Source organism: Triticum aestivum, chromosome 5A (assembly GCF_018294505.1).
Source record: "Triticum aestivum cultivar Chinese Spring chromosome 5A, IWGSC CS RefSeq v2.1, whole genome shotgun sequence".
In the NCBI taxonomy this organism is placed as follows: domain Eukaryota; kingdom Viridiplantae; phylum Streptophyta; class Magnoliopsida; order Poales; family Poaceae; genus Triticum; species Triticum aestivum.
This window is the reverse complement of record NC_057806.1, coordinates 80754238-80826326: the sequence shown is the minus strand read 5'-3', so window position 1 is coordinate 80826326 and position 72089 is coordinate 80754238. Positions and strand designations below refer to the sequence as shown.

Sequence of the window (72089 nt, the reverse complement as noted above, 5' to 3'; positions counted from 1 at the left end):
ATGCCCTTCAATGATATGACCGTTAGGTGGGTAGATATTTTGGGACAGCTGGCGCATAGCACAACAACAGTCGGAATTTTGAGTAGCAAAATCCTCAGGGCTATCATGTTCCTCACTGTGTAGGCAATCCGCACTGGCGAATTCCTAACTCCCTAGTCAGAACAAATTCCTCAGAGACAAGAAGAACTTCATCTCTGTCACTGAAGAATATGACTGAACTGTATGAGATTTCCAATGGCTTCACTCGAAGGGATTGGTAGGTGTAGGATTTTGAGTTGAGCATCACATGGAAATTTTTCCTTAGTATTTCCTCGACCCCCTTTAACAGTATGGTGTTTCCTATGACTCAAGAAAGAGAAAAAGAAACTACGAAAACAAAAAGTCTTCACGCTACATGTTCCTCGAATGAATGCCAAGTCTTCAAGGTCACACCAATTTCTTCACATTCAAAGTCTTCAGAAAGTCTTCAGAAATTCAAAGTCTTCAGTCGAAGAACTTCATTTTTAGGGGTCGACTTTCTCTGTAAATATCAAACTCCTCATAGACTTATAGACCTGTGTACACTCACAAACGCATTAGTCCCTTAACCTATAAGTCTTCAATACACCAAAGTCACTAAGGGGCACTAGATGCACTTACAATCTCCCCCTTTTTGGTGATTGATGACAATATATATAGGTTAAGTTTTCAACGGGGATAAACATATGAAGTGTAAATACTGATATTGAGGAATTTGATTGCAAGATATAGAAGAACCCCCCCTGAAGATGTGCATAGTGAGGAATTTGCATTTGAAGCAATGCACACTTGAAGAGTTGAATCATGGAGATCTCCCCCTATATCTTGTAATTCATACACGCATTTGACATATCATAATGAAGAATTTGGAATGCATGATGAAAGATGGTGACTGATGTAATTCAGCATGCGTGCATTAACATATATGAGAAATAAGCATGCAGAAAAACACATCAAAAGTATCAGAGCACCATCGAGTTTAAGTTTACAACTCGATCCAATAAAGTTTTAGAAGAATGAGAGTTGTAACTTAGCAAAAAAACGCCCATATAGACAGACCCGCTTGAAGACTAACTCAAAATTCCCCCCCTTTGTCATCGAATGACCAAAAGGATCGAAAATGAGGACTAACGCCCCTGAAGAATATCAAGTTGATGAAGGAGCGCCAGCGTTGTTGGGGTTTTTTGTCGTGGAAGGGCCTGTTGCAGTGTCGTCCAAGTCTTCATGCTCGTCGGTGTCGCGCGATGAAGAATAGGAGCTGGACACCAAAGGAGGAACCTTGACCTTCTTGTATTTCTTCGGTGGAGGTGCAGACCAGTCAAAATCTTCCTTGAGACCCATATCTTCTTCACCATACAGATGTGACAGAATGGCCAGGTGCGATAGAAAACTTCATGTAGGTAGTAATGGTTTTTCTTCACTTCATTGTGTGTAGCAGTCATGTTGTGAAGAAATGAACCAAACTGATGCTTAACCCATTTATGGTTTCGATCCACCTTCTGGTGAAGACTTAGCAGAAGCTCACGGTCAGTCATCACACGAGGAGCAGTGGCTTGGGGAGTAGACTTGGGTGCATTGGCAACAGAGTCATGTGTGGCAGAGTCATTGGTGGAATAAGATGCAGCTTTGCCAAATTGACCATCCACTGGACGAATGCCTTCATTAATGACAGCAGGAGCCTTGCCCATTTCATCAGTTGAAGCAAAAGCCTGCTTGAGGACTTCAATCGGGGGTAGATAGCTAAGGTGATTCTGAAAATCAGCTTTGTAGTTGAGTGAAGACTTTGTCCTAAGGAATATCATAATCCAAGGTGCATAAGGTTTCAGCTCAAACGGAGAAAGTGCAGTGATAACCCACAAGTATAGGGGATCGCAACAGTTTTCGATAAGTAAGAGTGTCGAACCCAACAAGGAGCTAAAGGTAGAACAAATATTCCCTCAAGTTCTATCGACCACCGATACAACTCTACGCACGCTTGACGTTCGCTTTACCTAAAACAAGTATGGAACTAGAAGTACTTTGTAGGTGTTGTTGGATAGGTTTGCAAGATAATAAAGAGCAAGTAAATAAAAGGTAGGGGCTGTTCAGATTAAGAAACAATAAAGTAAATATAGCGAGTGTGGAAAAGTGGTGGTAGGAGTTGCGAAGTTGCCCCTAAGCAATTGACTACTTTACTAGACCGATAGCAAGTATTATGTGGGAGAGGCCACTGCTAGCATGTCATCCCTGACTTGGAATTCTATGCACTTATGAATGGAACTATTAGCAAGCATCCACAACTACTAATGTTCATTAAGGTAAAACCCAACCATAGCATTAAGATATATTGGCCCCCCTTCAATCCCGTATGCATCAATTTCTATGCTTGGTTGAAGCTTCTTTCACTCTTGCCCTCCGATACATAGTCCTATCAACATACAACTAACCCTAGGGTGTGATCCACGCGCGCAATCATATAATGGGCACCCAATGACAGCAACATAACCACAAGAAAATTAAATCAATCATAGCAATTCATCAACCACCGATAGGACAACGAAAATCTACTCAAACATCATAGGATGGCAACACATCATTGGATAATAATATGAAGCATAAAGCACCATGTTCAAGTAGAGGGTACAACGGGTTGTGGGAGAGTGGACCGCTGTAGATAGAGGGGGGAGGTGATGGAGATGTTGGTGAAGATGGCAGAGGTGTTGGTGTAGATCGCGGTGATGATGATGATGGCCACGGCAGCGTTCCGGCGCCACCGGAAGAGAAAGGGAGAGGGGGGCCCTTCGTCTTCTTCTTCCTTGACCTCCTCCCTAGATGGGAGAAGGGTTTCCCCTCTGGTCCTTGGCCTCCATGGCATGGGAGGGGCGAGAGCCCCTCCGAGATTGGATATGTCTCTCTGTCTCTCTCTGTTTTTGCGTTCTCCAATTCTTCCCTTCCACCGTTTCTTATATTCCCGGAGATCCATAACTCCGATTGGGATGACATTTTAACACGATCTCTATCTGGATATTAGGTTTCTTGCGGCGAAAGAAGGGCATCAACCGCCTTGCGGGTGGCCCACGAGGGTCAGGGGCGCGCCCAGGGGGCAGGCGCGCCCCCTGCGTCGTGGCCACCTCGGGCACCGCCTCGCGTGGATTTTTCTTCCCAAAAATCATATATATTCCAAAAAAATCTCCGTCAGTTTTTATCCCGTTTGGACTCCATTTGATATGGATATTCTGCGAAACAAAAAACATGCAACAAACACGAACCGGCACTGGGCACTGGATCAATATGTTAGTCCCAAAATAGTATAAAAAGTTGCCAAAAGTGTATGAAAGTTGTAGAATATTGGCATGGAACAATCAAAAATTATAGATACGACGGAGACGTATCAGCATCCCCAAGCTTAATACCTGCTCGTCCTTGAGTAGGTAAATGATAAAAAAGATAATTTTTGATGTGGAATGCTACTTAGCATAATCTTGATCATGTAATATAATCATGGCATGAATATTAAGATACGAGTGATTCAATGCAATAGTCTATCATTTGACATAAAAACAATAATACTTCAAGCCTACTAATAAAGCAATCATGTCTTTTCAAAATAACATGGCCAAAGAAAGTTATTCCTACAAAATCATATAGTCTGGCTATGCTCCATCTTCACCACACAAAATATTCACATCATGCACAACCCCGATGACAAGCCAAGCAATTGGTTCATACTTTTTAACGTGCTTCAGCATTTTCAACCCTCACGCAATACATGAGCGTGAGCCATGGATATAGCACTATAGGTGGAATAGAATGGTGGTTATGGAGAAGACAAAAAGGAGAAGATAGTCTCACATCAACTAGGCGTATCAACGGGCTATGGAGATGCCCATCAATAGATATCAATGTGAGTGAGTAGGGATTGACATGCAACGGATGCACTAGAGCTATAAGTATATGAAAGCTCAAACTGAAACTAAGTGTGTGTGCATCCAACTTGCTTGCTCATGAAGACCTCGGGCATTTGAGGAAGCCCATCATCGGAATATACAAGCCAAGTTCTATAATGAAAATTCCCACTAGTATATGAAAGTGATAACTCAAGAGACTCTCTATATGAAGAACATGGTGCTACTTTGAAGCACAAGTGTGCAAAAAGGATAGTAGCACTGCCCCTTCTCTCTTTTTCTCTCATTTTTTTGTTTTTATTTTTTTATTTTTTGGTGGGCTTCTTTGGCCTCTTTTTTTGGGCTTCTTTGGCCTCTTTTATTTTTTTGTAAAGTCTGGAGTCTCATCCCGACTTATGGGGGAATCATAGTCTCCATCATCCTTTCCTCATTGGGGCAATGCTCTAATAATGATGATCATCACACTTTTATTTACTTACAACTCAATATTACAACTCAATGTCTAGAACAAAGTATGACTCTATATGGATGCCTTCGGCGGTGTACCGGGATGTGCAATGATCTAGTGTAGCAATGACATCAAAAAACGGACAAGCCATGAAAACAGCATGCTAGCTATCTTACGATCATGCAAAGCAATATGACAATGAATGCTCAAGTCATGTATATGATGATGATGGAAGTTGCATGGCAATATATCTCGGAATGGCTATGGAAATGCCATGATAGGTAGGTATGGTGGATGTTTTGAGGAAGGTATATGGTGGGCTTATGGTACCGGCGAAAGTTGCGCGGTATTAGAGAGGCTAGCAATGGTGGAAGGGTGAGAGTGCGTATAATCCATGGACTCAACATTAGTCATAAAGAACTCACATACTTATTGCAAAAGTTTATTAGCCCTCGAAGCAAAGTACTACTATGCATGCCCCTAGGGGGATAGATTGGTAGGAAAAGACCATCGCTCGTCCCCGACCGCCACTCATAAGGAAGACAATCAATAAATACCTCATGCTCCGACTTCGTTACATAACGGTTCACCATACGTCCATGCTACGGGAATCACAAACCTCAACACAAGTATTTCTACTAATCCACAACTACCCACTAGCATGAATCTAATATCACCATCTTTATATCGCAAAACTATTGCAAGGAATCAAACATATCATATTCAGTGATCTACAAGTTTTATGTAGGATTTTATGACTAACCATGTGAATGACCAGTTCCCGTCATCTCTCTAAATATATATAAGTGAAGCAAGAGAGTTCAATTCTTTCTTCAAAATATATGCCCACGCTCTAACAAATATAAGTGAAGCAAAAGAGCATTCTACAAATGGTGGTTTTCTATGTAAAGAGAAACAGGCAATCCAAACTTCAAATGATATAAGTGAAGCACATGAAGCATTCTATAAAGCCATACTCAAAAGATATAAGTGAAGTGCATAGAGCATTCTATAAATCAACCAAGGACTATCTCATACCAGCATGGTGCATAAAAGAAAAGTTAAAACTAAATGCAAAAGACGCTCCAAGATTGCACATATCGCATGAACGAAACGAATCCGAAAACATACCGATATTTGTTGAAGAAAGAGCGGATGCCTTCCGGGGCATCCCCAAGCTTAGATGCTTGAGTCTCCTTGAATATTTACTTGGGATGCCTAGGGCGTCCCCAAGCTTGAGCTCTTGCCTCTCTTCCTTCTTCTCACATCAAGACCTTCTCGATCATCAAACACTTCATCCACACAAAACTTCAACAGAAAACTCGGTAAGATCCGTTAGTATAATAAAGTAAATCACTACTCTAAGTACTGTTACAAACCAATTCATATTTTGTTTTTGCATTGTTTCTACTGTAATATAACTTCTTCATGGCTTAATCCATAGATATGAATTGATAGTTTCATCAAAACAAGCAAACTATGCATCAAAAACAGAACAGTCTGTAATAATCTGAACATTCACCATACTTATGATACTTGAAAACGTCTGCCAAAATTAGGAAAAATAAACAATTTGTATAGGAAGACATTGCAAAAAGAATCAGAACCATTTGACGTTCCAGCTAAAAATGTAAAATCGCGCACTACAGCCAAAGTTTCTGTCCTGCACCGTACAGACCATCAAGCAAATGTAAACATCCTAAAGGCAAACCTTGGCACATTATTTTTATAATACAATGGAATTGTACAAGGGGATAATTATTTTTGTTGAAAAGTTTCTGTAATCAAGATTCACAAAAGTTGCCGTGAGCATGAACAAAGTTCAAGGAGCTCTCCCACTTCAACAATGCTTGTCTTTCTCACTTTTGCTTTTCTTTTTGAAAAAGTTTTGGGTTCCCCTCTTTATTTTTGTTGTTTTAAAACTATATAAAAGCACTCAACAGAAATAAATGACTCTCTAAAACTTCCGGGTTGTCTCCCTGGCAGCGCTTTCTTTAAAGCCATTAAGCTAGGCATATAGTGCTCAAATAATGGATCCATCCAGATCCCAAGGTATATCAAAGCCGATTTTAATTAGCAATGATTTAGCATTTAGTAGTGAGCACAAAGCAACATATATCAAGCAATGATGAAGTCTAACTCTCTTCCTATGCATCGGCATGTCATAAAAGAACAATTCATGCACACATAGTAAAGGCCAATGCATAGTATAAACAATTTCTTGCAATTTTGTTGTATTGGAAACATAGAGAGGTGGAGATATAGTTCCTCTCTCATAATAATTGCAAGTAGGAGCAGCAAGAACATGCATATTATATATATCAAAATCATCATGTGTAGTAGTAAAATGCAACCCATCAATGTAATCCTTAATAAGGGCAAACTTCTCCGATATAGTGTAGTCGGGAGAATTCAAAAAGATAATAGGACTATCATGAGTGGGTGCAATAGAAATAATTTCATGTTTAACATAAGGAACTATAGCAAGTTCATCTCCATAAGCATAATTCATATTGGCATCTTGGCGATAAGCATAGCAAGCATCATCAAAAAGGGATATTTCAAGAGAATCAACGGGGTCATAACAATCATCATAGCAATCATCCTTCGGTAAGCACGAAGGGGAATCAAACAATGTATGAATTGAAGTCCCAGATGCACCAAAATCACTAAGGGGCACTAGATGCACTTACAACCGCCGGAGGCATTCACATAGAGCCATATTTTGTTCTAAGTATCGAGTTGTAATTCTTGAGTTGCAAGTAAATAAAAGTGTGATGATCAACATTATTAGAGCATTGTCCCATTTGAGGAAAGGATGATGGAGATTATGATTCCCCCATAAGTCGGGATGAGACTCCGGACGAAAAAAAGATGCCAAAAAAAGGAGAAGGCCCAAATAAAAAACAGAGAGAAAAAGAGAGAAGGGACAATGTCACTATCACACACTTATGCTTCAAAGTAGCACCATGATCTTCATGATAGAGAGTCTCTTATGTTGTCACTTTCATATACTAGCGGGAATTTTTCATTATAGAACTTGGATTGTATATTCCAATGATGGGCTTCCTCAAAATGCCCTAGGTCTTCATGAGCAAGCAAGTTGGATGCACACCCACTTAGTTTCTTTTGATGAGCTTTCATATATCTATAGCTCTAGTGCATCTGTTGCATGGCAATCCCTACTCCTCGCATTGACATCAATTGATGGGCATCTCCATAGCCCATTGATTAGCCGCGTCAATGTGAGACTTTCTTCCTTTTTGTATTCTCACATAACCCCTATCATCATACTCTATTCCACCCATAGTGCTATGTCCATGGCTTGCGCTCATGTATTGCGTGAGGGTTTTAAAGGCTGAAGCGCGTTAAAAAGTATGAACCAATTGCTCGGCTTGTCATCAGGGTTGTGCATGATGGGAGCATTTTGTGTGACGAAAATGAAGCATGGCCAAACTATATGATTTTGTAGGGATAAGCTTTCTTTGGCTATGTTATTTTGATAAGACATAATTGCTTTGTTAGCACACTTGAAGTATTATTGTTTTTATGTCAATATTAAAATTTTGTCTTTAATCTTATGGATCTGAATATTCTTGCCACAATAAAGAAAATTATATTGATAAATATGTTAGGTAGCATTCCACATCAAAAATTCTGTTTTATCACTTACCTACTCGAGGACGAGCAGGAATTAAGCTTGGGGATGCTTGATACGTCTCCAACGTATCTATAATTTTTGATTGTTCCATGCTATTATATTATCAACCTTGGATGTTTTATATGCATTTATATGATTTTTGGGACTAACCTATTAACCTAGAGCCCAGTGCCAGGTTCTGTTTTTTCCTTGTTTTTGAGTTTTACAGAAAAGGAATACCGAACGGAGTCCAATTGACGTGCCAATTTTTGACGATTTTTTATGGACCAAAAGAAGACCCTGGAGTAAAATAGTTGGGCTAGAAGAGTCTCGGGCCGTCCACGAGGGTGGGGGGCGCCCCCTGGACGCGTGGGCCTGCCTCGTGGATGACTCGGGAACCTTCTTGACGTGAGACCTACGCCAAAAATTCCTATAAATACAGAAACCTCCAGAAAATAACCTAGATCGGGAGTTCCGCCGCCCCAAGCCTCTCTAGCCACGAAAAACCAATCTAGACCCGTTATCGGCACCCTGCTGGAGGGGGAAATCCCTCTCTGATGGCGATCTTCATCATCCTGGCGCTCTCCATGACTAGGAGGGAGTAGTTCACCCTCGGGGCTGAGGGTATGTACTAGTAGCTATATGTTTGATCTCTCTCTCTCTCTCGTGTTCTTGACCCGGAACAATCTTGATGTATCGCGAGCTTTGCTATTATAGTTGGATCTTATGATGTTTCTCCCCCACTACTGTCTTGTAATGAATTGAGTTTTCCCTTTGAAGTTATCTTATCGGATTGAGTCTTTAAGGATTTGAGAACACTTGATGTATGTAGTGCATGTGCTTATCTGTGGTGACAATGGGATATCACATGATCCATTTGATGTATGTTTTGGTGATCAACTTGCGAGTTCCGTGACCTCGCGAACTTATGCATAGGGGTTGGCACACTTTTCGTCTTGACTCTCTGATAGAAACTTTGGGGCACTCTTTGAATTTCTTTGTGTTGGTTGAATAGATGAATCTGAGATTGTGTGATGAATATCGTATAATCATCCCCACGGATACTTGAGGTGACATTGGAGTATCTAGGTGACATTAGGGTTTTGGTTGATTTGTGTATCAAGGTGTTATTCTAGTACGAACTCTAGGATAGATTGAACGGAAAGAATAGCTTCGTGTTATTTTACTACGGACTCTTGAATAGATCGATCAGAATGAATAACCTTGAGGTGGTTTCGTACCCTACAATAATCTCTTCGTTTGTTCTCCGCTATTAGTGACTTTGGAGTGACTCTTTGTTGCATGTTGAGGGATAGTTATATGATCCAATTATGTTATTATTGTTGGGAGAACTTGCACTAGTGAAAGTATGAACCCTAGGCCTTGTTTCCTAGCATTGCAATACCGTTTATGCTCACTTTTATCATTGCTTACCTTGCTGTTTTTATATTTTCAGATTACAAAAACCTATATCTACCATCCATATTGCACTTGTATCACCATCTCTTCGCCGAACTAGTGCACCTATACAATTTACCATTGTATTGGGTGTGTTGGGGACACAAGAGACTCTTTGTTATTTGGTTGCAGGGTTGCTTGAGAGAGACCATCTTTATCCTACGCCTCCCACGGATTGATAAACCTTAGGTCATCCACTTGAGGGAAATTTGCTGCTGTCCTACAAACCTCTGCACTTGGAGGCCCAACAATGTCTACAATAAGAAGGTTGTGTGGTACACATCAATCGGGCCCAATGAAAATCTTTTGTGACAATACTGGTGCAATTGCCTTGGCAAAGGAATCCAGATTTCACAAGAGAACCAAGGACATCAAGAGACGCTTCAATTCCATCCGCGATCAAGTCAAGGAGGGAGACAGAGATTTGCAAGATACATACAGATCTGGATGTTGCAGGCCCGTTGACTAAGCCTCTGTCACGAGCAAAACATGATCGGCACCAAGACTCCATGGGTGTTAGAATCATTACAATGTAATCTAGATTATTGACTCTAGTGCAAGTGGGAGACTGAAGGAAATATGCCCTAGAGGCAATAATAAAGTTGTTATTTATATTTCCTTATATCATGATAAATGTTTATTATTCATGCTAGAATTGTATTAACTGGAAACTTAGTACATGTGTGAATACATAGACAAACAGAGTGTCACTAGTATGCCTCTACTTGAATAGCTCGTTAATCAAAGATGGTTAAGTTTCCTAGACATAGACATGAGTTGTCATTTGATGAACGGGATCACATCATTAGAGAATGATGTGATTGACATGACCCATCCTTTAGCTTAGCACTTTGATCGTTTAGTTTATTGCTATTGCTTTCTTCATAACTTATACATGTTCCTATGACTATGAGATTATGTAACTCCCAAATACCGGAGGAACACTTTGTGTGCTATCAAACGTCACAAGTAACTGGGTGATTATAAAGATTCTCTAGAGGTGTCTCCGATGGTGTTTGTTGCATTGACATAGATCGAGATTAGGATTTGTCACTTTGATTGTCGGAGAGGTATCTCTGGGCCCTCTCGGTAATGCACATCACTATAAGCCTTGCAAGCAATGTGACTAATGAGTTAGTTGCGGGATGTTGCATTACGGAACGAGTAAAGAGACTTGCCGGTAACGAGATTGAACTAGGTATAATGATACCGATGATCGAATCTCGGGCAAGTAACATACTGATGACAAAGGGAACAAGGTATGTTGTCATGCGGTTTGACCGATAAAGATCTTTGTCGGTGTCAAAACCGGCGGATCTCGGGTAGGGGGTCCCGAACTGTGTGTCTAAGGCAGATGGTAACAGGACGCAGGGGACACAATGTTTACCCAGGTTCAGGCCCTCTTGATGGAGGTAATACCCTACGTCCTACTTGATTGTTCTTGATGATATGAGTATTACAAGAGTTGATCTACCACGGGATCGTAGAGGTTAAACCCTAGAAGCTTGCATATGGTATGATTGTATCTTGTCCTACGGACTAAACCCTCTGGTTTATATAGACACCAGAGGGGGCTAGGGTTACACAAAGTCGGTTACAAGGGAGGAGATCTACATATCCGTATTGCCAAGCTTGCCTTCCACGCCAAGCAAAGTCCCGTCCGGACACGGGACGAAGTCTTCAATCTTGTATCTTCATAGTCCAACAGTCCGGCCAAAGGATATAGTCCGGCTGTCCGGAGACCCCCTAATCCAGGACTCCCTCAGTAGCCCCTGAACCAGGCTTCAATGATGATGAGTCCGGCGTGCAGTTTTGTCTTCGGCATTGCAAGGCGGGTTCCTCCTCCGAATACTCCATAGAAGATTTTGGACCCAAGGATAGTGTCCTGCCCTGCAAAATAATTTCCACATACCACCGTAGATAGAATAATATCTCCACAAATCTAATCTGCTGACGCGTTTTGACAGTACAACGTCACGTCATGGCCCGGTCATTATCCGAACCGTTTTTCCCAACCAGCACTGCACATATTGCGAGGTGGTTTTTTCGACACGTCTTGTTGAAGCAGAGATCGTGTCCCCCTTATTACAGGATTCTCATCAATACGGACGTGGGTAACCCACTTGTGCCCGTTGGTATGACTCCTCGATTTTAGGCAAGTCCAAAACGGCTGCGAGGAGGACGCTTGATATTCACCCCTTTATAAAGAGGCCAAGGCATGTCCCTTTTTTCCTCTCGTGCTCAATCGAATCCTTCCCAGGCCTCGAGTTCCAACACCCAAGGCTCAGGTCAGGTGCTTCGGACCTTCAACCATGTCCGGATCCAACCTCCAAGGTCGGTGGATGCCTTCCTCTGTCACAGAGGAGGACATCAAGAAGCTAAGAGAGGCCAGGTATCTGACCACCAAAATATCGCACAGGCTGCCCGCCCAAGGGCAGGTCATCCCCACTTCCGAATCCAACGAGAGTGTTATGTTCATCTCTCACTTCCTCCGAGGGCTAGGCCTCGCTCTGGACCCCTTTGTTAGGGGGCTCATGTTCTATTATGGGCTGGATTTCCATGATCTGGCCCCGGATTCCCTCCTTCATATCACGTTGTTCATCGTCGTGTGTGAGGCCTTCCTCCGCATTACCCCACACTTAGGCCTATGGCTCAAGACCTTCAATGTACAGCCGAAGATGATCGAGGGGCGACACGCAGAGTGCGGAGGTGCTATAATAAGCAAAAGCGCTAATGCCCCATGGCCAGAGGGTTCCTTTCTAGAGGTGTCCAGTTTGTGGCAGCGGGAGTGGTTCTATATCACCGCTCCCCGAAGTACCAAGTGGGTATCCGCCCCTGCCTTTCGCGCGGGCCCCCCACCACAACTGACATCATGGGTCACCAAGGGGCTGAACTGGGGGCCAGCAAATGATGTGCTGATATTGCAGAGTCGCATCAGAGATCTCCTTGAGAGAGACGTCAACCTGGTCACGATGATGCAGGTCATGCTAGTTCGCCAGGTCCCGCCTTGCAAACGTAGACCTCTCCGTATGTGGGAGTTCAACCCGGAGGGACCGCGAATCATTCAGCACTTCCTCGGCATGACGCTCGAGGAGATGTACAAGTTGTTCTTCGGACCACAAATAAAGTGTCCGGGCACCACCGAGGATGCGGGTCTGAGCTGTAATCGCCCGGATACCCAAGTAAGTAATCCCGCGGCCGAACACACTATTCCTCTTATTTATCATAATCATCATTCTAAAAAGTCGCTCTTCGACCAGGATTGGGTAACAAAGGCGAAGATGATCAGGTGTCCGGCCCCCCTTCCTGAGGGCGCAGCAAACCCAGTACTGGCTAGGATGCTTGAGTCGGCGCCTTATCCGGCGCCCTCAGGGGAAGATGAAGGGGGGAATAAAGAGGCTGAAAGCAGACCTCACTCATTATCCATCCAAACCGGGGGAATCGGCGCCTCCGCGAAGGAGGGTACCCAGGGAGAAGGATCTGAAATTCCCTCTCCCCAAGGAAGGAAGAGGACTACCTCTGAAGACCCGGAAACAATGGTTTCCAAACGGGGGAAGAGATCTTCGCCAGAGGGTCCTGCCTCGGAGGGCACTCTTGCCACACAACACCCGCAAGGGGATCATCCCTTTACCGAGCTGTAAGTAATCAAAAAGTACTTAATAGTGAAAATATCCTACCTTACTTCTGAAGACACTAACCGGAGCTTATATCTTGTAGTTCGGATCGTAGCCCTTCTCGACAGAGTTCATCTTCGGGGGATCTTCTTCCGGAGATGATGGAGAGTGAAACACCTCCGCCTGCCACCCCGCCTCATGAGGCGGGCGACCCTGAAGTGTCGTCGCAGAGGGTTTCTCCTGATCCACCAAGGCCAGAGGGTAATCCTTTGGCCACCCGGAGTCCTCAGTATTCGGCTCTTAAAGAGAGCAACAGAAAGAGTCTGGAACCGTACAATATGCGACCGGACGCACTGAAGGATCTTCTGGAGAAAGCGACCATCTCAGAAGCGCATCATACGCTAATGGGTACGGTAATTGAAAGGATTTCATCCGCTGAAAGCGGATTGCATGAAGCTTTTATGAGTCTGCTGAAAGGCTTTGAGGTACGTGAAACAGTGTATGTTTTTGACAGTACCGCACACGTTAGGTGTGCCCTATGCTGATAGTAGCCCCTGAGACTCTAGTTGCCGTCGAAAATGGCGGCGAACAGAGGATCATAGTCCCAGGTAATAACCAGACCGCTTTTATGTGCAGGTGGCTGAAGCTCCAATGGCTAGCCGGACTGATGGGTTTGTTGAGCTAAAGCGGCAACTTGATGCGGCAGATGCCGACATCGTGCTTGTCAACAAGCGGCTTGACGAGGCACAGGGTAAGTGATTTCTCCGGTGATCAACACATAGTAAGAGGAGCATGATGCCAGTATCTTTAATATGTTGTGACTGCAGATCGAGCTGCCACCATGGAGTCCCTTCGAGCGGAGCTTGCCCGAGCCAAGGAACAAGCAAGGAATAGCGATGCGGTCGCCCTAAAGGCGGTCGGAGAGCTGAGGGCCGAACATGCAGCGCATCTCCAGAGCAAGGAAAGAATAGCCAAGATGGACGTTGCGTTGAAGGATGCCGCTGACCGTTACCAGCTTCTTGAAATAGAAAGCCGAGCAAAGGCAACGGACCTGGAGAAGGCCATGGTAGCAGCCAAAGAAGCCCGCTCCAAAATCAGAGCGGCGAAGGAGGTGCTGCGTCAAGCTGCGGATATCGTGGCTAGGAAGCCCTTCTTGTTGCGGACTAAGTTCGGAGATCCTAAGTATGCTCCTCTTGATCAACTATGGAGTTCTGCGGACGCCTACGTGGATTTGGCAGTAAGTGCTGCTGATGTGGTCGAGTACTTCAAGGATCAAAAAGATCGTGAAGTGGAAAAGCTATTCTGGTCACAATTCCATGCTCCAGTGCGTTTGCTGCTGTTGAATGAGCGAATGGCCGAGTGGTCCGAGCTCCATAGGTTGTCCGGACTTGCCATGAGGTCTGTTGTGGATCATCTTTGGCCGGGAGGGCCAAGGCCGAATAACTACTTTAGTTTAGTGCAACAATTCCTTGGTGTTGTGCCGCACATCAACGCTATGAAGAGGTCGGCATGTATAGAGGGTGCGCGGATGGCATTTGCCCATGTCAAAACATACTGGACAGAGATGGAGGCCATCACTATTGCAACACAGGGTTCGGCCGTGGGCCGAGTGGCTGCCGATCACTACTTTGAAGAGGTCCTTGAAGGCGCTCGTTCGATAGAGGCTCAGTGCTCGAAGAATATTATGTTCTAGTGACATGTATTCCCATTGTAAAAGCAATGTTTTATTGAATTATAAAGGTTGTGTTTATACTTTTGTTTGAAAGTATTATGATGCCTCCTGTGCGGCCATTTATGTATATATGTATATAACCTGAAAGTTTGCAGTCGTCGGCTTCCGCCCCCACGCATATAATGTGGGGGTGTTTGCAAAAAACGCTTGTTCACACTTTATCCAACGTCTTGGTCCATGAAGGAGGTGGTAGCGCAGCGAACGAGGCAATCAGACTATATTGCTTTAACACTTTCACTTAGCCATAGGAGTTTGACGGTGGGACTACTATATAGCCCCTGGTACTTCTGCGCTCGTCCGAATACGGGGCGCGTACGTACATGACTGGGAAACGACCCTTCGTTAATGCGGAGGAATCCCGAAGATTCCGCTAAGTCATCGAGTGGTTGACCACTCTCGCGCTTTATCATGACAATCAGTTTTCGGCTTTCTCTACTGAGGTGCTCATCCGGATGAACCAGGGCGCAATCATAGTAGTTCTCCCAGTGCTACCTTAGCCGATATAGCAGAACGTAAGGTACCAAAACATGGGAGCCGGGCAAACCCAACATTTGGACAAAGACATGATTCGGAGCTGATGCATATAGGGCCAAACTCGCGACGCCGAACACTCCCTAAGGTATTCGGTCTTTATAACATATGCTGGGCTGAACAATGCCCTTAGTAATAAACCCCAAGTGTCTAGGTATGTGCAGTATCCTGACGTGGCCACATGCCAATAAGGTTAGCATCCTTCTTGGTTGTATTGAGTATCCGGAGGATGTGAGCAACAAGAGACAGTAAAAAAGGTTTACGCAGGGTCTTAATCTGAAAAGAAACCTTTGAGTGGGTCCCTGCTGCACGTCTGCGCCTGTGTCTCCGTTGTGCCGTGTCCTGGACGGGTGTAGCACGATTGTCATCTGTAAAAGAGAAGAACTTAGGTGAAAGTTGTCGTGCCAGAAAATTGGTTATTATCAATAAACCATGAAAATTCAAGATAAGTCAAGTTTGAGCCGGACTAGCCCTGATTACACGCGGGAAGCCCCTGGTACCGTCTATGAGGGTTTGACCATCAAACCAATCTCATGTGTATGTGGTGATGCGCCGGACTCGTCTAACCGTGTCCGTGGTCTTGACGACCTGTCGTTTTTTTAGTTGGTGAGGTCGTCTTGTGTTCGGCTATTAAAGCCGCCGCACATTCTTCTGCGCGTAGAGAACGCTCCGTGTTTCCACTAACTGTGATGGTGCCCCGTGGACCGGGCATCTTAAGCTTGAGAGAAGCGTAATGCGGTATTGTATTAAAACGAGCGAAAGCTGCTCTTCCGAGTAGTGCTTGATAGCCACTTCGTAATGGAGCGAGGTAGAAAGTTAACCTTTCGCTTCAGAAGTTGTCGGGAGAGCCGAATACAACCTCTAATACTAGAGAGCCCATACAGCGGGCCTCTGGGCCTGGTATTACTCCCTTGAAGGCAATATTACTGTGGCTTATTTGTGTCGGGTCTATCCCCATTTTCCGGACTGTGTCCTGATATATCGGATTTAGACTACTGCCGCCGTCCATGAGGACTCGTGTGAGATGGTATCCATGTATTATTTGGTCTAACACCAAGGCAGCCAATCCTCCGTGCCGGATGCTTGTCGTGTGGTCCCCGCAATCGAAAGTGATCGAGTAGGCCAACCAGGGATTGGACATAGGGGTGGCGGGCTCTATGGCCCGTGTGTCTCGGAGTGCATGTTTGCTTCTCCTCTTCGTCACATGGATCATGTTTACTGTTTTAACCTCTGGTGGGAATTTTTTCTGTCCTCCAGTGCTTTGCTGGCAAGGTTCACACTCGTCTTCCCTTGGTGTCTCCCCCCCTTGTGTTCAGCGTTTAGCTTACCGGCCTGCTTGAAGACCCAATATTCTCTGTGGGTGTGATTTGCAGGTTTATCAGGGGTGCCATGAATCTGACATAGTTTGTCAAGAATCATGTTTAGTCCAGACGGTCCCTCTCTGCTGCCTTTGAAAGGCTTTTTCCGTTGACCAGGTCGAGAGCCCCTGAATCCGGCGTTTACCGCCATATTATCTGGGCTATCTTCTTTATTTTGACGCTTGTTTTTATTGCGTCGTGGTTTTCCATTGCCATCCCTGACTTCGGATGTGCTTGGGTCGCTGGTGCTACTACGGGCTAACCAGCTATATTCGCCCACGCAAAAGCGGGTCATGAGGCTTGTCAGGGCTGCCATTGTTCTTGGTTTTTCTTGGCCGAGGTGTCTGGCGAGCCATTCGTCTCGGACGCTGTGTTTGAAAGCTGCTAAGGCTTCGGCGTCCGGACAGTCGACGATTTGGTTCTTCATAGTGAGAAACTTGTTCCAAAGCTTTCGGGCTGACTCTCCGGGCTGTTGAATTGTATGACTTAAATCGTCTGCATCTGGAGGTCAGACATAGGTCCCTTGAAAATTAGCCCGAAAAGCGTCCTTGAGCTCCTCCCAACTTCCAATTGAGTTTTCGGGAAGGCTTTTTAGCCAGTGTCGAGCTGGTCCTTTAAGCTTGAGGGGCAAGTATTTAATGGCATGGAGATCGTCTCCGCGAGCCATATGGATATGGAGGATAAAGTCCTCAATCCAGACACCAGGGTCTGTGGTCCCGTCGTACGCCTCTATGTTCACTGGTTTGAATCCTTCTAGGAATTCGTGGTCCAGCACCTCATCGGTGAAACATAAGGTGTGTGCGGCACCCCTGTATTTGGATGTACCATGGCGTTCGGACAGTTGTAGTATTCGGTTTTGATTTTATGCCGAAGCGCGTTTCCTGGATCCATAGATGGATCTGGTCGTACCAGATTTTTGGCACAAGTCCTCATGTAGATTGTGTGTTGACTTATGTGCGACCTTGTTAGTCGCTCTACTGCGGTCACGAGGTGGTTGATCCGGTTGGTTGGCCGTTTCATTCTTCGGCTGTGTGGGCTCTAAGGCCTCGTCGTCGAATTCAGATAGTAGCTTGCGCTTTGGATATCTCTTTGTGTGGTAACTTCCACCATACTGTTCTTCGTTGTCGAGCACTTTGTTCCACCTGTTGTTGAGTGTATTTTGTGCGGCCTTAAGCCTTTGCTTCTGCTTCTTCAGACTCCTCGCTGTGGCAATAAGCCTTCTGCGTAGTCTCTCTTGCTCCAAGTGCGTTTCCGGGATGATGTGTGCATCTTCGTCCGGACTGTTTTCCTCCCTAGAGGGGGTTTGATGAGGTTTATCCTCGGTGTCGCCGTGTTCGGACGTCGGATATGTATTATGTTCGCCGCTTGCAGCTTCATCATGCTCTGCCACTGGGGCGATGTGGTCGTCGTTTCCTCTAGAGTCAACTGGAGTGTTATTTTCTCTTGCGCAGTTATCGCTGTTTTTGCTATGGCGGGACTTAGAGCGGCGCCGCTGACATCGGCGCTTGGGTTGCTTCTTGGAGGGGTTGTCCTCCGCTGTCTCTTCGCTATTGCCTTCTTTGGGTGTATCCACCATGTATATTTCATGTGATGAGGTGGCGGTCCAGCGCCCTGTGGGCGGTGGTTCCTGTTCGTCTCCTGCATCATCGTCCATACCGTAGATGTCTTCGGAGTCGAAGTCGAGCATGTCGGTTAAATCGTCGACAGTGGCTACCAAGTGGGTGGTGGGTGGGCAGCGAATTTCTTCGTCGCCCGCATCCCATTCTAGCCGGACATAGTTCAGCCAAGGTTGTCCTAACAAGGAGAGAGACCTTAATGAATTTAGCACATCGCCGAAAGGCGAGTGTTGGAAGATATCCGTGGAGGTGAACTCCATGATCGGCGCCCAGTCGGATTCGATGGGCACGGATGCAAGCGGCTCGGAGTCCGTGGCCGGAGATGAATCCAGTGGTTCGGCGACACAGCTCTCGTAAGGGGTGAAGTCAGTATCCGGCTCTATCGCCACTGAGAGTGCGGCCTCCATGGCGAGGTCTATCCCTCCGCTCTCAGATGGCGCGATTTGCTCCGGATTGACGGCCGAAGTAGTTGCAGATGCGATCTCCCGAATATTGTCTGACGGCAGAGTTATGTCATGCTCGTCGTGATTGTTCGGCGCACCTGACAAGGGCTCGAATCCGTCGAAGATCAAGTCTCCGCAGATGTCAGCAGTGTAGTTTAAGTTTTCGAACCTGACCTGATGGCCAGGGGCGTAGCTCTCGATTTGCTCCAGATGGCCAAGCGTATTGGCCCACAGTGCGAAGCCGCCGAATACGAAGATCTGTACGGGGAGGAAAACCTCACCCTGGACCGCATCATTACCGATGATCGAAGGGGGCATCGAGCCTTATGGTGACGGCACAATGGAACTCTCAATGAAAGCACCAATGTCGGTGTCAAAACCGGTGGATCTTGGGTAGGGGGTCCCGAACTATGCGTCTAAGGCGGATGGTAACAGGAGGCAGGGGACACAATGTTTACCCAGGTTCGGGCCCTCTTGATGGAGGTAATACCCTACGTCCCACTTGATTGTTTTTGATGATATGAGTATTACAAGAGTTGATCTACCACGAGATCATAGAGGTTAAACCCTAGAAGCTAGCCTATGGTATGATTGTATCTTGTCCTATGGACTAAATCCTCCGGTTTATATAGACACCGGAGGGGCTAGGGTTACACATAGTCGTTTACAAGGGAGGAGATCTACATATCCGTATTGCCAAGCTTGCCTTCCACGCCAAGGAAAGTCCCATCCGGACACAGGACGAAGTATTCAATCTTGTATCTTCATAGTCCAATAGTCCGGCCAAAGGATATAGTCCAGCTATCCAGAGACCCCCTAATCCAAGACTCCCTCAATCTTCGTAGAAAATGTAGGAACCAATATGAGCATCTAGGTTCCGCTATTGGTTATTGACTAGAGATGAGTCTCGGTCATGTCTACATAGTTCTTGAACCCATAGGGTCCGCACGCTTAACGTTCGATGATGATATGTATTGTGAGTTATGTGATTTGATGTACCAAAGATTGTTCGGAGTCCCAGATGTGATCACGGACATGACGAGGAGTCTCGAAATGGTCGAGACATGAACATTAATATATTGAAAGGTTATGTTTAGACACCGAAAAGGTTTCAAATAAGTTCAGGCATTTTCCGGAGTACCGGGGGGTTACCGGAACCCCCCGGGGGTTAATGGGCCTTCATGGGCTTTAGTGGAAGAGGGAGGAGGCAGCCAAGAGGAGAGGTGCACCCCCCCAAGCCCAATCCGAATTGGGGAGGGGGCCGGCCCCCCTTTCCTTCTTCCCCTCTTCCCTTTCCTCCCCCCTCCTAGTTGGACTAGGAAAGGGGGGAACCTACTCCTAGTAGGAGTAGGATTCCCCCCTTGGGGCGCGCCCTATGAGGCCGGCCGGCCTCCTCCTCCACTCCTTTATATACGGGGGAGGGGGCACCCCATAGACACACAAGTTGATCTCTTAGCCGTGTGCGGTGTCCACAGATTTCCACCTCGGTCATATTGTCGTAGTGCTTAGGCGAAGCCCTGCGTCGGTAACTTCATCATCACCGTCAACACGCCATCGTGCTGACGAAACTCTCCCTCAGCCTCAGCTGGATCTAGAGTTCGGGGGACGTCACCGAGCTGAACGTGTGCAGATCATGGAGGTGCCGTGCGTTCGGTACTTGATCGGTTGGATCACGAAGACATTCGATTACATCAACCGTGTTACTTAACGCTTCCGCTTTCGGTCTACGAGGGTACATGGACACACTCTCCCCACATGTTTCTATGCTTCTCCTAGATAGATCTTGCGTGATCGTAGGTAAATTTTTTGAAATACTATGTTCCCCAACAGACCCACACCTTTATAAAGAAGGATTAGATGGTGTTATTAGACGTTGTGTACCTGAGCATGAACGGGGACAGATCCTACGCAAGTGCCACTCCGATTCTTACGGAGGACACCACGTTGGAGATAGAACTGCACATAAGGTATTACAATCTTGTTTTTATTAGCCTACTCTCTTCAAGGATGCTCGTAAGTTTGTCTTGTCTTGTGATGAATGTCAAAGAATTGGTAATATTAGTAGACGTCAGGAAATGCCTATGAATTATTCACTTGTTATTGAACCATTTGATGTTTGGGGCTTTGATTATATGGGACATTTTCCTTCCTCTAATGGGTATACACATATTTTAGTTGTTGTTGATTATGTTACTAAGTGGGGTAGAAGCTATTCCAACTAGTAGTGCTGATCATAACACTTCTATTAAGATGCTTAAAGAAGTTATTTTTCTGAGGTCTGGAGTCCCTAGATATTTAATGACTCGTGGTGGTTCACATTTTATTCATGGTGATTTCCGTAAAATGCTTGCTAAATATGATCTCAACCATAGAATTGCATCTCCATATCATCCTCGGTCTAGTGGTCAAGTAGAATTGAGCAATAGAGAGATTATATTAATTTTGCAAAAGACTGTTAATAGATCTAGAAAGAATTGGTATAAGAAACTTGATGATGCATTATGGGCATATAGAACTGCTTATAAGAATCCTATGGGTATGTCTCCGTATAAAATGGTTTATGGAAAAGCATGCCACTTACCTCTTGAATTAGAACATAAGGCATATTGGGCTATTAAAGAGCTTAATTATGATTTCAAACTTGCCGGTGAGAAGAGGTTATTTGACATTAGCTCACTTGATGAATGGAGAACCCAAGCCTGTGAGAATGCCAAGTTGTTTAAAGAAAAAGTTAAAAGATGGCATGACAAAAGGATACAAAAGCTTGAGTTTAATATAGGTGATCATGTTTTGCTATACAACTCTCGTTTAAGATTTTTTGCAGGAAAACTTCTCTCTGAATGGGAAGGTCCTTACATTATCAAGGAGGTCTATCGTTCCGGTGCCATAAAAATCAACAACACCGAAGGCACAAATCCGAAGGTGGTAAACAGTCAAAGAATTAAACATTATATCCCAGGTACTCCCATAAATGTTGAGACCAATATAATTAATACCATAACACCGGAGGAGTACATAAGGGATACTTTCCAGAATGTTTCAGACTATGGAAAGTAATAGGTATGTGGCATGGTAAGTAAATCGACTCCAAAACGTTTCCAATGATAATTTCTCTTCGTTTTGGAATATTTAAAAAATTAGGGAAATTAAAAGCAGTCCTAAGGAGACACGAGGCCACCACAAGGGTGGAGGGCATGCCCCCCGTCCTTGTGGCCACCTCGTGTGCCCTCCAGACTCCATTTTCTTGCACAATACTTCTTTTGGTCGGTAAAATTCATTATATAATCTCCCTAATGTTTTGACCATCATACCACGACAATATCTCCTGTTTTTGTTTTGAGATGTTTTTTTGCCAGATCTAGATCACCATGATGTCTCCAAGTGCCCCAAGGACAAGTTTTTTGAAAAGGTCATCAACCCCTACCTTGCGGAGGTGCTACGACACCCTCAAGCCATTGAGATGCGTGAGGGGGTGCTGCACATCCGCGATGTTGAGGGGCTGAAGAGGACCGGGAGCATGGAGACAAGACTCTAAGCAATGGAGCAGCAAGTTTTCAAGTGCCAAGGGATGGTGGAACGTGGACTCAACGCCAATCACATGATGATCGCGGAATTCACCAACAATCACAAGCTGGATGCCAAGAACATTGAGGAGGCCATCTTCAAGCTTCATGAGAAAATCAAGCATCTCCAAGCCCAGATCTATGGCCTGCAAAACCAAAAATGTGAGTATGAATACAAATTTAAGAGGATGAGTTTGGCTGCAGATTTGAGGATCCCAGAGACTCGTTCATCTTTCTATGACTAGTAAATGCCCACGTGCAACACACATTAATGTTTAGGCAATATATTAATTGCATGTGGATATTAGGTATGCTATTATTTGTGTTAATTTTATGATTAGTACAATATTTGGTATGATATTAATTGCATGTTAAACATGTTGAACGCTCACCATTGGAGCAATCTAGGTCATTGGATTGACTTAGTTCGATGGTCGAGATCAGTTGAATCTTCCCCTTTGGGTCTTTTTATATTGGTATAGATCGTGAGCCTGTGCCTTGGAAGATGGATGACAAGCCTACTACATCACCACCTTCAAAGAAAGAGACATAAATACATGAGTAGGCACTGCCCTTGGCAACTGCCAAGCTTGGGGGAGGTGCCCCGGTATCGTATCACCATCATACCTTTACCTTTATCGTTTTTCTTAGTTCAATCCTTTTGGTTATATCTTGATCTAGAAGAATAAATTTTTTAATATGATCTATCTTTGAGTTTTGTTTTGATCTCTATCTATGTAATCGAGTCCTTGAGTTATATATAATAAAGAGTAGTTTTGATTTGAGAGCTTTGCTATCTTGCTATGATCTTGAGGGAATTAAAGAAAGAATAAAAAGATAGTATAATGATCTTATGGAGAGTAATGACTTCACATATAAAGAGTATGATGAATAAAAGTTGTTGAAAGTTGACAAACATAGTTTTGGTCATTGTTGCAATTAATAGGAATTAATAAAGAAAGAGAGGCTTCACATATAAATATACTATCTTGGACGTCTTTTGTAATCGTGAGCACTCATTAAAATATGACATGCTAAAAAGTTGATGTTGGACAAGGAAGACAACATAATGGGTTATGTTTTCTTACATCCGAATTGAAGTTATATTATCTTGGATCATCCAACATGTTGAGCTTGCCTTTCCCTCTCATGCTAGCCAAATTCTTTGCAACAAGTAGAGATACTACTTGTGCTTCCAAACATCCCTTAAACCAGTTTTGCCATGAGAGTCCACCATACCTACCTATGGATTGAGTAAGATCCTTCAAGTAAGTTGTCATCGGTACAAGCAATAAAAATTGCTCTCTAAATATGCATGATCTATCAGTGTGAAGAAAATAAGATTTATACGAACTTGTGATATGGAAGAAATAAAAGTGATGGACTGCATAATAAATGTCCTTATCACAAGCGGCAATATAAAGTGACGTTCTTTTGCATTAAGATTTTGTGCATCCAACCATAAAAGCGCATGACAACCTCTACTTCCCTCTGTGAATAGCCTATCTTTTACTTTTATCTTCTACCCTTATACAAGAGCAAGGTTGGAAAAAGCGGTAGGCGTAAGCGAGGCGGTCGGCCATCGCCTAGTGCCTAGGCGGTGCCTAAGCGCCCTAGGTGTGGCCTAGGCGGTAATATATTTTTTACTCGTAGTGTATTTGTGATTATTATATGGGTTTTGATATTAGTTTAGGGCAGATAAATAAGTTAATTACCATCTACTACCATTAAAATATAACCCGTTTGGCATATCAGTGCACTATGTGGCATGATTTCTTGCTTGGGTAGGAAATTCCTTGCTTGCCCTGCCTAGACCTCCATTTATGCCCTAGGCGAGGCGTTTGGCCATTGCCTAGCGCCTAGGAGTGCCTAAGCACCTCCTAGGCACTGCCTTTTCCAACAAAGTACAAGAGTCATGGTGATCATCACCTTTCCTTTTTACACTTTTTCCTTTGGCAGCACTATGTGTTGGAGAGATCTGGATATATATATATATATAGGGTCGCGCTATTCGTCACCCTGGGTGATGAATAGTTATTCTTCACCCCCCTCTATTTTACCATCAATGCACCGTAATTTTACTTTCTCTAAGTTTTGTCATATTTCCGATGCAAAAAGGGACCGTAAGAAAATATATAATCGCCGTAAAAATATTTTATGTTATATAAAATTACAAACGTAAAAATATAGTCTAAAATACACATAAACTACAAATTTCTTGTCTTATGACCTATATTTTTATTTTCTTATGTCAAATTTTACGTAGTGAATCAATAGAAATGAAACTATTTAAATTCGAAACGTAATTTAATTATGAAATGATCGTAAGATTACCTCAGGTGAAGAATAACTTATTCTGCACCCTGGGTAATGAAAAGTAACACTATATATATATATATATATATATATATATATATATATATATATATATATATATATATCCACTCGGATGTAGGTTTTCATAAAGTACTATTGTTGAGATTATCCTCGGGGTAAAAGGTTGGGAGGCAAAACTATAAGCCCCTATCTTTCTCTGTGTCTGATTGAAACTTTGTACCCATAAGTATCGTGTGAGTGTTAGAAATTGTGAAAGATTAAATGATAGTTGAGTATCTGTACTTGCTGAAAAGCTCTTCAATTGACTCTTTCCGATGTTCTGATAAATTGCAATTGCCTTAATGACCGAGATCATAGTTTGTTGGTTTTCATTGAAGTTTTTGATTCATACTTTACCTTGTGAGTGAATTTTTACTTTAGAATGAGAAATTATATGGCATTATATGTTGTTGTTCTAAAGATGATCATGATGCCCTCATGTCTGTATTTCATTTTATCGACACCTCTATCTCTAAACAGGTGGACATATTTTTCGATTTCGGCTTTCGCTTGAGGACAAGCGAGGTCTAAGCTTGGGGGAGTTTATACGTCCATTTTGCATCATGCTTTTATATCAATATTTATTGCATTATGGGCTGTTATTACACATTATATCATAATCCTTATGCCTTTTCTCTCATATTTTATAAGGTTTACATGAAGAAGGAAAATGACGACAGCTGGAATTCTGGACTAGAAAAGGAGCAAACACTAGAGACCTATTCTGCACAACCCCAAAAGTCCTGAAACTTCACGGAGAATATTTTTGGAATATATAAAAATATTGGGTGAAGAAAGCACCACAGGGGGGACACCAGCCAGCCACATGGGTGGAGGGCGCGCCCCCCGTCCTTATGGGCCCTCTGGCAGAACTCCAACGCCCATCTTCTGCTATATGGTTGAAGGAAATATGCCCTAGAGGCAATAATAAAGTTGTCATTTATTTTTCCTTATATCATGATAAATGTTTATTATTCATGCTAGAATTGTATTAACCGGAAACTTAGTACATGTGTGAATACATAGACAAACAGAGTGTCCCTAGTATGCCTCTACTTTACTAGCTCATTAATCAAAGATGGTTAAGTTTCCTGACCATAGACATGTGTTGTCATTTGATGAACAGGATCACATCATTAGAGAATGATGTGATGGACAAGACCCATCCGTTAGCTTAGCATTATGATCGTCTAGTTTTATTGCTATTGCTTTCTTCATCACTTATACATATTCCTCTGACTATGAGATTATGCAACTCCCGAATACCGGAGGAACACCTTGTGTGCTATCAAACGTAACTAGGTTATTATAAAGATGCTCTACAGGTGTCTCCGAAGGTGTTTCTTGAGTTGGCATAGATCGAGATTAGGATTTGTCACTCCGTGTATCGAACAGGTATCTTTGCGCCTTCTCGGTAATGCACATCACTATAAGCCTTGCAAGCAATGTGACTAATGAGTTAGTTGCGGGATGATGCATTACGGAATGAGTAAAGAGACTTGCCGGTAACGAGATTGAACTAGGTATGATTATACCGACGATCGAATCTCGGGCAAGTAACATGCCGATGACAAAGGGAATAACGTATGTTGTTATGCGGTTTGACCGATAAAGATCTTCGTAGAATATGTAGGAGCCAATATGAGCATCTAGGTTCCGCTATTGGTTATTGATTAGAGATGTGTCTCAGTCATGTCTACATAGTTCTCGAACCCGTAGGGTCCGCACGCTTAAACGTTCGATGACGATTTGTATTATGAGTTATGTGTTTTTGATGACCAGAGTTTGTTCGGAGTCTTGGATGAGATCACGGACATTACGAGGACTCTCGAAATGGTTGAGAGGTAAAGATTGATATATTGGAAGGTTATATACGGACACCAGAATGGTTCCAAAGAAGATCGGGGATTTTTCGGAGTACTGGGAGGTTACAGGAACCCCCGGGAAAGTTATTGGGCCTAATGGGCCATAGTGGAAGAGAGGAGGCAGGCCACAGGAGGTGGGGCGCGCCTCCTTGCCCCAATCTGAATTGGACAAGGGAGGGGGCATGGCCCCCCTCTTTCCTTCTCCCTCTCCCTCCTTTCCCCTTTCCCCCTTTCCGTTGGAAGGAAAGGGGGCCGAATCCTACTAGGTTTGGAGTCCTAGTAGGACTCCCCCCCTTGGCGCGTCTCCCCCTTGGCCGGCCTGCTCCTTCCCCCTCCTTTATATACATGGGTAGAGGGCACACCAAAGGCACAACATCAATTGTCTTAGCCGTGTGCGGTGCCCCCCTCCACAGTTTACCACCTCGGTTATATTGTCGTAGTGCTTAGGCGAAGCCCTGCGCGGATCACATCATCAACACCGTCACCACAATGTTGTGCTGACAAAACTCTCCCTCGACCCTCTACTGGATCAAGAGCTTGTGGGACGTCATCATGCTGAATGTGTACTGAACACAGAGGTGTCGTACGTTCGGTACTTGGATCGCTTGGATCGTGAAGACATTCGACTATATCAACCGCATTACTAAACGCTTCCGCTTTCAGTCTACGAGGGTATGTGGACACACTCTCCCCTCTCGTTGCTATGCATCTCCTAGTTAGATCTTGCGTGATCATAGGATACTTTTTGAATTACTACGTCCCCCAACAATGGTGTGTTTTGACCTGAAAAAAATCAGAAGGAAGCTTTCGGGATGAAGCGTCGCCGTCTCGAGGCCGAACATGGGCAGAACCAATCTAGGGCTCCGATGGAGCTGTTCTACCAGGGAAACTTCCCTCCGGGAGGGGGAAATTGAAGCCATCGTCATCACCAACGATCCTCTCATCGAGAGGGGGTCAGTCTCCATCAACATCTTCACCAGCACCATCTCCTCTCAAATCCTAGTTCATCTCTTGTATCCGATCTTTGTCTCAAAACCTCAGATTGGTACCTGTGGGTTGCTAGTAGTGTTGATTACTCCTTGTAGTTGATGCTAGTTGGTTTATCCAATGGAAGATTCTATTTTCAGATCCTTGATGATTAATACTCCTCTGATCTTGATCATGAATATGCTTTGTGGGTAGTTACGTTTGTTCCTGAGTACATGGGAGAAGTCTTGTTATAAGTAATCATGTGAATTTGGTATTCGTTCGATGTTTTGATGAGATGTATGTTGTCTCTCCTCTAGTGGTGTTATGTGAACATCGACCACATGACATTTCACCATGATTTGGGCCTAGGGGAAGACATTGGGAAGTAATAAGTAGATGGGTTGCTAGAGTGATAGAAGCTTAAACCCTAGTTTATGCGTTGCTTCGTAAGGGGCTGGTTTGGATCCATATGTTTCATGCTATAGTTAGATTTATCTTAATTCTTATTTCATAGTTGTGGATGCTTGCAAGAGGGGTTAATCATAAGTGTGAGGCTTGTCCAAGGAAGGGCAACACCCAAGTACCGATCCACCCACATATCAAATTATCAAATTAACGAACGTGGATCATATGAGCATGATGAAAACTAACTTGACAATAATTCCCATGTGTCCTCGGGAGCGCTTTGCTTTATATAATAGTTCGTCCAGGCTTGTCCTTTGCTATAAAAAGGATTGGACCACCTTGTTGCACCTTAGTTACTTTTGTTACTTGTTACCCTTTACGAATTATCTTATCACACAACTATCTGTTACTGATAATTTCAGTGCTTGGAGAGAATACCTTGCTGAAAACTGCTTGTCATTTCCTTGTGCTCCTCGTTGGGTTCGACACTCTTACTTATTGAAAGGACTACAATATATCCCCTATACTTGTGGGTCATCATGCCCGGGCATGCCCGCCACGTCAGCCTGACGGCATGGCCCCACACGGACTCGCTAGGGAACCCGACAGTCCGACGGGTGCCTCGACCGTCGCCACAGTGTGAACATTGTGTGGCGCCGCTTCGGCTCCCTGCCCGAGGTCGTAGCCGGCTGGTGGCCCCAGCCCTAGCACATACGCCTCTCCCTTCCCTCCGCCGCCACTCGAGACCGTTAGCCATGCCCCCACGCCGCCGCTACTACACGGTCCAGCACCGTCTCTTCCTCCTTGAGCAGGTCCGGATCCATAGGGAAGTGGGGCTACCTCTGGAGCCGGAGGAGGATTTTGAGGAGGTGGAGCAGGAGGAGACGGCGAAGGAGGAAGAGGAGGAAGAGTAGTAGTCGGCGGGCGAGGAGGAGGAGGAGCCGATGGAGGAGGCACCGCTGCTGGATGTGGGGGAGGAGGAGGCGCCGGCGATGGAGGAGGACGTGGGCGTGTGGCCGGAGCAGCATGCCATCCTAAACTCCATCCCGCACGGAGTCGGCTGCGGAGGCCAGACGTCGCCGTCGGCCCAGGCTCCGGCTCAGGCGACTGAGGCCATCTCTGACAACGACGAAATTTGAGTAGTATAGAACGTAGTATGTAGCTATACATCCTGCATGCTTTTCTATGAATTTAGGGGATGAATATGAGAGATTTATATGTGGAGAACGAAATATGGGGCATGCCTGGTCAGTGTCCACGGACGCGCTCGGTCGTGTCTGCGGGCGTTTGAGGGGCCGGAGTTGCTGAGTCCGGCTGTAGATGCTCTAAGATGACCAACCTCCCTTCATCGGTATGCCAATGATTAACTGAATTTGTATGCATCAAATAAATAATGTAAATACTATCAAATATTGGAGAAAAGAATTCATAACAGACAATAAATTACCATTCTGGTAGAACTAACATGACACTTTAGATCAGTCCCAATTAATATATTCTGAATTGACTTCGCCTTCGTTACATCAATTTTTGCAGAAGCAAATGTCTTCATATCATTTTAGGTATCTTAACAACCATTAACATGTTATTGTTGGGGAACATGGCAGAAAACAAAAAAAATTCTACGGTTTCACCAAGATCCATATAGGAGTTCATCTAGCAACGAGTGATTGGATTGCATCTACATACCTTTGTAGATCACGCGCGGAAGCGTTCAAAGAACGGGGATGAGGAAGTCGTACTCGACGTGATCCAAATCACCGGAGATCCTAGTGCCGAACGGACGGCACCTCCGCGTTCAACACACGTACGGTCAGCGTAATGTCTCCTCCTTCTTGATCCAGCAAGGGGGAAGGAGAGGTTGAGGAAGATGGCTCCAGCAGCAGCACGACGGCGTGGTGGTGATGGAGCTGCAGTACTCCGGCAGGGCTTCGCCAAGCTCTATGGAGGAGGAGGATGTGTTGGAGAGGGAGAGGGAGGCACCAAAGGCAAAGGTAAGTGGTCCTACATCCCCCCCACTATATATAGGGGAGCCTAGGGGGGGCGCCGGCCCTAGGAGATGCAATCTCCTAGGGGGGCGGCGGCCAAGGGGTGGGGGGCTTTACCCCCCAAGAAAGGGGGCGCCCCCCCTTTAGGGTTTCTCCACCCTAGGCGCATGGGCCCTAGGGGAAGTGGCGCCCCAGCCCACTTTGGGCTGGATCCCTTCCCACTTCAGCCCATGGGGCCCTCCGGGATAGGTGGCCCCACCCGGTGGACCCCCGGGACCCTTCCGGTGGTCCCGGTACAATACCGGTGACCCCGAAACTTGTCCCGACGGCCGAAATAGCCTTCCTATATATATTCTTTACCTCTGGACCATTCCGGAACTCCTCGTGACGTCCGGGATCTCATCCGGGACACCAAACAACATTCGGGTTACTGCATATACATATTCCTACAACCCTAGCGTCACCGAACCTTAAGTGTGTAGACCCTACGGGTTCGGGAGACATGTAGACATGACCGAGATCGCTCTCCGGTCAATAACCAACAGCGGGATCTGGATACCCATGTTGGCTCCCACATGCTCCTCGATGATCTCATCGGATGAACCACGATGTCGAGGATTCAAGCAACCCCGTATACAATTCCCTTTGTCAATCGGTATGCTACTTGCCCGAGATTCGATCGTCGGTATCCCAATATCTTGTTCAATCTCATTACCGGCAAGTCACTTTACTCGTACCGTAATGCATGATCCCGTGACCAGACACTTGGTCACTTTGAGCTCATAATGATGATGCATTACCGAGTGGGCCCAGTGATACCTCTCCGTCACACGGAGTGACAAATCCCAGTCTTGATCCGTGTCAACCCAACAGACACTTTCGGAGATACCCCTAGTATACCTTTATAGTCACCCAGTTACGTTGTGACGTTTGGTACACCCAAAGCACTCCTACGGTATCCGGGAGTTACACGATCTCATGGTCTAAGGAAAGGATACTTGACATTTGAAAAACTCTAGCAAACGAACTATACGATCTTATGCTATGTTTAGGATTGGGTCTTGTCCATCACATCATTCTCCTAATGATGTGATCTCGTTATCAATGACATCCAATGTCCATAGTCAGGAAACCATGACTATCTGTTGATCAACGAGCTAGTCAACTAGAGGCTTACTAGGGACATGTTGGTGTCTATTATTCACACATGTATTACGATTTCCGGATAACACAATTATAGCATGAATAAAGACAATTATCATGAACAAGGAAATATAATAATAATGCTTTTATTATTGCCTCTAGGGCATATTTCCAACAGTCTCCCACTTGCACTAGAGTCAATAATCTAGTTACATTGTGATGAATCGAACACCCATGGAATTCTGGTGTTGATCATGTTTTGCTCTAGGGAGAGGTTTAGTCAACGGATCTGCTACATTCAGGTCCGTGTGTACTTTACAAATATCTATGTCTCCATCTTGAACATTTTCACGAATGGAGTTGAAGCGACGCTTGATGTGCCTGGTCTTCTTGTGAAACCTGGGCTCCTTGGAAGTGCAATAGCTCCAGTGTTGTCACAGAAGAGCTTGATCGGCCCCGACGCATTGGGTATGACTCCTAGGTCGGTGATGAACTCCTTCACCCAAATTGCTTCATGCGCTGCCTCCGAGGCTGCAATGTACTCCGCTTCACATGTAGATCCCGCCACGACGCTCTGCTTGCAACTGCACCAGCTTACTGCCCCACCATTCAAAATATACACGTATCCGGTTTGTGACTTAGAGTCATCCAGATCTGTGTCGAAGCTAGCGTCGACGTAACCCTTTACGACGAGCTCTTCGTCACCTCCATAAACGAGAAACATTTTCTTAGTCCTTTTCAGGTACTTCAGGATATTCTTGACCGCTGTCCAGTGTTCCTTGCCGGGATTACTTTGGTACCTTCCTACCAAACTTACGGCAAGGTTTACATCAGGTCTGGTACACAGCATGGCATACATAATAGAACCTATGGCTAAGGCATAGGGGATGACACTCATCTCTTCTATATCTTCTGTCGTGGTCGGACATTGAGCTGAGCTCAATTTCACACCTTGTAACACACGCAAGAACCCCTTCTTAGACTGATCCATATTGAATTTCTTCAATATCTTATCAAGGTATGTGCTTTGTGAAAGACCTATGAGGCGTCTTGATCTATCTCTATAGATTTTGATGCCTAATATATATGCAGCTTCTCCAAGGTCCTTCATTGAAAAACTCTTATTCAAGTAGGCCTTAATGTTGTCCAAGAGTTCTATATCATTTCCCATCAAAAGTATGTCATCTACATATAATATGAGAAATGCTACAGAGCTCCCACTCACTTTCTTGTAAACACAGGCTTCTCCATAAGTCTGCGTAAACCCAAACGCTTTGATCATCTCATCAAAGCGAATGTTCCAACTCCGAGATGCTTGCACCAGCCCATAAATCGAGCGTTGGAGCTTGCACACCTTGTCAGCATTCTTAGGATCAAAACCTTCCGGCTGCATCATATACAATTCTTCCTTAAGGAAACCATTAAGGAATGCCGTTTTGATGTCCATTTGCCATATCTCATAATCATAGAATGCGGCAATTGCTAACATGATTCGGACGGACTTTAGCTTCGCTACCGGTGAGAAAGTCTCATCGTAGTCAACCCCTTGAACTTGTCCATAACCCTTAGCGACAAGCCGAGCTTTATAGATGGTCACATTACCATCCGCGTCTGTCTTCTTCTTAAAGATCCATTTATTTCTATGGCTCGCCGCTCAACAGGCAAGACAGTCAAAGTCCATACTTCGTTTTCATACATGGATCCTATCTCGGATTTCATGGCTTCTAGCCATTTGTCGGAATCCGGGCCCGCCATCGCTTCTTCATAGTTCGAAGGTTCACCATTGTCTAACAACATGATTTCCAAGACAGGGTTGCCGTACCACTCTGGTGCGGAACGTGTCCTTGTGGACCTACGAAGTTCAGTAGCAACTTGATCTGAAGTTTCATGATCATCATCATTAACTTCCTCTCTAGTCGGTGCAGGCACCTCAGGAACATTTTCTTGAGTTGCACCATTTTCCGGTTCAAGAGGTAATACTTCATCAAGTTCTACTTTCCTCCCACTTACTTCTTTCGAGAGAAACTCTTTCTCTAGAAAGGATCCATTCTTGGCAACAAAGATCTTGCCTTCGGATCTGAGGTAGAAGGTATACCCAATAGTTTCTTTAGGGTATCCTATGAAGAAGTTTCTTGACATAAGCATCGCATCCCCAAACTTTTAGAAACGACAGCTTAGGTTTCTTCCCAAACCATAATTCATACGGTGTCGTCTCAACGGATTTCGACGGAGCCCTATTTAAAGTGAATGCGGCAGTCTCTAAAGCATAGCCCCAAAAAGATAGCGGTAAATCGGTAAGAGACATCATAGATCGCACCATATCTAATAGAGTGCGATTACGATGTTCGGACACACCATTACGCTGAGGTGTTCTAGGCGGCGTGAGTTGTGAAACTATTCCACATTTTCTTAAGTGTGTGCCAAATTTGTGACTCAAGTATTCTCCTCCACGATCTGATCGCAAAAACATGATTTTTCTGTCACGTTGATTCTCAACCTCACTCTGAAATTCCTTGAACTTTTCAAAGGTTTCAGACTTGTGTTTCATTAAGTAGACATACCCATATCTACTCAAGTCATCAGTGAGGGTGAGAACATAACGATAGCCACCGCGAGCCTCAACACTCATTGGACCGCACACATCGGTATGTATGATTTCCAATAAGTTGGTTGCTCGCTCCATTGTTCCTGAGAATGGAGTCTTGGTCATTTTACCCATGAGGCATGGTTCGCACGTGTCAAATGATTCATAATCAAGAGACTCTAAAAGTCCATCTGCATGGAGCTTCTTCATGCGTTTGACACCTATGTGACCAAGGCGGCAGTGCCACAAGTATGTGGGACTATCATTGTCAACCTTACATCTTTTGGTACTCACACTATGAATATGTGTAGCATTACGCTCGAGATTCATTAAGAATAAACCATTCACCATCGGAGCATGACCATAAAACATATCTCTCATATAAATAGAACAACCATTATTCTCGGATTTAAATGAGTAGCCATCTCTTACTAAACAAGATCCCGATACAATGTTCATGCTCAAAGCTGGCACTAAATAACAATTATTGAGGTTTAAAACTAATCCCGAAGGTAAATGTAGAGGTAGCGTGCCGACGGCGATCACATTGACCTTGGAACCATTCCCGACGCGCATCGTCACCTCGTCCTTCGCCAGTCTCCGCTTATTCTGCAGCTCCTGCTTTGAGTTACAAATGCGAGCAACTGCACCGGTATCAAATACCTAGGAGCTACTACGAGTACTGGTAAGGTACACATCAATTACATGTATATCACATATACCTTTTGTTTTGCCGGCCTTCTTGTCTGCTAAGTATTTGGGGCAGTTCCGTTTCCAGTGACCACTTCCCTTGCAATAAAAGCACTCAGTCTCAGGCTTGGGTCCATTCTTTGGCTTCTTCACGGTAGCTTGCTTGCCGGGCGCGGCAACTCCCTTGCCGTCCTTCTTGAAGTTCTTTTTACCCTTGCCCTTCTTGAACTTGGTGGTTTTATTGACCATCAATACTTGATGTTCCTCAGGAATGGTCTTTTCCATCCCCTGCATATTGAAGTTCATCACAAAGCTCTTGTAGCTTGGTGGAAGCGACTGGAGGATTCTGTCAATGACCGCGTCATCCGGGAGATTAACTCCTAGCTGAGTCAAGCGGTTATGTAACCCAGACATTGTGAGTATGTGCTCACTGACAGAACTATTTTCCTCCATCTTATAGCTGAAAAACTTGTCGGAGACTTCATATCTCTCGACCCGGGTATGAGCTTGGAAAACCATTTTCAGCTCTTCGAACATCTCATATGCTCCGTGTCTCTCAAAACGTTTTTGGAGCCCCGGTTCTAAGCTGTAAAGCATGCCGCACTGAACGAGGGAGTAGTCATCAGCACGTGTCTGCCAAGTGTTCATAACGTCTTGGTTCTGTGGGACGGGTGCGTCACCTAGCGGTGCTTGTAGGACATATTCTTTCTTGGCAGTTATGAGGATAATCCTCAGGTTCCGGACCCAGTCCGTATAATTGCTGCCATCGTCTTTCAGCTTGGTTTTCTCTAGGAACGTGTTGAAGTTGAGGGCTACGTTGGCCATTTGATCTACAAGACATATTGTAAATAATTTAGACTAAGTTCATGATAATTAAGTTCATCTAATCAAATTATTCAATGAACTCCCACTCAGATAGACATCCCTCTAGTCATCTAAGTATAACATGATCCGAGTTAACTAGGCCGTGTCCGATCATCACGTGAGACGGACTAGTCAACTTCGGTGAACATCTTCATGTTGATTGTATCTTCTATACGACTCATGCTCGACCTTTCGGTCTTCTGTGTTCCGAGGCCATGTCTGTACATGCTAGGCTCGTCAAGTCAACCTAAGTGTTTGCATGTGTAAATCTGTCTTACACCCGTTGTATGTGAACGTTAGAATCTATCACACCCGATCATCACGTGGTGCTTCGAAACAACGAACTGTCGCAACAGTGCACAGTTAGGGGGAACACTTTCTTGAAATTATTATGAGGGATCATCTTATTTACTACTGTCGTTCTAAGTAAACAAGATGCAAAAACATGATAAACATCACATGCAATCAAATAATAATAGTGACATGATATGGCCAATATCACGTAGCTCCTTTGATCTCCATCTTGGGGCTCCATGATCATCTTGTCACCGGCATGACACCATGATCTCCATCATCATGATCTCCATCATCGTGTCTCCATGTAGTTGCTTGCCAACTATTACTTCTACTACTATGGCTAACACGTTTAGCAATAAAGTAAAGTAATTTACATGGCGTTTCTCAATGACACGCAGGTCATACAAAAATAAAGACAACTCCTATGGCTCCTGCCGGTTGTCATACTCATCGACATGCAAGTCGTGATTCCTATTACAATAGCATGAACATCTCATACATCACATATATATCATTCACTATTCATCACAACGTTGGCCATATCACATCACAAAACACTTGCTGCAAAAACAAGTTAGACGTCCTCTAATAGTTGTTGCAAGTTTTACGTGGCTGCAAGCGGGTTCTAGCAAGAACGTTTTCTTACCTACGTGAAAGCCACAACGTGATTTGTCAACTTCTATTTACCCTTCATAAGGACCCTTTTCATCGAATTCGCTCCAACTGAAGTGGGAGAGACAGACACCCGCCAGCCACCTTATGCAACTAGTGCATGTCAGTCGGTGGAACCGGTCTCACGTAAGCGTACGTGTAAGGTTGGTCCGAGCCGCTTCATCCCACAATACCGTTGAAGCAAGATAAGACTAGTAGCGGCAAGAAAGTTGACAACATCAACGCCCACAACAAATTGTGTTCTACTCATGCAAGAGAACTACACATAGACCTAGCTCATGATGCCACTGTTGGGGAACGTTGCAGAAAACAAAAATTTTCCTACAGTTTCACCAAGATCCATCTAGGAGTTCATCTAGCAACGAGTGATTGGATTGCATCTACATACCTTTGTAGATCACGCGCGGAAGTGTTCAAAGAACGGGGATGAGGAAGTCGTACTCGACGTGATCCAAATCACCGGAGATCCTAGCGCCGAACGGACGGCACCTCCGCGTTCAACACACGTACGGTCAGTGTAACGTCTCCTCCTTCTTGATCCAGCAAGGGGGAAGGAGAGGTTGAGGAAGATGGCTCCAGCAGCAGCACGACGGCGTGGTGGTGATGGAGCTGCAGTACTCCGGCAGGGCTTCGCCAAGCTCTATGGAGGAGGAGGATGTGTTGGAGAGGGAGAGGGAGGCACCAAAGGCAAAGGTAAGAGGTCCTCCATCCCCCCCACTATATATAGGGGATCCTAGGGGGGGCGCCGGCCCTAGGAGATGCAATCTCCTAGGGGGGCGGCGGCCAAGGGGTGGGGGGCTTGCCCCCCAAGCAAGGGGGCGCCCCCCCTTTAGGGTTTCCCCACCCTAGGCGCATGGGCCCTAGGGGAAGTGGCGCCCCAGCCCACTTTGGGCTGGATCCCTTCGCACTTCAGCCCATGGGGCCCTCCGGGATAGGTGGCCCCACCCGGTGGACCCTCGGGACCCTTCCGGTGGTCCCGGTACAATACCGGTGACCCCAAAACTTGTCCCGATGGCCGAAATAGCACTTCCTATATATAATTCTTTACCTCTGGACCATTTCGGAACTCCTCGTGACGTCCGGGATCTCATCCGGGACTCCGAACAACATTCGGGTTACTGCATATACATATCCCTACAACCCTAGCATCACCGAACCTTAAGTGTGTAGACCCTACGGGTTCAGGAGACATGTAGACATGACCGAGATCGCTCTCCGGTCAATAACCAACAGCGGGATCTAGATACCCATGTTGGCTCCCACATGCTCCTCGATGATCTCATCGGATGAACCACGATGTCGAGGATTCAAGCAACCCCGTATACAATTCCCTTTGTCAATCGGTATGCTACTTGCCCGAGATTCGATCGTCGGTATCCCAATACCTTGTTCAATCTCGTTACCGGCAAGTCACTTTACTCGTACCGTAATGCATGATCCCGTGACCAGACACTTGGTCACTTTGAGCTCATAATGATGATGCATTACCGAGTGGGCCCAGTGATACCTCTCCGTCACACGGAGTGACAAATCCCAGTCTTGATCCGTGTCAACCCAACAGACACTTTCGGAGATACCCGTAGTATACCTTTATAGTCACCTAGTTACGTTGTGACGTTTGGTACACCCAAAGCACTCCTACGGTATCCGGGAGTTACACGATCTCATGGTCTAAGGAAAGGATACTTGACATTGGAAAAACTCTAGCAAACGAACTATACGATCTTATGCTATGTTTAGGATTGGGTCTTGTCCATCACATCATTCTCCTAATGATGTGATCTCGTTATCAATGACATCCAATGTCCATAGTCAGGAAACCATGACTATCTGTTGATCAACGAGCTAGTCAACTAGAGGCTTACTAGGGACATGTTGGTGTCTATTATTCACACATGTATTACGATTTCCGGATAACACAATTATAGCATGAATAAAGACAATTATCATGAACAAGGAAATATAATAATAATGCTTTTATTATTGCCTCTAGGGCATATTTCCAACAGTTATCTTGTTATATAAAATAAGAATGCAGAAAAGATGCTTACAACAAACTCTGGTTTAGGAAATATCCTACTTTGTCATAAATCACCATGTTTTGGATGCTCATCATCCAACTGATTAAGCCTTTGAACACATATATTATAAACCTCGTGATCCATACATTGTCTGCTAATCAGTTGCTCTGCAATACTTCTTCCAGTGATATTTATATAGCGGGAATATAATCTTTTATCCATGCACTAAAACAAATTTAAATAGTAAATGTTAGTCTGAAAATATTTCCCATAAAAAGATACAAGAGTACCTTTAGCTATTCATACCTGTCAAGTTGTTCTTTACTTGTCTTTAATATCAGTTCCTCAAGAAACCGGAACAATTTTTCTGATGGCAGATCCAACCATGAGGAAACATTTAAAATATTTGATTGAAATAGAACACATTTAACTTCTTTTCATATAACTTGAATATTGATAAAATGTCCAAAATCGATGGTGTGTTGTCCATTACTTTCAGTCCCTTTCTGATGACAATTTACTTCATGTATGTAACGCAAATTTCTCCCGATTATCTTCAATACGACTTGACATGACTGAAGTATGAAGCACATACTTATTCACTACTTTATGAACTACAATAGAAGTACTGGTCAACTACTTGTACTACGATGTTTAGTGAGTATAGAAGCAATGTTAAATAACAAAATAGTTAATCATTATAACTCTGACAACACTTCAAAATAATAATTTATTTATCTTCTGATATGTTGAACATAAGTACTGGATTAGCATTATGATCAGAATTTTTGGAATATATTAGCATGCACTATATTTTCATTTTCTAGTTAGTTCCATATAGATAATTCATCTGATACGAAAAAACTTGTCAATAACATCATTGCCGAAGACTGCATATAAGTTATGTTGATAAATACTTTTTACCTCGGATGCTATTTGAACATCAATTGAAGGACGTGGTGGGATAGAAATTTAGACTTTAAAACACAATTCGGATATTTGGTTGCTGCAACAGAAATTTCTCTTTTCCCAACATCACTGTATCCAGATGACATGTCCTTTGAACAACCTAATAAAATGTAAGATGAAAACATGAATTCACTTAGTAAGTTGTCTTAAACACAACTGACATAGCTTATTAACACTAACATCACTGATAGTTTTTAGAATAATTACTAAGTTAATTATTACTATTTAATACGTTGCTTACAATACATAAATAAATCTTTATGTTTATTACCTCACTGAAGTACAACAGATGGGCATAACAATAACTTTCAATGTTTCACACGTGATATAATGATGCTTACACACTTGTATTACTCGAATCGATTAAGTTTCTAACCTAATAACTTGATAGCAAGAGCATCATATTCTACTTGGTATGCACTGATATAGATTATTAAATCGCAATATTCTATTTTTTATGCACTAAAACAGATTATTAAATCGCAAGCTTAATATATTAAGTTTCATCCATGTGAACTTTTAACTTAAGACAACAAAATTAAGTATGACGAATGTAACTTAATCCAAAATTCTTACATATATAAACATAGCGCTACTAACTGTAGCATGTCACATACACGAAACATGTTTTAGTGGTAATGAAGTGAAAAAATCAACTAACTAGAACTTGAATCGATTACGTTTTGTTCCCTGTAACTTAAGAACATGCTTTGTTATGTACATTACATACATCACAGCATATGCAACCATAATATGCCCCATGTAACAATCGGAATCGTAGCATGTCTCAGCAAACACAATTATGTAGGATTTCAAGTTAATACAGTCAATATATTTTAGGACTCATGCAGTAAAACAAATATAATAAATAAAAGTTAAATAGATTAAGTTTCATCCTCAATAACTGAACCCAAAAAAATTTCATATATACATTGTATCGCTGCTAACCGTACTATTTCCATCGAAGTTTTTAAAATGATAGTATTTGAGAGAAAACATAGTTAATGTATCCAATACATCGATTGAAGAAACCAAACAAACGAATTGGATCATCAGTTTGCAAAACACAAAAACAACGAGGACATTCGATGAAATATTATAGATTTCAACTGTGGTACAACAACAAAAAGTTATCAAGAAGAAATATGCAAATATAACTAACCTTTAAGACCAACTTTCCGATAGAACTCCACTTGTATTGCTGATAATTTGTATCTATTTCAAAAGATTCAGGTAATAACCAATTTTACTTTCTATTTCTTGTAAGATGAGAGTGAACTAGAAAGAGAGAGATAGCAACGAAGAAGAATAGAGGAAGAAGAGCTAGCTATCTGTACTCTGAATGGATCGCTCTCATTGGGACTTGTATATGTGCAGATTGACTTACCGTATATACCCCACACGAACAGTTATCTGGCTCACGGAAAAACAGAGATATGGTTTATACATAACATTAGAGACATATATGAAGTGTTATACAACACAAAAAGAGTATATACACAAACATATGTACGAATCTTGGCGCAGATCAACGGCGTATCTATTTCAGCAGATTCAGGTAATAACCAATTTTACTTTCTATTTCCTGTAAGATGAGAGTGAACTAGAAAGAGAGAGATAGCAACGAAGAAGAACAGAGGAAGAAGAGTTAGCTATCTGTACTCTGAATGGATCGCTCTCATTGGGACTTGTATATGTGCAGATTGACTTACCGTATATACCCCACACGAACAGTTATCTGGCTCACGGAAAAACAGAGATATGGTTTATACATAACATTAGAGACATATATGAAGTGTTATACAACACAAAAAGAGTATATACACAAACATATGTGCGAATCTTGGCGCAGATCAACGGCCCACAAAGTGCATGCCCCCGCACTTGCGTGCCCTAAATCCTCTGTCGGCTTGTCGTGCCATCCAAAAAGAGCCATGATGGCGTTTACGAAGTCGTGTTTGGTATTCCTCGGCCTGGATAATTTCTTCAAAACCTCTTCAATCACTCTTGAATGAAGATTCTGAGAAGGCAGGGGCCTTGACCACAAACTTGAAAGTTATTTAATACCATCCGTTCATGCAAAGAACAAGCAATGCAAAAAAGGGCACTAAACAATAACCCCGGCACAGTGCATATAGAACGAGCTTGTCAAAAACATGAACAACAAGAACAAGAAGAAATACATGCAAATAGCCAACACCCAACCAAAACAAAAGTACATAAGAACGCCGAAACAAGAAGATGCACAATGGACAAACACCAACTGCTAAAAGGACCTAAAACCAAGACAAGGAAAGAAAAAAGATGACAAGTGACGAGAAGAGGCAGAAAGCAAACCAGACATAACAAACCCTGCAGAAAGAAAGAGAAGGCAGCAGGAGCATCGTAGGAAAGAACTTACCTCGAACAATAGCCAAGTAACAGAAACAAGTACAGACACCGCAAAAAGGAAAAGTTCTGGTGATATGTGATTAGATGAGAACGGCTAACATGAAGAAAAATAAGCATGCGAACATGAACCTTGGTAGGAACGATGAAAGAACAACACGTCGGCGGACTCCGACGGTGAACAATGCTTGAAACGTCAAACGGACGGCACATCGGTAGACGTCGATGGCAAACAAAGCCCCTACACCAAGAAAATTGGAATAAACCCTAGCTGCAACTCAAAGAGAACTGTGCAAGTGGAAAGGAGAGAGAGAGAGAGAGAGAGAGAGAGAGAGAGAGAGAGAGAGAGAGAGAGAGAGAGAGAGAGAGAGAGAGAGTAAGAACGCACACCCCATGTATGAAAATACCCACACTCCCACAAATCTATCAATGCATAATACAACGGGCCAAACCGACACAACACAAATAAGATACCCGGACATGGGCGACCCAACACACGGGCGCAACCGGCGCACTGGAGCAGATGACACACACGAATGAAAGTGCAACAGGGTGTCCCACCTGCCGCCCGGACGTATAGGCGTATGCATCACATGCCCGACCGTGCAGGCACACCCGGCGGGTGACCCGACACACGCGAACGAAAGACCATCGGGGCTTCTAGGCAGCGTACCCAGCAACGATCTACCATGTGATGCCCATCAACTGAAAAACTATCTATCACGAGATGTCGTGCATGCATGCACAATCTGGCATGGGCACACGTGCCTACCCGGCTCGCACGTCTGAAATAGCTCGCTGCATGCGTTATCACCCGCAGATGCTGACAGGGTGAGCCGGCCTCCCCCTCGCGTGCGGAGCACCACGTGGGGTGGCGCACAAGGGCACGACCCAAATCACCACATGATGGTCGCCTCGGCCGCTCCCACAGTCCACCCATCAAGGACCCCGAGACAGGTCGCCCGATGGGCGCCGTCCGGGCAGATCGAATGACATAGAGAGCCCTAGGGAGCCAGTCGCAGGAGGCCAGCTTGAAACTAACGGCGTGGATGGCCTCCTCGCCGAGCCATGCATACACATATGGTCGGATGGCGCGAGCGATGCACACCGCACGAAAAATAGTCTATGGGGTCGTAAACATCGGGATCTTATCAGATCTTTTGACATCCATCTGAAAACAATATATGTTGAATACTTTTGGGGCATAAAATCAGACATCAATTTTGTCACTTTATTTGTATTGAACGCAAGAATGCTAGGCTCGATGACACCGGTCGTCAAGACCAACAATGAGGAGTTCTTGGCAAAACAACGCCAGAAGCTTCAGCTAGAGAAGAAGGCTTCAAATGGTGGTCAGTTTAATTTCTACTCAAGGTGGACGCAATTTTGTGGGGGCATAACATAAAATATGTCCGTGATCTTGATTCAATTGATCTTTCTAAAATATTCCGTTGAAAATACTTCGTTTGGTCCAGTGAGATATATATCGAATTAGTGTATCTCATTTTGTGTCTCATACAAACCGTATGTTTTGTTACTTTTATTTGATGTTTGTATTATCTAGAACCTTGCAAGATTCAAACAAAGCTATCAATAATTATGATGGTAACTTGCATTTGATGTTTCTTAAACATCAAATGCAAGTTAACATCATAATTATTGATAAGTTTGTTTGAATCTTCCAAGGTTCTAGATAATACAAATATCAAATACAAGTAATAAAACATATGCTTTGTATGAGAGACAAAATGAGATACACTTATTGGGTATACATCTTACTCGACCGAATGAAGTACTTTCAATGAAATATTTTGAAAAGATCAAATAAATCTAGATCATCATACATATTTTATATTTTGTCCAAAAAAATTGCGTCCACCTTGAGTAGTGAAATTAAACTGAGCACCATCTGAAGCCTTGTTCTCTAGTTGAAGCTTCTAGTGTTGCTTTGCCACGAACTCTTCATTGTTGGTCTTGACAACCAGTATCATCAAGTCTAGCAGTCTAGCGTTCAGTACAAAAAACTGACAAAAACTGGTGTCAAGTTTTATGGCCCAGTAATAATCCAATGTACATTGTTTTCAGATGGATGCCAAAAGATCTGATAAAATTTCGGTGTTTACGATGCCACAGATTCTTTTTCCTAGCGATAGGGCACCGACATGCGCTACCAAAACCAGCACATGATGCTGGCGCCGGTCGCACCCGCGGTCCACCCATCATGGACCCCTAAAGCCATCCGTCTGGGTGCTCACCATCCGATTAGATTGGGCGGCACGAAGAGCCCAGGGAGGTGCCTGCGGCACACAAGCACTAAACGAACGCCGTAGAGGGCTTCGTCACCCGCAAAGGCTCCCAGGAGGCGGGATACTCCAACATACTTTGTAGGAGTAAAGACCGACATACACACCCCAATTGACATTTGGTGTTCAGCGATATCCGCAAGACACTCAACTCCAATCACGATACTCGAGGCAACCCTAGTGAATGGTTGTTGCTGTACCAACAATATAAGTCCAAGCATTGATGGCAAGTATTTAAATATTATGTTCTCTTCATAAATCTATCTCGTGATGATGATGATGTGATCACCTGCCTCATCAATAGACCCTTTTATCACATTTATCACACAACAGAGCACACATATCGTTCTACTTGTGTGACAAGCGTGATAAAAGAGTGTGCTAATGAGGAAGATCATCATCATCATCATCATGATACAAATGTATGAAGATTGCAAAAGAATTAAATACATGTCACCGATGTTTAGCTTTAAGTATTATTGAACAAATTGATTAAAACTATTCATGGAAAGACAATTCGTTTAGTGTTCAACTATCACATATGAATATCATTAGCATCAGTGTGACACATATAAATTGATTTTCCCACCAAATTCCAACAATATTTCCCCAAGGTGTTTATTGAACTATAAACATTTCCAATGCCGAGGAAAACTATATCTTAAAAAACTTGTGTTTGGGAAAATCTGTAAATTGTGACAACAATGGACAATGTTTCAAAGATAATATAATGCATACATGGAAACAAAAATGTAGCAGAAAACAAAAAAAAATTCTAGCCATGCAAATGCGAGGGTCATCCTGCTAGTTTAAGACATCACATTTTTTTGCTAGTACATCCATATATTATATGAATATTCCTGAAAACTAAAACTCCTTCAGTGTTCCACTTAGGTCCTTTTAGAGTGAGTTGTGCAGGAGGGAAATATCAGGTGATGCCACCACTTTGATGCTCCCATGATACGGATTTGAAAATTTGAACTTTATTCAATTTTTTTAAAAAAACATGAATGTTCACAACACATGTGTCTATGACCGCTAAAGAATTCAGATCCAAGTTCGATATACGCATTGAGAAACAAAAAGATAAATCGAGATGTGAATAGTGTAGTTTTTACACTATTCATGTTTTTGTCTTTATTGACACTATTCATGTTGAATTTGCCTCTCTATGTGTACTTTGAATTAGGATCTGAATTTTTTAGCATTCGTAGATACATGTGTTGTAAATATTCACAAACTTTCTTGGAATTTTTTGAATCATTTAAGTTTGAACTTTTTGATTTGGTAGCATGAGAGCATCCAGCTGGAGGTATCACCTGTATTCTCCCTTGTGCAATGTTATATAGAGACTGACTATATTTTGTAATGGAAGTTGAAGAATGACTCTCGGTCTCAAATGAGGCCCATAATGACTAGCAAGTATCACATGCCACTATGGTTGTGTCATATATTGGTCATCGATAAAGAAGAATGCATGAATTATACAGTTGTGATAAAATATTTTGATTCACTAATCATTAAAAAATGGAAGCCCCACACAACCGATAGGTAAGTAGCATGACCTAGTTCATAATATGGTAGCATTTCATATTTTGATCCTTTGAAAACTACGAAGTCTCGTATAGGTTTTTCAAAGGAATACAAAACTACTCATGAAATTTACAGGAATGTCAGAGGAAACAGTTCAACATCTACTAGATGCTGGAAAGAAGTTTGTCTTCCAACACATAGCGTATTCCTATTGACTAGAAATGCCATGGTCAGGAAAAAAAAACTTTCAGTTCGTTAGACATTGAACTGTTTCCTGTGAAACACCTGTAAGATTCAAAGTAACACCATATTATGCATGGAAACTATAGGATTTTTTAATCATTTCCTAGCTCATCTAGGATCATATTATGCATAAAAACACATGTGAATTGGCCCCATGCTTTCTACTAGCATCATCTTGTCATAACTGGTGGTCAAGTTATCTGTTTTCTACAGATTTAAAACAACATGGTAGTGTTTTGGTTATCGATTTCTATGAAGCAATGAATAATGCATAATGTTTTGACAAAAGAATTTGATTTGTTGAACATTGGAAAAAATTGGAAGCCCCACCAAGCCAACGAGTAGCTAGCAAGGCCTAGTTCATATTCTAATATGGCAATATTTCGTATTTCGAGCATTTGAAAACCTTCAAAATTGTTGTGTCTCATATAGTCGTATAGGCTTTTCAAATGAACATGAAACTGCTATTGATATTTACAGGAATTTCAGATGAAACAGTTCAACATCTACAAGATTATGAACTTTTTTTGTCTTTCAAACATGGCTTTTTTCCTTTCAACTAGAAATGCCTTGTTAGTAAAAACAACAAATAAAAAAAATCCTGCTCGGTAGACATTGTGTAAGATTCATCCAACCATAACTAGTGTACTAGTCAAGTTATTTGTATTGTTTTCTAGTAGTAGTACCAGGAATGCAGCAATACCGTTGAAATTCCTACCGAAATCCTGGTAGAAGATTGAGAAGGAGCACAGGAAAAAGAATTCGTGACGTCGTGAACACCAGGATCTTATGAGATATTTTGACATCCATATGAAAACAATATACGTTGGATTATGATTGAGGCATAAAATCTAACACCGATTTTGTCACTTTTTTTGTACTAAACATCAGAGTGCTAGACTCGATGACACTAGTAGTCAAAACCAACAACGAGGAGCTCCTGGCGAAACAACATCAGAAGCTTCAGCTAGAGAACAAGAGTTCAGATGGTGCTCAGTTTAATTTCACCACTCTAAGGACCATGGACATATTTTATATTATGTCCCAAATTTTTTGCGCCCACCTTGAGTAGTGAAACTAAACCGCGCAACATCTGAAGCCGTGTTCTGTACCTGAAATTTCTGACGCTGTTTTGTCAAGAGCTCCTTATTGTTGGTCTTCTCTACCAATGTCATCGAGTGTGACACTCTTGCTTTCAGTACATGAAAAAATGACAAAATCGTCGTAGAATTGTACGCCCTAGTAATAATTCAATGTATATTTGTTTTCAGATGGATATGAAAGGTCTAATAAGAAGCTGATGTTTATGACATCATAATTTTTTTTTCCCATGAGAGGGCGCATGCGCGCGTAACCGAAACCATCACATGCGGTGACCCCAGGCCGCGCGGCACCCGCGGTCCACTTGTCATGGACCCATGAGGTCATCTATTCGGGTGCGCGCCGTCCGGGCAGATCGGACTACACGAAGAGTCCCGGGAGGAGGCGCCCTGTAGCGCAATCTGATTTTCGCAGGTGGGCTATCCAGGAACGCAGCAACACGGTAGAAATCCGGACTGATGAAAAATCCTGGTAGAAGATCGCTGTCCCATCCGCCAAATGTGATGGGACCTACAGTCGCTAGCACCACTCGGGGAAGCAGCGAGCGAGCGAGCGGCGCAGAAGAACCTCTCGCCCGCGTCAATCCAATTTTAATGCTGCGGCACCACCCCCCTCCCCATCCTCGGAATCTGTTGCATTCAATACAACTTTCGAAAAACAAGCATTTTTCTAATGCGCCCCAGCTACCTAGATCCAGCCAAAGGCTCCAAGCCCCATCAGCCACCACTGTTCGGCCTCCTCCATTAGCGGCGCGCGAGCGAGCTTCTCCGCCCTCTCGCCTCCGCTGATTACCGCCAGTGCGATTAGCGGGGTGCTCGCGAAGCGAGACCAGCAGTGAAGGCGAGGCCTTCGAGCTCGCGATCCCTTTTCCTCTGCTGCTGCTGCCCGCAAGATTACAAAATCCCGCGTTTGTCCTGTTGCCGCTGCTGCCGCTGGCGCTGCTCTCGGGAGGGCGGCCATAGAAAGGAGATAAGGAGGAGAAGAAACGGAAAAGAAATAATAAAGGCTGGAGGCTTTTGGAGCTCATAATTTTTGGCCTTTCTCTGCGCTCCCCGGGGAGATTTTCCGGCGCTTTCTTACTTTCTTTCCGGGAGGTGGGTTGGGAGAGAATCCAGCCTCTGAATTCGGTGAGTGAGTTCTTTCTTCCCCCCCTGCTGCTTTTCGTGTGCAGAGTATTAATTTGGTTTGATTCGCTTCTGCCCCTTATTTTAATGTGCTGATGTGAGGCCTTTTTTGCCTTTTCTAATTCTCGCAACCTTTTCGCTGCGTTTTCTTTGGAGATTCTTCTTGGGACAAACTTGCAGGAATCACCCAAGTGAGGCTCTCATCGGCCATATCTTGTTGATGTTTCTCTTTCTCTCTGCCTGTCACTTTCCTCCCAACCGTAGGATAATACTAGTACTACTACACAGGTCTTGGTCTTTTTTCCCTCTCAAGATTTGCATCTTTGCTTGTGAGTGAGTCGCCCATGGCCAAGGAGTCGTGGTCAATTCTTGTGAGCTAGGGTAAGATACAAGCAGCAGCAGCAAGGCTGGAGTGTCTGTGTTCTCTTCTCTGCTGGCAAAGTGGCCGTTTTTTCATCCCCTTGTGAGAGGCGAGAGCTGCAATCTTTGGAGTGTAGTTACTCCCACCAGCCATTTCTTGGCGCTGGTTTACTCTACTGATTAAATGCCCCAAATTTCGTTTTATGCACTGCTAAAAATTTTGTGCAATCAATGCGAAGCCCCCCGACTGCGCGCATAAAAGGGGGACAAAGGTGTGAAGACCCAAGAGCGTCTCCTGATTGTTTTCTCCTTCCTGTGCAGCAGTTTCTGGTCTGGTCCAAGGCGAGAGAGTGTTCTTGCTTGAGTTGGTGTTGATCCAATGGGCGAGATGAACCACCAGCCCGGGGTGCCGCCGCCGGTGGGCGTGCCACCGCCCATGGGGATGCAGCCCATGATGAACGCTCCGGTTGGCGCCGGCGCCATGCACCAGCCCTACGAGCAGTTCAACCAACTCAACTACTGCGTCCACTCCAATCCTTCCTGGGGTACGGAAATCCAATCCTGGCTCCCCTCTTAACTCCTCTGCCCGCTTTTACTTTCTTTTGCTTCCGCATGTACAGTTCGATTGTGTGCATACAGGACGAAGTAGCAGTCTGATCTCTAGTACTACTATCTACAGATTTAGGCATCTTTAATTTTGGTTTGCAGATGGTTCTTGGTCATTCTTTTGTTCAAGGCCTATCTCAGATTTCGGTTTGGTTGCGTTCAATAATGCTCTGTTTTGTAAAGTCCCCACATATAATCGACTTCACTGATGTATTGATTTTCTTGAATCTCCTGTTCATGTAGAATTATAGCCTTTGTTATTGCATACTTTGTTGATCTGTAAAGGGCTGTACCTACTATTCTTGATCTGAATCTGGGATGTTCATTTAGACAGCTAGCAACACTTCTATCAGGTGCTGCTATAAGAGGCAATGTTTTTTTCATGGAACAAAAAGAGGAATTGTTGTGATCTGCCACTTTGAAGTATAGAAAAGAAAAGTCTATTGATGCCTAATCTTTAAGAAAAGTCTTTGTCTGCATATCTCCTGTAGTCTTTTATACTTCTCCTTTGCATATATTTAGGTATGAACAGTACTGCTGGAAGCCTGGAATTGGTTTCCTTGTTTGGATATGATTAGGATATATGTAAAACTTGCACTTACCCTGTTCTATTGTACCATCATCTACAGTTCAGGTAGCAGGGCTTGCATTCCTCCACTACCTAGTGATGTTGGGCTCTACTGTCATGCTTGTGTCAATTATTGTTCCTGCAATGGGTGGTGGTCCTGTGAGTATATCAATTTGCTTTGCTATTCATAGCATTTTGTTCTGCATCAATGTAATTTCCTTTTGAAGATTTAGTGTTGATTCCCTGCTGCTTTTGTTGTTCTTATTGATAGGGTGAGAAGGCTCGTGTTATTCAAGCATTCCTGTTTGTGAGTGGCATTAATACTCTGCTCCAAACACTCGTTGGGACACGGCTTCCAACAGTTATGAATGCCTCCTTCGCATTTGTTGTCCCAGTGCTGTCAATAGCCAGACAGTTTAACACAAACGACTTTGAAAGTAATCATGAGGTAGAGTGGTGCTAATTTGCTCAGTCATAACACTCTTTTATCTGTAATGTTTAACCATGCTCCTTGTTGCGTTTTGGCAAATGTTATTTGGAATGATAGTTCTTTCGAGGATTCATTGATAAATTATCTTTCACATGGTAATATTTACACTTCTAACTATTGAGGCATCTGCAGAGATTCGTTCACACAATGAGAGCAACTCAAGGGGCTCTAATTGTTGCTTCAATCCTCAACATGATTCTTGGATACAGCAGAGCATGGGGGGCATTTGCCAAGTATGCATCCTGTAGTACTAGTTCTTAGACTTAATATAGTATTATTTTCTTTTGAAGCTATTAATATTCATGTAATTTTATTTCGCAGGAAATTCAGTCCTGTAATAATGACTCCTGTTGTTTGTGTCGTTGGTCTTGGACTATTTCAAATTGGCTTTCCTCAGGTATGATTTCTATATTTTAGCAGAGGACTTAACATTGAGAAAGAAAGAATGGAAACATATAATGTTTATTCTCCATGGTAGGTTGGAAAATGTGTTGAGATTGGGTTGCCAATGCTAATTCTTGCGATTGTTGTGCAACAGGTAACAACTTAAATCTCCTTTTTGTATTTTCTGATCGAAATATCGATTAATTTCCATTTTAGTTATGCTATGATTTGTGAAGCTGGCTAGGAACCAACTGTTCAATTTGCTCTATGCAGTATGCGCCACTTTACTTCAGACATATCCATGAGCGCACAACCTTCTTGTTTGAGAGGTATTCGTTGCTTCTTTGTATCGGCATCGTGTGGGCCTTTGCAGCTATCCTTACTGCTGCTGGTGCATACAACCATGTTTCGCTCAAGACACAACAGCACTGCCGCACTGACAAGTCTTTCCTTATATCATCTGCACCATGGTATGGTTCTTGAGGATATTTCTTATGAACTAACTTTACGAATCGCAAATGTTTGAAGCAGCCATTTTTAATCCACTCTTTGCATGCCTGCACTTTCAGGATCAAAATTTCATACCCCTTCCATTGGGGTCCACCAATCTTCACTGCAGGTCATTCATTTGGAATGATGGGTGCTGTGCTTGTTTCATCTTTTGAGGTTAAGACTAATTGGATTTCCCTTTGTTCTATCTTCTTTCGTGCATTCTTTCTGCTGGAACCTAATTGTGCTATCTTGTGTAGTCAACCGGTGCACACTTTGCAACTGCACGTCTAGCCGGTGCAACACCACCCCCAGCTCATGTTCTTACTCGAAGTATTGGTTTACAGGTGACTGTCATTTCAGAAGTTGTCTTATAAGGGCTAGTGAAATATGGTTATCCATGAATACTAGAATTTGAATGCTTTCCTTCTCCTTACAAATGCTTTAACTGGATGTATATGCTAGAGCACAAATAGTTTCAAATACTTCCTATGTGATGTGATGATTGATTGTGCCATACTTTCTTTGACTCTTGTGCGGATTCTTCTGGGCTGCTATTAAAGTGTCTACGTGCAGGGCATTGGGATATTCCTGGCAGGACTGTGTGGTGCTCCAGCCGGTTCATCTGTATCAGTGTAAGGGAACAACTCCTCCCCCCCCCGCGCGCCCCCTCGTGTGGCACAGTCACGTGTAGGGTTTTACTATTATAGAATAGTCTCACGCGTAAATGAAACTGAAATGTATTGCTGCATTGTAGGTATGATGATCCAACATTGTAGCCAAGTTTATCTTGGGGCTGGTTGTTGACTTATTATTAGCAACCGTATTTGCCTTAAAAACAGCTTTTTTCATGCCATCAGAACTTATCACGTAATCTCGAGGCTGTTCGTGTAGGAAATATACTTCCATCTACTGTTTAGGTGCTAGTCTGGTGATAACCTCACACAATGAAGAAAGGAAGAGGATGCAAGCAAGAAAAAAGAGTGGAAATGGCATACCTGTCTAGGCCAATAGCACCAGAGCCTCCATCCATGGCGCCTGCCACTCCCAACTCTTTCGCTACCAGAGCGAGTGATGACGATGACTTGAATTATCTGATCCAAGGAGGAGGTGCTTAATGTTGCCCGGACCTCGATGGATCTGGTGGTGGAGAAGGACAGACATGACAAAGGTGGGGGATCTAGCAAGGAGGAGCACGTTCTTTATCGGAAGCCTTAGTTGCCATCTGGCTAGTAGGACCAATTCCAGCTCACCTACAAAATGTGCCAAGACTTCAAATCCAAAAGTTCCACCTTCCTTGAAAATCAACTTTGGAATCTAAGATTTGAACTTTACAAGAGTTAAAAGCAAAAGTTCTAATCACGAGCTCTGGTTGTTGTATGCCAAGCTCAGAAGAGCTTGGGACAATGGCACTTAGCACCTTAGGAACACCAGACACACCCACTCTTTCTTGATTGCTCCTTGTTATCTGCCTGAAGTCCTGATAAGCACACCCAATTGATCATCCTCCCCATGATGGTGACGGAGGCAGAGCAGACTGAGGAACTGCCTCTACCCTCCTCCAATCAACTCGGTCTTGTTTCTTTCTCCTAGATCAAGGTATTTGTTATTCTTCGTCTAATCAACGCGGTCTTATTGGTACCTAGTTTACTATTCTAGATCTTCATCTAGCTGTTCTCTTTATTTTGCTACTCCTTCCTAAACATTCCTCTAATCGACTCGATCTTGTTGCTTTGTTCTAGATCAAGGTATTGGTTATTCTTCCTCTTCTATCCTAGGTAGCAGCAGGAGGAGGTGACGAGTAGAATAGTACTCCCTCTGTAAAGAATTATAAGAGTGTTTAGATCACTAAAGTAGTGATCTAAATGCTCTTATATTTATTTACGGAGGGAGTAGCAGAGAATAGCTAGATCAGATCTATAGTAAAACAGAGAAAGGAGATGGGAAACTAACCGGGAGGTGGATTCAGCCATCACAGCACGCCATCCTAGATCTGATTCTTGGGTGGGCCACAAAGGTGCTTTACCGGTAGCGAGTTCTTCTGATCTGGATAAAGCAATAAGACCAAATCAATTAGAGAAAGGATTAGCAAATCAAAGAGAACAACTAGATCGAGATCTAGAGTAGTAAACAGATACCTTTATCTAGAACATAGCAATAAGACCGAGTCAATTAGAGGAGTAATAGCCGATACCTTGATCTAGAACAAAGCAACAAGACCGAGTCGATTAGAGGAAGGAGTAGCAAATAAAAGGTAACAGCTAGATCGAGATCTAGAGTAGTAAAATAGATACCTTGATCTAGATCAAAGCAATAAGACCCGAGTCGATTAGAGGAAGAATAGCCGATACCTTGATCTAGAACAAAGCACCAAGACTGAGTCAGATTAGAGGAAGGAGTAGCCAAAAAAAGAGAGAACAACTAGGTTGAGATCTAGTCTAGACACTTGAGTAGTAAAATAGAGGAGATGGGAAACTAACTGGGAGCTGGATTCAACCCTCAGCACGCCATCGCCATCCCCGCCTAGATCTGCTTCTTGGGTGGGCCACAAAGGTGCTTTACTGGTAGCGAGTTCTTCCGATCGAGAACAAAGCAATAAGGCAAAATCGATCAGAGGAAGGATTAGCAAAACAAAGAAAACAACTAGATCGAGATCAGTTGTAAAACAGATACCCTGATCTAGAACAAAGCAACACGACTGAGTCACAACCCGACATCGCTATCCCCGCCTAGATCTGCTTCCTAGGCGGGTACAGAGCCTTTACCGATAGCGAGTTCTTCCGATCTAGAACAAAGCAACACGACATAGTCAATTGGAGGAAGGTAGAGGAAGGAGTGGCAAAACAAAGAGCTAGATTGAAATCTAGAGTAGTAAAATAGAGGAGACGAGAGACTAACCAGGAGGTGGAGTCAGCCATCACAGTACGCCATCGCCATCCCCGCCTAGATCTGCTTCTTGGACTGCCGACAAGACTGAGTCACAACCCGCCATCGCCATCCCCGCCTAGATTTGCTTCCTGGGTGGGTGACAGAGCCTTTACCGATAGCGAGTTCTTCCGATCTAGAACAAAGCAACGGGACATAGTCGATTGGAGGAGGTAGAGGAAGGAGTGGCAAAACAAAGAGCTAGATCGAGATCTAGAGTAGTAAAATAGAGGAGACGAGAGACTAACCGGGAGGTGGAGTCAGCCATCACAGCACGCCATCGCCATCCCCACCTAGATCTGCTTCTTGGACTGGCGACAAGGGTGCCTTACCGGTAAGAGGTAGTGAGTTCTTCCCTAGGACGTCGCTGCCAGGTTAGGCCACTGGTGGCGATGGTTTGCGGTTCTCCGTTGGAGAAGTTCTACGGGAAGGGATGAGTTGGGTGCGGCGGCTCAAGGAGGTGGAGTCAGCCATCACAGCACGCCAACACCATCCCCGCCTAGATCTGCTTCTTGGACTGGCGACAAGGGTGCCTTACCAGTAAGAGGTAGTGAGTTCTTCCCTAGGACATCGTCGCCGGGTTAGGCCGCTGGTGGCGATGGTTTGCGGTTCTCCGTTGCAGAAGTTCTACGGGAAGGGATGAGTTGGGTGCGGCGGCTCAAGGAGGAGGGGAGTGAAAACCTAATTTCTCTTTGTGTGTGGTGGCTTTATAAGGAGCGGAGCGAAAACGTAATAGCCCCACCTTCCGAGCCGACCATCTGGGCTAGTTGGGCCGGCAAAGCAGGCCGACAGCCAACTGAATCAGCAACGGCAAGGAAGTCAGGGTAGAATGTTTCGCCTCGACTGCTGTCTTGTGCTTCTAGCATTTCCTTCGCGATGCCGATGCTGTTCACACGTGCTTCTCCTGTCACCGTAGTCTCTCACTCCACGGTGGTGCCAAGTTGCCAAAACTGCCCACCTTGTTGTGCAAAGAGTTTTGCCCAGTTTGTGAACCTGAAATTTAGGCTGCTTGACTTACCATTTGCGCCCAGCTGCAGGCTCCAGTTGGCAGCCCTCAATGACTGGGAAGCTAAATGCAACTAATCATTTTTTAGGGATAAATGGAACTAGTCTTCATCTGGTCAATGACTTCATAACTATGGTGCAATCCAACGTTTAAAAAAAAAGCAGCAGTGCAATCTGATGGTGGTTCATGCACGCACTGTAATATTGCAACAGGCGTCCATATATTAGGCCGGGGATTTCTAGTTAGAACTTAGAAATACTACACTGATGATCCTTTAGCACATCACATCTGAATATACTTACTTACGAAGCCTTTGATCCCAAACAAGTTGGGGTAGGCTAGATATGAAACCCTTTCACGAGGACTTCCCAGGAGGTCACCCATCCTAGTACTACTCTCGCGCAAATGGGTTTCATACCCAAAAGACTGGCTAGTTTTTACGTTGGCTCGCCAAGCCTATCACAACCCTTAGATATGAAACTCTTTCACAAGGACTTCCCAGGAGGTCACCCATCCTAGTACTACTCTCGCTCAAATCGGTTTCATACCTATGGGACTGGCTAGTTTTTACGTTGGCTCGCCAAGCCTATCACAACCCTCCTCCTTTACCCGGGCTTGGGACCGGCTATGCCTAGAAGACATAGGCGGAGTTACATCACATCTGAATATAACCCAGTATATTGTTTCTCAAGACAAAGTTTCCCTTTAGAACTACTTATGCTATGCCTTGTCAACTGCACGCACTAGACTTATCTTCCTATATAAATGCAGCGAAAACATCGGGCTACTTGGATTAACAAAAGTTGGAAGTAGGAGAGTGATCCAGATATCAACTGGCTTCATGATATTCTTCTCCATATTTGGTAATTCTCTGTTCCCACCTTGTGTTACTGAAGGAAAGAAAAGTAAATTCTGGCTCAAATTTGAGAACTTTCATTCTTGCAGGGAAGTTTGGGGCGTTCTTCGCATCAATCCCGTTGCCAATCTTCGCGGCAATTTACTGCATCTTGTTTGGTATCGTAGGTGAGCCAGAACTTCCTTTCTGTGCTGTTGCATATGTGTTTTTTCACTATATTTGGCCTAACCAATGTATTTTGCTGATACCAGCTGCTGTGGGAATCTCGTTCAGCCAGTTTGCAAACAAAAACTCCATGAGGAACATCTACATCATTGGACTATCGTTGTTCCTTGGCATCTCGATCCCTCAATATTTCGCGGAGTACACCGCTTCTGCTGGCCGCGGACCTGCCCGAACAAATGCAGGATGGGTATGTTAAGCAACCCCCTTTTCATCATTGTTTAGTTATCATGTCAGTTTGAGCCTCGAGTTCCTGGTGTGTGAATTTTGATTTCTAAAATTCATCTCTACGTTCTTTGTTGCCGCAGTTCAATGACATCATCAACACAGTTTTTGCCTCCGGCCCAACGGTGGCGCTGATCGTCGCGTCGCTTCTGGACAACACTCTGGAGCCCCGTGCCAACGAGAACGACCGAGGGCTCTCATGGTTCATGCCATTTCTGCGCCGCCGTAAAGGGTACTCGGACCCCAGGAACGAGGAGTTCTACAGCTACCCGATCCGGGTCCATGACTTGGTTCCGCACCGGTTTCTCTGATTCTAGAAGGGGTGCTGCTAATTATCCTGTGCTGCTGTGCAATGTAAATCCCCTTTGTTCTTGTTAGCCTTTTACCCCCTGTGGCCCGTAGCGATTGGTGCGGTCACAGGTTTCAGCTTAGTGGGATATATGGTACAAGGATGCTAGGACTTCCGTCGTTGCTGTTGTTGGCCGTTTGGGCCAAGGAGTTGGTTACATGGTTGACGTAGAGTTTTATTGTCCGGGTGTAATGCTGTCTCTGGGGAAAAATGAACGCAAAAGGATGATAGTACCTCAATTATCGGTTACTGAGGCAGCGATGTGTTGATGAACCTTCAGTGCGTGCATTGGTTTATGAAATCTTTGCAAGTAAACTGGCCTAATTTTCTTCTGCATTTTATCATAAGATGCTCAAAATCAAAGGCTGGTAGGTATGCGTACTCTGATGAACTTGCAGGTTTCACATGGTCGATATCTTTTGGTCTATAAAAGAGCAGCCTGAAGAGACGACCGATGACAGGAAAATGAAGCACGGTTTTCGTTTGGCAAAGGCCTGCATTTGCTATCGTGAGATTGTGAGGCATTGGGAATATGGAGCTTTCGTGTTGCCTTGCTCACAGCACTTCCATGTGGCAAGCAACGCTTTGCTGCTATGGTCGGGGCAGCTGAAACTGCAGGGCATGCTTTTACGTCCGCCCGGGAAGTTGAATCTCGGAGCCCTCCTGTCAACTGGAGTGCTTGAGCAGCCGGGTTGCACTGTTTTGTAGCCTATAGCGCCTGTTTTCCTTTCAAGAACAGCAGCTTATAGTGCCTGTTTTCCTTTCAAGAACAGCAGCCTATAGTGCCTGTGTTATGGTGAATGTCCCGTTACACCCTTATGCGACGCTCCTAGACCTAGTCTCAGTGCTGTGCATACTCTAATACCCATTTGCAGAGTTGTGATGTAAGCATATCATCATGTTTGAGCACAGGTGCTATAATGTATTGCAAGAGATCACATAGCGCATCACTGGTGCAGTGCTATGATATCATCTAGTAGTCTATACAAGAGTGGCCGCCCCCCTTCTGGTTACACCTTCATTTCTACGATATTATCGAAAAAGACTTTCGCCCCGTTTTATAAATAAAGCGACCGCCGAGCACAAAGTAACAAGGGTCCAACCACACAAATACACGCACACAAAGCCACCGCAGGCAGGGCAGACGAACAAACACTCACACGACACCCAGGTTCAGCTGTGGGCATAGCACAACAAGCCCAACACCGGCACAAAACACACACAACATACATAACAGGGGCGGCTAGGTGAAGGAGAACTAATCCGGCTCCGGCGATGGAGGGGGTAGCGGAGGAGCCATCTGGAGAGCCATCGAGCGAAGCTGGGTGATGATGGAGGTGATGGCGTCTCTCTCCCGGGAACGGCTAGGCGGCCGCAAAGCTGCAAGAAACCCGACCATTTGAACAAAGCGCCAGTAGCACGTCGCAGAGGAATGCGCTGAATCACAAGTTTATTCCTAACAGTCCACAGCGTCCAGGTGAGCACCCCAATGACCAGCCACCTGATGTGGCGAATTGGGGGAGCTAACGCCTGGAGTTCGGCGAAAAGAGCGGGGAAGTTGTTGTGGTCCCAGCTTCCATCCATTATTTCGCGGAAACAACTCCATAGGAACTGCGCGGACATGCAGGTGCAGAAGATATGGTTCGAATCTTCTTCAGGCCCACAGAGCGGGCATCGCCCATCTCCTGGGCCATTGCGCTTCAGGACCTCCACGCCAGAGGGGAGACGGCCGCGAATCCACTGCCATAAGAAAATCCTAATCTTCAAGGGGAGCCTAATCTCCTAGATGGTGGTGAGGGCCTTAGGCCCTAGAGAGGGAGAGATGGCCTGGTAAAGAGATTTGATGGAGAATTGCCCAGATGGCTCTAGCCGCCACCTGGCCCGGTCAGCGCCAATCGCAAGATCCGGCTCATGGAGCGCGATGCACTCTAGCAGCTCGTGCCAGTCTGTGTTCTCAGCCGGGCCAAACGCTGCTAGAGAGATGAACATTCTATTAGATTCCTGGCTTTCTTAGTCGGTTAGGGGGGGAGAGAAAGCAAGCTTATGATGCTTTGGATGTTAATGAAACAAATTTGCTGTGGAGCCTCACTTTTGTGGGCTTGTGAGACTATAAAATTTTGGAGCTCTCGGTGTTCTTTCCTGGCCAATTCGGGTTATTCAATTGTCTGTAATTGTTTGTTCCCCTTATAAGTTGGAGTGCTTGAGTTGGTTGCGGACCTACCAGATCATTTCTGTGACAACGCCCAACTTGAGAGGTTGGGGCGATTAAACATGACCCTAAACACAGTGTCATCAATTCACTACTTGTGCAGGAGGCATGTTCCAAACTTATGATAGTCACCTTTCCTTTCTGAAACTTTCCATTCTTCCTGAAACTTTCGATTGTGGATTCAACTGGGCATAATTTATTCAGTACTTAGGGGCTGTTCGGAAACGCTCCGCTCCACAACTCCTGGAACGGAGTTGGTGGAGCTGTAGTCTAAAATGGTGGAGTTGCCATTTAGCCACTCTGCAGATTCCGGAAGCGGACCTTTACCGAACAGGGCCTTATATAGTTGTATTTCTTCACGATTCACATCTGTGCTACCAAATAATCCTGATGATAGCCATCACCTTCCATCGTTATGGATATTTGAAACGTGCCTCCCCCTACACGCATGGACGAGGTGGCTGGCCATCTCGGCGCAAGTGGGCCTTATATAATTGTATTTCTTCACGATTCACATCTGTGCTACGAAATAGTCCTGATGATAGCCATCACCTTCCATCGTTATGGATATTTGAAACGTGCCTCCCCCTACACGCATGGACGAGGTGGCTGGCCATCTCGGCGCAAGTGGGCCTTATATAGTTGTATTTCTTCACGATTCACATCTGTGCTACCAAATAATCCTGATGATAGCCATCACCTTCCATCATTATGGATATTTGAAACGTGCCTCCCCCTACACGCATGGACGAGGTGGCTGGCCATCTCGGCGCAAGTGGAGGCTCGAGCTTCGGTTTACCCGATGGGGACGAGAATGGGACATATTGTCATGCTTCTACACGCAGACGACCACGCGTTGTCAGAACTGAGCCCTGTTGTCGCCACGACCAGATTGCTGGTGTCGGCGGGAGCTCCGATTCCTCGAACCATGCGGCGGAAATCAAGCCAATGCGCACACTCCGCTCTCCCGCACGCGCTTTTGAGCCGGTTCATGTGCGGGGCGGGGCAATATTGCTTTTGTTTCTTCTTTAAAGAGTATCCGGATCTTTTGAATTTCAAAAACTGTTCATGAATTAAAAAATGTTCTAAATTCTTAGAAAATGTTCTGAAATTTAATAATATTTGATTTCAGGATATGTTTTAGATTTCAGAAACATCAATGTGTTTCAAATATGAACTCGGTTTTAGAAAAATAATCTTGAATTTTAAAATGTATATAAATTTGTAAAATGTTAACAAATTCAGTAGATGTTTATGAGTTCAAAAAAATGTTTACGAATTTCTAAAAATGGTCGTCGATGCCAAAAGTATTCACAAATTCAAGAAATGTTTATGAATGTTAAAAATTATTCCCAAATTTAAAAAAAATCTCAAATTTCAAAAAATGTTTGCAAATTTCCAATTGTTCTCAAATTTCAAAAAATGCTTGCAAATTTCAACACAGGTTTTGGCTCCGGCCCAACATTAGCGCTGATGGTCGCGTCACTTCTGGACAACGCGTTGAAGCCTCGGGCGAACGAGTCGCACTGAGGGCTCTCATGGTTCACACCATTTCGGCGCCGCCATAATGGGTACTCGGATCCTAGAAACGGGGAGTTCTACAGCTACCCAACCCCAGTGGCAGAGACAGGGGGGGGACCAGCAGGGACCCTGGCCCTCCTAACATTGTTGTATTAAGCCTAATATGCATGCTAATAGATGATCAATGGTTGCAAAAATGATGTATTCTTATGAGCTGGCCCTCCTTAATAAGGATTTACTACACTTGGCCCTCCTCATACTATATTCCTGGCTCTGCCACTGCCCAACCCGGGTCCATGATTTGGTTCCGAACCGATTTACCTAATTCTAGAAGGGGTGCTGTTAATTATCTTGTGCTGTTGTGCAATGTAAATCCCCTTTGTTTTTGTTAGCCGTTTTACCCCCATGGCCCGTAGTGATTGGTGCGGTCACAAGTTTCAGCTTATTGTGGTTGGCCGTTTGGGCTGAGGAGTTGGTTACATGGTTGACATAGTGTTTTATTGTCCGGTTGTATGTTGTCTTTTGAGGAAAATGAATGCAAAAGGATAGTGCCTCAATTATCTGTTACTGAGGTTGTGATGTGTTGATGAACTCTCAATGAAAATCTTTGCAAGTAAATGTTCTGTTTTTTCTACATTTTATTACTGTAAAATGATCAAAACGATAGGAAGCTATGATAGTTCACAATTGGTAGGTGTACATATTGAAATGGGTTTTTCTTTTTGAAATTTCACGCGAGGGGGGGGGGGGGGAGTTTCCCCCACCTGAATATATTGATCATCAGGGCCAAACCCCAGGCAGTGAATACAAATGGATCCAATTACACATCGAGAGGGGGAGAGAGGGTTTTTGCAGGGTGACAGCAAGAGACACACCCACTAGAGGGAGAGGGCATGCAGCCAGGATTCGACATGCCCTCTTCGGTTCTCAGGAAGCCGCCCACGCCAAAGAGCGGCGTCTTCACGGCAGCATCCAAGCGCACGCGGGAGAGATGGCTGTTGTCGCTGGAAGACCACAGCGTTCCTGTGTTTCCAGATTTGCCAGCAGCACAGCAAGGCGAACTCCACCACCGAATCGTCCACCGCGGCCACTATGGTGACAAGGCGAGGCAGCCTGCACACCGTAACCCTACTGGTGTCGACGCCTAGCTTGTTCCAGAAGTCACCCGTGAACGGGCAGGCGAAGAGCATATGATCGGCAGTTTCCAGGGGCGCTGAGCACAGCGAACAGCCGGCCTCTTCCGTGTTGACGGTGCACTTGCGAAGCAGGACGTCCCTTGTGTGGATACGTTGGACCAGCAGCCAGCAAAAGAATTGCACACGCGAGGGGACCCTCGCGCTCCAGATCATGTCCCCGAAGCCGGCCTGCGCACCGCCAAACCGCAGCAGATTGTAAGCGGCGCTAGACGACAGGGCGTTACGGGGCGCAGCAGCATGGCGCAACCGCCTCATGTCCGGCCTGTCTCCTGAGGGGGCCGTCACCAGTAGAGCCGACATAGCTTGGAGCTTGCGCTCACCCGTCCTGGTCAGCCTGGGCACCAGGCATTCGGCCAGGCCTCGCCTGCGCACCTGCCAAACGGTTACCTCGACGTCCGTGGTGTGAGAGTACAGAGCGGGGTAAGCCACCGCCATAGGCCCGCAGGGAAGCCAGCAATCCCACCAGAAAGAGCAGACTCTCCCGTCCTCGACCTCCACCCTGGTGATCACGCGGTAGAGCGGCAACAGTTTCGCCACTGAGGCTCGGTGTTCTCCGAGCGCCAGCTCACCATGCTCGAGGAGGGAGCGACCGCCCGCACTGCTCCAAATCCACCCAGCCCAGCACGACCGGGGCGCCGCATGGAGGCGATGGAGCATCTTCAGGAGGAGGCATGCGTTCTAGGTGGCGCGGTAGCGAACGCCGAGGCTGCCTTCGCTTTTGGCCCGGCACACCTGTTCCCACGCGACCAAGCACTAAGCCCCCGTGGCCCGCTCAGCCATGTTCCAGAGGAAGGAGCGGCGCAGGGCGTCCAGAGCGCGAACCACCGAAGGAGGAAGGAGTAGCGCCGCCATGGCGTATGTGGGCAGCGCGTCTAAGACATCATTGATCAGAACCAGGCGGTCGGCAGGCGAGAAGTGTTGGGAAACGTAGTAATTTCAAAAACAATTCTACGCACACGCAAGATCATGGTGATGCATAGCAACGAGAGGGGAGAGTGTGATCTACGTACCCTTGTAGACCGACAGCGGAAGCGTTAGCACAACACGGTTGATGTAGTCGTACGTCTTCACGACCCGACCGATCAAGCACCGAAACTACGGCACCTCCGAGTTTTAGCACACGTTCAGCTCGATGACGATCCCCGGACTCCGATCCAGCAAAGTGTCGGGGAAGAGTTTCGTCAGCACGACGGCGTGGTGATGATCTTGATGTTCTACCGTCGCAGGGCTTCGCCTAAGCACCGCTACAATATTATCGAGGATTATGGTGGAAGGGGGCACCGCACACGACTAAGAATATGATCACGTGGATCAACTTGTGTGTCTAGGGGTGCCCCCTGCCCCCGTATATAAAGGATCAAGGGGGGGGGGGTGCGGACGGCCAGGAGGAGGGCGTGCCAGGAGTCCTACTCCCACCGGGAGTAGGATTCCCCCCCTTTCCTAGTTGGAATAGGATTCGGGAAGGGGGAAAGAGGAGAGAGAGAAGGAAGGGGGGGGGGGCGCCGCCCCCCTCTCCTTGTCCTATTCGGACTAGGGGGGGGGAGGGGCGCGCGGCCCAGCCCTGGCCACCTCTCCTCTCTTCCACTAAAGCCCACTAAGGCCCATATACCTCCCGGGGGGTTCCGGTAACCTCCCGGTACTCCGGTAAAATCCCGATTTCACCCGGAACACTTCCGATATCCAAATATAGGCTTCCAATATATCAATCTTTATGTCTCGACCATTTCAAGACTTCTCGTCATGTCCGTGATCACATCCGGGACTCTGAACAAACTTCGGTACATCAAAAAGCATAAACTCATAATATAACTGTCATCGAAACCTTAAGCATGCGGACCCTACGGGTTCGAGAACAATATAGACATGACCGAGACACGTCTCCGGTCAATAACCAATAGCGGAACCTGGATGCTCATATTGGCTCCTACATATTCTACGAAGATCTTTATCGGTCAGACCGCATAACAACATACTTTGTTCCCTTTGTCATCGGTATGTTACTTGCCCGAGATTCGATCATCGGTATCTCAATACCTAGTTCAATCTCGTTACCGGCAAGTATCTTTACTCGTTTCTTAATACATCATCTCGCAACTAACTCATTAGTTGCAATGCTTGCAAGGCTTATGTGATGTGCATTACCGAGAGGGCCCAGAGATACCTCTCCGACAAACGGAGTGACAAATCCTAATCTCGAAATACGCCAACCCAACATGTACCTTTGGAGACACATGTAGAGCTCCTTTATAATCACCCAGTTACGTTGTGACGTTTGGTAGCACACAAAGTGTTCCTCCGGCAAACGGGAGTTGCATAATCTCATAGTCATAGGAACATGTATAAGTCATGAAGAAAGCAATAGCAACATACTAAACGATCGGGTGCTAAGCTAATGGAATGGGTCATGTCAATCACATCATTCTCCTAATGATGTGATCCCGTTAATCAAATAACAACTCTTTTGTTTATGGTTAGGAAACATAACCATCTTCGATTAACGAGCTAGTCAAGTAGAGGCATACTAGTGACACTCTGTTTGTCTATGTATTCACACATGTATTATGTTTCCGGTTAATACAATTCTAGCATGAATAATAAACATTTATCATGATATAAGGAAATAAATAATAACTTTATTATTGCCTCTAGGGCATATTTCCTTCAGTCTCCCACTTGCACTAGAGTCAATAATCTAGTTCACATCACCATGTGATTCAACACTAAGAGTTCACATCACCATGTGATTAACACCCATAGTTCACATCGTCATGTGACCTATACCCAAAGGGTTTACTAGAGTCAATAATCTAGTTCACATCATTTATGTGATTAACACCCAAAGAGTACTAAGGTGTGATCATGTTTTGCTTGTGAGATAATTTTTAGTCAACGGGTGTGTCACATACAGATCCGTAAGTATTTTGCGAATTCTATGTCTACAATGCTCTGCACAGAGCTACTCTAGCTAATTGCTCCCACTTTCAATATGTATCTAGATCGAGACTTAGAGTCATCCAGATCTGTGTCAAAACTTGCATCGACGTAACTTTTTACGACGAACCTTTTGTCACCTCCATAATTGAGAAATATTTCCTTATTCCACTAAGGATAATTTTGACCAATGTCCAGTGATCTACTCTTAGATCACTATTGTACTCCCTTGCTTAACACAGTGTAGGGTATACAATAGATCTGGTACACATCATGGCATACTTTATAGAACCTATGGCTGAGGCATAGGGAATGACTTTCATTCTCTTTCTATCTTCTGCCGTGGTCGGGCTTTGAGTCTTACTCAATTTCATACCTTGTAACACAGCCAAGAACTCTTTCTTTGACTGTTCCATTTTTGAACTACTTCAAAATATTGTCAAGGTATGTACTCATTGAAAAAACTTATCAAGCGTCTTGATCTATCTCTATAGATTTTGATGCTTAATATGCAAGCAGCTTCACCGAGGTCTTTCTTTGAAAAAATCCTTTTAAACACTCCTTTATGCTTTGCAGAATAATTCTACATTATTTCCGATCAACAATATGTCATACACATATACTTATCAGAAATGCTGTAGTGCTCCCACTCACTTTCTTGTAAATACAGGCTTCACCGCAAGTCTGTATAAAACTATATGCTTTGATCAACTTATCAAAGCGTATATTCCAACTCCGAGATGCTTGCACCAGTCCATAGATGGACCGCTGGAGCTTGCATATTTTGTTAGCTCCTTTTGGATCGACAAAACCTTCCGGCTGCATTATATACAACTCTTCTTTAAATCCATTAAGGAATGTAGTTTTGTTTATCCATTTGCCAGATTTCATAAAAATGCGGCAATTGCTAACATGATTTGGACACACTTAAGCATCGCTACGAGTGAGAAAATTTCATCGTAGTCAACACCTTGAACTTTGTCAAAAAACCTTTTTCGACAAGTCTAGCTTTGTAGATAGTAACACTACTATCAGTGTCCGTCTTCCTCTTGAAGATCCATTTATTTTCTATGGCTTGCTGATCATCGGGCAAGTCAATCAAAGTCCATACTTTGTTCTCATACATGGATCTCATCTCAGATTTCATGGCCTCAAGCCATTTCGCGGAATCTAGGCTCATCATCGCTTTCTCATAGTTCGCAAGTTCGTCATGGTCTAGTAACATGACTTCCAGAACAAGATTACCGTACCACTTTGGTGCGGATCTCACTCTGGTTTACCTACGAGATTCGGTATTAACTTGATCTGAAGTTACATGATCATCATCATTAGTCTTCCTCACTAATTGGTGTAGTAGTCACAGGAACATATTTCTTGTGATAAACTACTTTTCAATAAGGGAGAAGGTACAATTACCTTATCAAGTTCTACTTTCCTCCCACTCACTTCTTTCAAGAGAAACTCCTTCTCTAGAAAGGATACATTCTTAGCAACGAATGTCTTGCCTTCGGATCTGTGATAGAAGGTGTACCCAATAGTCTCCTTTGGGTATCCTATGAAGACATATTTCTCCGATTTGGGTTTGAGCTTATCAGGATGAAACTTTTTCATATAAGCATCACAATCCCAAACTTTAAGAAATGACAACTTTGGTTTCTTGCCAAACCACAGTTCAGATTGTGTCGTCTCAACGGACTTAGATGGTGCCCTTTTAAACGTGAATGCAGCTGTCTTTAATGCATAACCCCAAAACGATAGTGGTAGATCGGTAAGAGACATCATAGATCGCACCATATCTAATAAAGTACGGTTATGATGTTCGGACACACCATTATGCTGTGGTGTTCCAGGTGGCGTGAGTAGTGAAACTATTTCACATTGTTTTAACTGAAGGCCAGACTCGTAACTCAAATATTTTACCTCTGCAATCATATCGTAGAAACTTTTATTTTCTTGTTACGATGATTCTCCACTTCACTCTGAAATTCTTTGAACTTTTCAAATATTTCAGACTTGTGTTTCATTAAGTAGATATACCCATATCTGCTCAAATCATCTGTGAAGGTCAGAAAATAATGATACCCGCCACGAGCCTTAACACTCATCGGATCTCATACATCAGTATGTATTATTTCCAATAAGTCAGCTGCTCGCTCCATAGTTCCGGAGAACGGCGTTTTAGTCATCTTGCCCATGAGGCATGGTTCGCAAGCATCAACTGATTCATAATCAAGTGATTCCAAAAACCCATCAGCATGGAGTTTCTTCATGCGCTTTACACCAATATGACCTAAACGACAGTGCCACAAAAAAGTTGCACTATCATTATTAACTTTGCATCTTTTGGTTTCAATATTATGATTATGTGTATCACTATGATCGAGATCCAACGAACTATTTTCATTGGGTGTGTAACCATATAAGGTTTTATTCATGTAAACAGAACAACAATTTATTCTCTTACTTAAATGAATAATCGTATTACAATAAACATGATCAAATCATATTCATGCTCAACGCAAACACCAAATAACACTTATTTAGGTTCAACACTAATCCCGAAAGTATAGGGAGTGTGCGATGATGATCATATAAATCTTGGAACCACTTCCAACACACATCGTCACTTCACCCTTAACTAGTCTCTGTTCATTCTACAACTCCTGTTTCGAGTTACTAATCTTAGCAACTGAACTAGTATCAAATACTGAGGGGTTGCTATAAACACTAGTAAAGTACACATGAATAACATGTATATCAAATATACTTATGTTCACTTTGCCATCCTTCTTATCTGCCAATCACCTGGGGTAGTTCCGCTTCCAGTGACCAGTCCCTTTGTAGTAGAAACACTTAGTCTCAGGCTTATGACCAGACTTGGGCTTCTTCACTTGAGCAGCAACTTGCTTGCTGTTCTTCTTGAAGTTCCCCTTCTTCCCTTTGCCCTTTTCTTGAAACTAGTGGTCTTGTCTACCATCAACACTTGATGTTTTTCTTGATTTCTACCTTCGTCAATTTCCGCATTACGAAGAGCTTGGGAATCGTTTCCGTTATCCCTTGCATATCATAGTTCATCACGAAGTTCTACTAACTTGGTGATGGTGACTAGAGAATTCTATCAATCACTATCTTATCTGGAAGATTAACTCCCACTTGATTCAAGCGATTGTAGTACTCAGACAATCTGAGCACATGCTCACTAGTTGAGCGATTCTCCTCCTTCTTTTAGCTATAGAACTTGTTGGAGACTTCATATCTCTCAACTCGGGTATTTGCTTGAAATATTAACTTCAACTCCTGGAACATCTCATATGCTCCATGACGTTCAAAATGTCTTTGAAGTCCCGATTCTAAGCCATTAAGCATGGTGCACTAAACTATCAAGTAGTCATCATATTGAGCTAGCCAAATGTTCATAACGTCTGCATATGCTCCTGCAATAGGTCCGTCACCTAGCGGTGCATCAAGGACATAATTCTTCTGTGCAGCAATGAGGATAAACCTCAGATCACGGATCCAATCCGCATCATTGCTACTAACATCTTTCAACACAATTTTCTCTAGGAACATATCAAAATAAACACAGGGAAGCAACAACGCGAGCTATTGATCTACAACATAATTTGCAAAATACTACCAGGACTAAGTTCATGATAAATTTAAGTTCAATTAATCATATTACTTAAGAACTCCCACTTAGATAGACATCCCTCTAATCCTCTAAGTGATTACGTGATCCAAATCAACTAAACCATGTCCGATCATCACGTGAGATGGAGTAGTTTCATTGGTGAACATCACTATGTTGATCATATCTACTATATGATTCACGCTCGACCTTTCGGTCTCCGTGTTCCGAGGCCATATCTGTATATGCTTGGCTCGTCAAGTATAACCTGAGTATTCCGCGTGTGCAACTGTTTTGCACCCGTTGTATTTGAACGTAGAGCCTATCACACCCGATCATCACGTGGTGTCTCAGCACGAAGAACTTTCGCAACGGTGCATACTCAGGGAGAACACTTCTTGATAATTAGTGAGAGATCATCTTATAATGCTACCGTCAATCAAAGCAAGATAAGATGCATAAAAGATAAACATCACATGCAATCAATATAAGTGATATGATATGGCCACCATCATCTTGTGCTTGTGATCTCCATCTTCGAAGCACCGTCATGATCACCATCGTCACCGGCGCGACACCTTGATCTCCATCGTAGCATCGTTGTCGTCTCGCCAATCTTATGCTTCCACGACTATCGCTACCGCTTAGTGATAAGTAAAGCATTACAGCGCAATTGCAATGCATACAATAAAGCGACAACCATATGGCTCCTGCCAGTTGCCGATAACTTGGTTACAAAACATGATCATCTCATACAATAAAATTTAGCATCATGTCTTGACCATATCACATCACAACATGCCCTGCAAAAACAAGTTAGACGTCCTCTACTTTGTTGTTGCAAGTTTTACGTGGCTGCTACGGGCTTAAGCAAGAACCAATCTTACCTACGCATCAAAACCACAACGATAGTTTGTCAAGTTGGTGCTGTTTTAACCTTCGCAAGGACCAGGCGTAGCCACACTCAGTTCAACTAAAGTTGGAGAAACAGTCACCCGCTAGCCACCTTTGTGCAAAGCACGTCGGGAGAACCGGTCTCGCGTAAGCGTACGCGTAATGTCAGTCCGGGCCGCTTCGTCCAACAATACCGCCGAACCAAAGTATGACATGCTGGTAAGCAGTATGACTTATATCTCCCACAACTCACTTGTGTTCTACTCGTGCAAATAACATCAACACATAAAACCTAGGCTCGGATGCCACTGTTGGGAAACGTAGTAATTTCAAAAAATTTCCTATGCACACGCAAGATCATGGTGATGCACAGCAACGAGAGGGGAGAGTGTGATCTACGTACCCTTGTAGACCGACAGCGGAAGCGTTAGCACAATGTGGTTGATGTAGTCGTACGTCTTCACAGCCCGACCGATCAAGCACCGAAACTACGGCACCTCCGAGTTTTAGCACACGTTCAGCTCGATGACGATCCCCGGACTCCGATCCAGCAAAGTGTCGGGGAAGAGTTCTGTCAGCACGACAGCGTGGTGACGATATTGATGTTCTACCGTCGCAGGGCTTCGCCTAAGCACCACTACAATATTATCGAGGATTATGGTGGAAGGGGGCACCACACACGGCTAAGAATATGATCAGGTGGATCAACTTGTGTGTCTAGGGGTGCCCCCTGCCCCCGTATATAAAGGATCAAGGGGGGGGGGGGGGGCGGCCGGCCAGGAGGAGGGCGCGCCAGGAGGAGTCCTACTCTCACCGGGAGTAGGATTCCCCCCTTTCCTAGTTGGAATAGGATTCGGGACGGGGGAAAGAGGAGAGAGAGAGAAGGAAGGGGGGCGCCGCCCCCCTCTCCTTGTCCTATTCGGACTAGGGGGGGGGAGGGGCGTGCGGCCCAGCCCTGGCCACCTCTCCTCTCTTCCACTAAAGCCCACTAAGGCCCATATACCTCCCGGGGGGTTCCGGTAACCTCCCGGTACTCCGGTAAAATCCCGATTTCACCCGGAACACTTCCGATATCCAAATATAGGCTTCCAATATATTAATCTTTATGTCTCGACCATTTCGAGACTCCTCGTCATGTCCGTGATCACATCCGGGACTACAAACAAACTTTGGTACATCAAAAAGCATAAACTCATAATATAACTGTCATCGAAACCTTAAGCATGCGGACCCTACGGGTTCGAGAACAATGTAGACATGACCGAGACACGTCTCCGGTCAATAACCAATAGCGGAACCTGGATGCTCATATTGGCTCCTACATATTCTACGAAGATCTTTATCGGTCAGACCGCATAACAACATACGTTGTTCCCTTTGTCATCGGTATGTTACTTGCCCGAGATTCGATCGTCGGTATCTCAATACCTAGTTCAATCTTGTTACTGGCAAGTCTCTTTACTCGTTTCGTAATACATCATCTCGCAACTAACTCATTAGTTGCAATGCTTGCAAGGCTTATGTGATGTGCATTACCGAGAGGGCCCAGAGATACCTCTCCGACAATCGGAGTGACAAATCCTAATCTCGAAATACGCCAACCCAACATGTACCTTTGGAGACACCTGTAGAGCTCCTTTATAATCACCCAGTTACGTTGTGACGTTTGGTAGCACACAAAGTGTTCCTCCGGCAAACGGGAGTTGCATAATCTCATAGTCATAGGAACATGTATAAGTCATGAAGAAAGCAATAGCAACATACTAAACGATCGGGTGCTAAGCTAATGGAATGGGTCATGTCAATCACATCATGCTCCTAATGATGTGATCCCGTTAATCAAATAACAACTCTTTTGTTTATGGTTAGGAAACATAACCATCTTCGATTAACAAGCTAGTCAACTAGAGGCATACTAGTGACACTCTGTTTGTCTATGTATTCACACATGTATTATGTTTCCGGTTAATACAATTCTAGCATGAATAATAAACATTTATCATGATATAAGGAAATAAATAATAACTTTATTATTGCCTCTAGGGCATATTTCCTTCAAGAAGAAGGCGCGCCGCCCATCCAGCGAGGTACTTGTCCACCTTCGCAATCATGGGCAGGAAATCTGCGAAGCATAGTTTGTCCCATGACAGCGGGAGGCCAAGGTAAGTCTGCGGGAACGTGCCCGTGGCACAGCCAAGGGCGGTCACCACCTGCTCCAGCACCTCGCCCTCCATATGCATCGGTACCAAGGTACTTTTGGAGAAGTTGATCACCAGTCCCATGGCGTCGGCGAACTGGTCGAGGATTTGCCGCAGGCGAGCGGCACCATCTGCGCACACATGCATGATTATCAGCGTGTCATCGGCATACTGAAGCACAACCGCAGGCGCCTCAGGCAGCAGAGGGTGCCGCAGCACATCATCCTGACGAATGAGCTGCTGGAGGACGTCAGCGACGATGAGGAAGAGGTAGGGGGAAATGGGGTCCCCCTGCCGGAGCCCGCATTTCACCTGGAACCATCGCCCCAACACGTGATTGAGCAGAACGACCGAGCGCGAGGAGTGGAAGAGAGCATCAATCCAGTCGCACCACCGAGACAGGAACCCCCGCACCATCATGATCGTGCGCAGGCTCTCCCAGTTGATGGAGTCGAAAGCTTTGGCATAGTCGAGCTTAAGAACCACCACGAGCGCCGCCCGCCTATGACAACACTGTACGAGCTCGATGGCATAGACAAAATTCTCGGAGATGCTTCACCCCCGCACAAAGCCAGATTGGTCCTCATCGATCAAGAGGGCGATCTGTTGCTGCAGCCTCGATGTGAGCCCTCTGCACAAGATCTTCACATCGCCATTTTGCAGCGAGACCGGGCGGAAGGAGGCGGGGGTCGGCACGCCAACTCCTTTGGGGAGCAGGGTGACATAGGCTCGGTTTATCCCATCCAACCGAGCGGCGCCGGCATGGAATTCATTGAATAGCCGGAGAAGATACGTGGCCACCCCACGCTGCCTGGTAGAAGGCAGGGTCAAGCCCGTCGGGGCCTGGCGCGCTCGAATGATCGAGCTTGTCGTCAGCCGTTTTGATCTCAGCCAGATCGAACTGGGCCACCACCTTCGCGCCATCGACTCGAGGAGCCTGGGCATAGAGGGCCGCCAGGTCAAAGCCCCACACCGGCTCCCTGGGATGTCCCAGTAGCGCAGAGTAGAAGGCCAGCAGCGCCGCGGCCTTCCCTGCATGATCCATCGCCCGAACACCTTCAACTTCCAGGACGCTGATGGAGTTGCGGCGGCGCAGCTGCGTAGCCGAGGCGTGAAAGAACCGTGTGTTCTCGTCACCCTCACACACCACCCGACGTTTCCCTCGCTGGCGCTAGTGCGCGCACTGCCGCTG

General features: G+C 44.6%; 1 protein-coding gene and 2 long non-coding RNA genes across 6 annotated transcripts; 1 reads left to right on the top strand and 2 right to left on the bottom strand.

Annotated features, from left to right (window-relative positions):
- Positions 1-38139: 38139 nt before the first annotated feature.
- LOC123102403 (uncharacterized) lies at positions 38140-52780 on the bottom strand. The gene is made up of 3 exons (XR_006448939.1): positions 52691-52780; positions 51736-51990; positions 38140-41777 (listed from the first exon to the last, which is right to left on the bottom strand). It is a non-coding gene; the product is annotated as an uncharacterized lncRNA (long non-coding RNA).
- Positions 47288-56635, top strand: LOC123102401 (nucleobase-ascorbate transporter 3). 4 transcript variants are annotated; one of them, XM_044523754.1, is made up of 15 exons: positions 47288-47843; positions 48522-48745; positions 49436-49533; positions 49646-49822; positions 49997-50097; positions 50186-50261; positions 50343-50402; positions 50522-50718; positions 50818-50914; positions 50998-51084; positions 51314-51372; positions 55440-55531; positions 55614-55691; positions 55776-55936; positions 56055-56635. In XM_044523754.1, exons 2-15 carry the CDS (start codon positions 48580-48582, stop codon positions 56280-56282), a joined length of 1677 nt encoding a protein of 558 aa, XP_044379689.1. In that variant the 5' UTR covers positions 47288-47843; positions 48522-48579; the 3' UTR covers positions 56283-56635. The 4 variants fall into 4 exon arrangements, with proteins under 4 accessions (XP_044379689.1, XP_044379688.1, XP_044379690.1 ...); XM_044523753.1 differs by having other exon boundaries at positions 47289-47843; positions 48525-48745; XM_044523755.1 differs by lacking the exon at positions 47288-47843 and adding an exon at positions 47949-48221 and having other exon boundaries at positions 48525-48745.
- LOC123102402 (uncharacterized) lies at positions 53070-54303 on the bottom strand. The gene is made up of 5 exons (XR_006448938.1): positions 53911-54303; positions 53636-53798; positions 53411-53522; positions 53218-53311; positions 53070-53094 (listed from the first exon to the last, which is right to left on the bottom strand). It is a non-coding gene; the product is annotated as an uncharacterized lncRNA (long non-coding RNA).
- Positions 56636-72089: the final 15454 nt, after the last annotated feature.

What these genes read in the sequence shown, in the direction of transcription:
- LOC123102401 (XM_044523754.1), top strand. Translation starts at nt 48,580, where the DNA reads ATGGGCGAGATGAACCACCAGCCCGGGGTGCCGCCGCCGGTGGGCGTG. An exon ending in CCACTCCAATCCTTCCTGGG is followed by an intron (nt 48,746 to 49,435) that starts GTACGGAAATCC and finishes CATCATCTACAG; the next exon opens with TTCAGGTAGCAGGGCTTGCA. An exon ending in GCCGGTTCATCTGTATCAGT is followed by an intron (nt 51,373 to 55,439) that starts GTAAGGGAACAA and finishes ATATAAATGCAG; the next exon opens with CGAAAACATCGGGCTACTTG.